The sequence below is a fragment of the Mytilus edulis genome, chromosome 14 (genome assembly GCF_963676685.1).
Source record: "Mytilus edulis chromosome 14, xbMytEdul2.2, whole genome shotgun sequence".
Classification (NCBI taxonomy): Eukaryota; Metazoa; Mollusca; class Bivalvia; order Mytilida; family Mytilidae; genus Mytilus; species Mytilus edulis.
The window spans coordinates 41,314,408-41,386,496 of NC_092357.1; the positions used below are offsets into that span (position 1 = coordinate 41,314,408).

Here is a 72,089-nt window from a genome sequence, read left to right on the forward strand (position 1 = left end):
TGCGTATTGTTATTCTTTTACTTTTCTACATTGGCTAGAGGTATAGGGGGAGGGTTGAGATCTCATAAACATGTTTAACCCCGCCGCAATTTTGCGCCTGTCCCAAGTCAGGAGCCTCTGGCCTTTGTTAGTCTTGTATGATTTTAAATTTTAGTTTCTTGTGTATAATTCGGAGTTTAGTATGACGTCCATTATCACTGTACTATTATGCATATTTTAGGGGCCAGCTGAAGGACACCTACGGGTGCGGGAATTCTCGCTACATTGAAGACCCATTGGTTGCCTTCGGCTGTTGTTTGCTGTATGGTCGGGTGGTTGTCGCTTTGACATATTCACCATTTCCTTTCTCAATTTTATAGTAGTCAACACTTCGGTGTTGACATGAATATCAATTATATGGTCATTTTTTTTTTTTATAAATTTCCTGTTACAAAACTTTGCATTTTTTCAAAAAACTATGGATTTTCTTATCCGAGGAATAGATTACCTTAGCCGGATTTGGCACAACTTTTTGGAATTGTTGATCCTCAATGCACTTCAACTTTGTACTTATTTGGCTTTATAACTATTTTGATCTGAGCGTCACTGATGAGTCTTATGTAGACGAAACGCGCGTCTGGCGTATTAAATTATAATCCTGGTACCTTTGATAATTATCTGTATTCAACAAACAGTGTTGTTGTTGTTCGGAGGCCATTGGAAATGTCACGTGGTCTTTGTGAAGATCTTCTGCTTTTGAATGTTTAGGTTTGAGCATTCCTGATGAAAGTTCATCCAGAAAAAAATATCAAGTCTTATTATCGTCTATAAGTTTAATATCAAAATGATTAAATTAAAGGCTTCTTTGGACTGAAAACAACCTTAAATTTCATATCAGTCCTGGAAATGTCAAATTTACGACTATCACGTTGAAAAGCATTTCTACTAAATTGTAACGTATTTTAAAGTTGGGGTCATTTCTGTTTGAGATTAAAGCATTGAATTCAATATTATTTTGAATTTATATTACGAGATTTTATGATTTTATAAACTTTTAAACAAAGACTCATTGAAGATATCAAATGTATTACTTTGTAAGCCAGGTGCGCATTATGCATGAAGTAAAATTATCAGTAGCGCTCTGATAAAAAGTTTTCTTTTAAGAGGATGGGTTTCTCTGCTTATGATTGCAGTTCCTTACAATAATTGTATCCCTCAAATGAGCTCGACACGACTTTAACTATCTATATCTATTAACTACTTCTTACAAATAAAACTACTTTCTTTACGTATCTCTCCTAAGTCAGGATCCTGTAATTCAGTGGTTGTCATTCATTTATCTATGTCTTTCATATTTGTTTTTCCAAACTTAAATGTTGTAACTTAGGCTGTTAGTTTTCTAGTATGACATGTTTCGCGGTTTTCATGTCGGCCCATTTATTGGTGCCTATATACAGTATTCGGTTTTTTTTCTCTAATTGTTGAAGGCCATTCTGTAACCTATACATTTCTTTCCGCTAATTAGATGAAAGAATAAAAAAAAACATTGGTTTTTAAAAGTCAGCCTTTTGTCTTTATTTTAACAACTGGTGCTATTTTTCTTTGTCTAGATTCAATGAAGAAACATTCAGGTTTTTTTAAAAATATTTGATCTAATTATAGAAGTCTCAACGTACTGACTCACAATTTTGATCTTTCATGAACTAAAACAGAATGTGTGACCGAAATATACATACCCATCCTTTATAGTGCTCTTCTCTTGCTCAGTGTGCAAGTTTGAAAAGTTACTTCCGACCAGTACAAAAAAACCTATCAATATATTTTTCTAGATTTTTGAATGTGTTATTATTTATTTAAAAGTCATTACACTTCATATTAAAATAGGCATTGGCTAACTCTCGGTATGGTTCAACTTGTCAGTAAAGCTAAATCTGAAATAGTTTCAAGCAAAATTAAAAAACTCAATGAATTTGTAATTAATATACACATGGAAAACAAGTATTGCAACACCGATTTGAAATTCAAATTAAAAAACACTCTTTATTTTTTTGTGATATAATTTGTTGAAATATAACTAGTTAAACATTATTTAAATCTCACCTGAGTTTAATCAATAAATATCGACTCGATAAGTTCTTATCTGCACATGCAGCTACTGTACCCGTAAACAATAAAACAGATGTTTTTATCATCATTGTTTTCAACGCTTTAAATAACAAAGTTTATTCAGTTATGCGATTGAAACCTTGTAATGGGTCCTCCACAACTCTTAACTGCAGCAACATGGCAGATTATCAGCATGAGAGAAGCAGGTATGTCGCTGTGACAATTGCACGTATTGTTGGTCATCACCATTCCACTATAAGTCGTTTTGAGAATAAAAATCAGGCACCAAACGATGTTAAGGTAACACGATACCGAATGACGTTACACCACGAGTTATCCTGACGTTATCGAATAACCAGTCAATGCAGAAGGTTCTACAATCACAAAGTGATTAAATAATAAAAGTCCTTTTATTTTTGGTAACTACATGTATGTGACATTTTTAGCGGTAACTTTTCCTAGATGCAGAGTGCCGATAGATTTGTTGCAATACGAAACGGTTATTTGACATTGATTGCTTTATCGTTTTCCGGCAATTCTTCTGCTCATTCTTTACCCTTAAAAATGTATTACTATACTTTCTAAATATGCTATTTCTTTGATATTTAAGCATCTGCACGATTTATCTGTAGATCTGTATGTTATTATGCTTAACAGACTTGAGTTTTATCACCTTATTTTTATTCTTAATTTTTTTTCTTTCAATAAATTCTTTTTCATGATGCACGCCGTATCCCCATAAAATATTGTTTTGATAAGTAGAAATATAATTGATAGAAACTCAGGATGATGTGTGAAAAAACGGGAAATGGTTCAACTATTAATTCGTTTTAAAATGGTCGTCAACATGGTCAAAAACACCGCTCGGGCAAGATGGAAATTGGAAATTTATTTGAATGAGAATACGGATAGAATTAGGCGAAAAAGCACAATTTAAACAGACGTTGAAACTCATACAGAAAATAGTTTGTTAGTATGGAATGTAAAAAAGTGGTTTAACCCAAGTTGATAGTTAGGGCTGGCTCTAGTCAGACTAGTTCCTTTACAAATTTTTCTCTCTCGAAATTTACAAGAATACGACTGACTAATTATGATTCAAACGGCAGAAAGAAACTATATATAAAAAAGGCTAGATCTTGAAATCATTTTAGATTTTATATTCGTGTTATTTTACGCTTGCATGCGTATTCGGTGTAGTGAGTTTTTATGTGTGTTTTTAAGTTGCAATGTTTTTTTTAAGTTTAGAGACAAAACGACTGAAAGATGATTAACAAAGTTAACAGAATGTTTAAAAATGTTTGACTGGTGCCTCAAATGTGTTTTTTATAAATTACTATTTTCAAAATTTTATTGCATCGTCCCGAACATGCATGAAATATTTGCCACTGAACGTTAAACAACCATCAAACCGATCAATTAAAAAACTGTTAACTTCGAAAGGATTTCACGAGAAATTTGTCATGTTATTTTCACTTGAACTTTACAAAAATATGAAGGTATTTTTAAAGATTTTAATTAAATTGAAGAAGAAAGATATTATTTGAAAAATTGTATTTTTAAAATTTACGTGGATTTAACGTGTACAAAATTCCGGAGATTTATGCAAGAACTATTATCATAAGATTCACGTGGAACCAACCAGTTCACGCAAGTTTCAAGTATATGATCGTTTGATGTGAAAATCAGACGAGAGATCAATGTTAATTCATGCGAGTGAAATTCCATGTGCAGGACGAAATAAAATTATATCAGTAGAATTTTATATTGCATTACAGGAAATTTAACAAACTTAATAAAATAAACACCATTCAGATCCCGACAAAACGAATGGTGTTTATTTTATTTTCATTTCCCCTGTCGGGTTTTTGTTTTCAATACCTCTGAGCAGGAATAACGTTATATTCTGTATTTAATAACGTCACACGTTTCCGGTCAAATTCTAGACGTATCGATCAACTTTGAAGCCATTTATCTCAAAAACAAGGATAGTGACAAATGAGTTTCTATACGAGTATGAATTCAGTATGCAATCCTGGATATTATGTTAGTTTTTTGTTTTTCTCCGTATATTAGAACATAGCCATCCTTTGCAAAATCTAAAAAGGTAAGCAGAAATAAAGGCATTTCCCCTATATACCTAAATAAATTTGTCACCAAAATTGACATTTTTCTATGAAAATTACAAAGAAAACAAAAATGGTGACCCCCATTTATTATCACATATTCCGATGTAACTCGATTCAAAGAACACGTGTGCCAAACATTTTGGAAATCGGGAGATATGCCATTCGGTATCGTGTTACCTTAAAGACCTTCCGAGATCAAGAAGACCCCCTATAACATCTAGGGAAAATCAAGCATAATAAAGGTTGATCAGAAGGAAACCCATTGCAAACAATACAATCCTAAAAAGTTAGTGGTTGCCATACAGGAGACTTTAAACAAGAACTGTTCGAGATCGACTCATCGGTACTGGTTATCGTGCGATAAAACCATTTCGGGGACCTTTGCTTACGCACAGAAATACAGTGGCCCGTATCCAATATAGTGCAGAGCTCGCCAAAGTTGGAAATTATCATCGTGGAGGAACATCCATTGTTCCAATGGAATTCAGCTTATTTTACTTGACCCGATCGTAGCCCGGATTTGAACCATATCGAGCATATATGGGACACTATTGGGCGTAAAATGCGCCAAAGGACACCCCAGTTCAAACACGTCATGAAATAAACAATGCCTTTCATCAGGAATGGTTGCGGTTACCTCAGCAACAAATTTGTCGACTGGTGGCAGGAATCAGAAGACGTTAAGAGGCGGTTATCCGTTTGAATGGAGGCTGCATGAAGTACTAATTCTTTGGCGTATAAAGGTCAACTATGATGTCAACAATCATCTTAAGATTAATTTTGAAATGTCTGACATTGTAAAGTTCGACTACAGTAAAAGTTGCAAAATGCATTTTGTTTGTACAAAAAATACTTCATTTTGTTATCAAAATTGTGGTTAGATTAAAAATTTTTGTCATACATTTTTTTATTCATTTTAATGCAAATGTTATCATTAACGATGTTTCAATATTATTTTACAAATATTTTATCATATTCTATCCAAAAAAAGAGGCTGATTTTTCAAGGTTTAAAAAATCAAGGTGTTGCAATATGTGTATATATAAAAACTTATTGTTTATCTTTCGGCTAATCACCAATTCTCACAGTCATTTTAGTGTTCATTAAGTTTTATAGATATTGATAGATCTACCATATTCGTTTAGAACTAACAGTTCTTTTGTTTCGTTGTTGTAAGATATACAGAACGGTCCATTAATGCCGTCGTCTGCTGTCAAGACAATGTCATGCTTCTGTTCATCATTAGATATTTTATGTATATTGTCTGGTGAACATCCTCTTAAATACACATCCCCACAGTCATCTACGGCTACATCACCAACTTCTTCCAGTCCAGAACTGATGTATATCTCACGTTCTGTTCCATCCGAAGAAACTAAGAATAATTTATTATTATCAAAGTCAGTACAATAGACATCACCATCCTGATTGGCACAAATATAATAAGGATCAAATGTTGTTTGTAATACTTTATGAACTTTACCATTAATATCCACAATGGTTATAGTGTGAGATTGATTTTTTACCCATATCTTGTCATTTACACTGGTGATTCTCTTACAGTTTCCTTCAACTTCAATTATCCTTCCAGGCTTCAAGGATGTTAGGTCGATGATCTGGATACCTGCATCACCAACAGATACTACAGCATGATTTTTGTCAAATAAGCTTATATCTAGTGGTGAATAATCCAATTCAATCACGTTGGAGTTCGATCCATCAACTGTACAAACAAAAAGTTGTTTGCCCCTGTTGTGACAGAGGAGTAACCTATCAGCAGGCATAAAGCATCCCCTATAGATACGTACTTCATTATCTAATTTCGTGGTCTGGAATGAATGTGACAGTGATAACTTTCTTTTGTCTTTCACTAGAAATTGACCTTGTTGATCAATATCTAGTACAGGTATTTGGACTTGAACATTTTCTACCGTTATTGTACCCAAGTCTGGGACTAGTTTCTTAATTTTCGACTCAGATTCTGACGGATGATATTTAAGTATCGGAACAGTAGCTGTTTCGATTTCTCTGATTTCTAATTCTTTCTGGTAAGTTTTTGCATCTAGAAATTTTACCACCTGGAATAAATGAACTTCTGATGTGTGTTGCTTCAGTAAATTTAGATCACTTTTCCATGTAGACAGCGAGTCTGAGCTGGATTGGATGATATTTCTGTTTCGGGACACACTCTCAGTACAATTTGTATACTTAGAATCAATATCTTTATGTATCTCTGCTTCTAACGTATCTAAATGAGCAATGACTTTCCGTTTGATTTCAGACACCCTTGTCTTTATTTTGGTACGACTTTCGTCCAAATCTACGAGTGTTTTCTCACTTTGACTTCGTCTGTTCTCTGTAACTTGACATAGGTTCGAAAGCCTTCTCTCTAGATCAGAAATAGCGGTACCATCTTTCACGCCTCTAGCAGCTTTTTCAATTGAAATGACAGACTTGCAGTTCTGATGTGATACCGGAACACATGACTTGCAGACTGCCTTGTCATGTTGACGGCAGTACAGTGCAATCTTTTGATCTGGATGATTGTCGCAGTTCTTTGACGATGTAAGAAGTGACGAACTCAGTTGTTGTATCTCTTGCGTTGGTATTACCTTGTGAGGCGGGGACATCCTTTTGTGATCTCTGGAACACGTCTTACATACAAGTTCACTGCAGTCACTGCACCAAGATACAGCTGTGATGTCTTCATCACTGCGCTGACAACCAGCACAGAATTTACTGTCCGCCATTCTGTAAGAATAGAAAAACATAGCGTCTGCAGATATTCACTAAAAGAATGAAAAGTGTTGCGGCCTTCTTTGACCTCATGTGGTCTGTAAAGAGTTTTTGGTTAAATTTAGACATAGATAGTATTTTATCTTATTGCACTTTTCAAAAGAAATGATATAAAAAAACATTTTCATGCTTTTAAAGCGAGAGTGATCACTCTGACCTGTCTCAACTCCTTATCAGATAATAACTGAATAACTGCAGAAAAAAAGAAATGTTATATCTATAAGTTTTGTCTTCAAGAAAAAAAAAAGAAATCAAGAATGAGGTCAAAAACTAAATGTTACACAATTACAGTACATCAAGTTCACCACATTAAATAAGACAACTGGATGATAGTTTGTGACAAAATATATTTCACATTGTAAAGAGTGTAAAGAATTTCCAGGAATAAATCTTTTGAAAAAAATAAAACATCAGTTGAAATAAATAGACGAGTAAGAATGTCTTTAATAATTTTGGAAAATTGTAAAGAAGATAGTACGAAAATATAATACTGTTATCTTAATATCGTAAGGAAACATCAAATAGTGAAAATAATGAAATCTAATAAGAATTAAAAAAAAATGGGACTGCGGAGGGGATTCTCTGCATAAGCGTCTTTTATGGCAAGCCGTTTTGCTATTTATTCTTACTTCAAGGTATCTCTTAAACTTTCTTAGATACCTTATATAGTTTAAAAGATATCTTATATAGTTTATAATATATCTTATATAGTTTATAAGATATATCATATAGTTTATAAGATATCTTATATAGTTTATAAGATATCTTATATAGTTTATAAGATATCTTATATAGTTTATAAGATATCTTATATAGTTTATCAGATATCTCATATAATTTATCAGATATCTTATAAACTATATGATATATCTCATAAACTATATAAGATATCTTATAAACTATATGATATATCTTATAAACTATATAAGATATCTTATAAATTATATAAGATATCTAATATAAAAATTGTTTATAAGATATCTGATATACTTTATAAGATATCTTATAAACTTTAGGAGATATCTTCTAAAGTATATAAGATATCTTATTAATTTTAGGAGATATCTTATATAACATTAAAGATATCTTATATAATATATAAGATATCTCATATTATATATAAGATATCTTATATATCATAGGAGATATCTTATATATTATAGGAGAAATCTTATATTTTATAGGAGATATCTTATTTAGTTTATAAAGTATCTCATGAAGTTTATAAGATATCTCCTAAAGTTTATAAGATATCTTATATAGTTTATCAGATATCTTATATAATTGTCTTTATAAGATATCTCATAAACTATATAAGATATCTTATAAACTATATGAGATATCTTATAAACTATATAAGATATCTTATAAACTATATAAGATATCTTATAAACTATATAAGATATCTTATAAATTATATAAGATATCTTATATAAAAATTGTTTATAAAATATCTCATATACTTTATAAGATATCTTATAAACTTTAGAAGATATCTTATAAAGTATATAAGATATCATATAAAATTTTTGAGATATCTTATATAACATGAAAGATATCTTGCATAACATTAAAGATATCTCATATACCATTAAAGATATCTTATATAATCTATGAGATATCTTATAAAAATGAAATTATATAAGATATCTTATATATTAAAGGAGATATCTTATATATTATATAAGATATCTTATATATTATATAAGATATCTTATATATTATATAAGATATCTTATATATTAAAGGAGATATCTTGAAATTCGAATAAATAGTAAAACGGCTTGTCATAGTCTTTGGTCAAGAGAAATATCAAGAACATTGTCAAAACAACTTCGATTCGTATTTATCAGAGATTAACACTGTCACTTTTGAAGTGAAGTAACTATAAGCAAATTCAAAGGGAAAATTGGTATATGAACACAGCTTTAATGTTTGTGTGTTCATTATATGTCCCCATTTCTTTACATTATAATGCAGAAACGAGTGACCTCTTTCTTGAAAATGTCCGTATACAACAAATGAAAGGCGAGATGATACCATGCAGAGGCACATGCAAATTCATAAATGGAAAATAAACAGACATCGCCGTGGCTAAAAAGAAAATAAACAGACAACGCCGTGGCTAAAAAATAAAAATAAAACACAGGCAATTAAGTATCTGGATTGAATATGAAAACACCTCAAAATGGCTTTACATGTAGTTTTCAAATAATCAAAACATACACACTTTTTATGTTTTATTTTCGAAATTGTTGTTTGACATCTACTATATTTAGCCTTGGTTACCAACGTAAACAAACAGTTTCTATTGTCATCGTTATCATAAGAAGTTTCACTATTCAATTTTGAATATAATTATTAGATTAAACTTACCTATCAAGTTTGTTTAAAACATAGAACTGTGTCTTTTGTTTTTTATCAACCGAAGCAAATTTAAATTACTTTCGTTTTCAATGGAAATTCCCACTCAATTAAAGGGAGATGATTTAAATGTTCCAAAGGTGATTCGACTGAATCGGCTCGTAAATTTAAATCGAATATGTGTTGATGTTGATAAAAAGAAAGACATATTTTAAGACTGCGTAGCTAATCAATTTGTTATTACAATAATAAATGGGTCATAATAAATGTATTGTCGCTTATATAGTTGCCTTTATGGTTACACAGTATACCGTATCGCGTTTAGCAGGTTATTTTTGCGTGTTTAGAGATGTGTATAGGGCGTACATCTACCCGAAACATGTGACCAGAAAAGAGAACTATGTTATTTATTTCAATAGAATTAAATTGATCGAAGGCTTTGTATATATTACCTTACCGATCTTTAATATTCAATGATTCCATGGAAATGGAGCGAGGATACATTAGCGGCGGATTAAGAGCGATGTATAGAGCGTACATCTACCCAAAAGATATGGAAAAAAGAGAAAAAAAGAGAGGAACTAAGTAATTAATAAATCAATCAACGTCTATCTTCGAAAAAAAATAGTAGCTTATAAAAGGACATTAAATTCCTGGATAAATGTGCATTAATATTTGTGCTAGGAAACCAATTTTGATCTGAAAATCATGTGAAAGTCTAAACAATAAAGTCGTTCAGTCATGTTCACTTCGCTTGAAGTTATTCCAGTACTGATTAGATACTTTCAAAAATATGTATGATGTTTTACCTGGCTTTGGGAACTCCTGAAAACAAAATGTTTTAAACTGTATTGAAAATGTGTGTTTGACCTGTCCAGGAATTGAACATATAACCTCTTAACCTTCCTGTAGCACACAACAAGGAGACTATCCGGACAGATTGTACAATCAAACTACATTTACACACTCAAGTAACTGGTCCTAGAGGTGCAATTTTGTTTATGTGAATTCTTTATTTATTCACCATCACTACCGTCATTTCTAATGTTGGTCTAGTAAACAGTCATTTAAAATTATTAGTTTAAACATATTTAGTTATAGTGGGTTGGGAAACAAGTTATTACAACTTGTATTAAACATTTCCACTTTGCAGGTGCGAGAGCTGCCTTGTAGGGGAATTAGTCAGCATTTTTTCGAAATATACAAGGGTGTATTTAACGTGCAAGAGATATGACTCTCTCTTAACACGAGTCAGCCGTTTATCGTCCACTTCCGACAGATTATCATAGTTTTTGCAAGACAATACTCGGAAATGTTGTCAAGGGAGACCCGAAAATTCAGTCTCTGAAATTTTATCCCCGGAGTGAGGATCGAACCAGGAACCTTTGCATAAGAAATGCGATGCACTTTTGTTTTCTATGGATAACATTTTATTTAAACATGTGCAATGAAAATTCACCAGACAGTACCTGATATAAATTACATCTGATGTTACTATATGTAACAGACAGTTACAGTATGAAATTTATACAATATTTCTGCATGGTTATTTGATAACGGAATTGTCAGATATAAAATGTTCATTTCTCTGATTTAAAGATAAAAATACTGAGAAATGTATTTTCTTAACAATGTTTCAAAACAGTCTACTGAATTAAGCTTAACTGGAGGATTTAATATACGAAATTTCTTCCTTTATAGATTCTTAATCATAATGAAATTAGCTACCTATAAATAAAAATCGTTACTTCTTTTAAAAAAAAAACATAAACATAGCTTGGTCAAAATCCAGCGTATTTTTTTACAAAAATATCATCAACATTACACATGAAATTACACTAAACAAGGCTCTGCTTTCATCAATCTGAATTATCCATTCCTTCATAACAGTTTGACGACTTCAAAATCAAATACAATGTACTTTTGGGTAAAATTGAACTTTCAATGACGAATTAGCAAATTATCATGACTGTTTATGTTATAGTAATTTAATTTGTTTTCCTAATTAAATATATAATTACACAATACGCAATACAATGTATAACATCTATATCTCACTACTCTACATGTGGCCTTAATAATGTTTTCCTCGTATTATTTGAAAACAAACGTCAAGTACTTGAGCAAATGGCATTAAACATGATAGATTTTCACATAAAGTTAATAATACGAGGAAGAAATTGTTTTGATGAATTCTTAAAATTTTTATGAATTCATAATACATCAATGTATGTATGTATACCTACTTAAATTACACTGAACATGTAAATTGCCCACGCATACACTTTTAAATGTGTCGTGACGAACGTGACTGAAGATACTTATACAAATTCAAAGGTAGAATTGTTAAATGGACAACGCAGCTTTAGTGTGTGCTTATTCATTATAGGTCCCCATTTCGTTACATATTAATGCAGAAACGAATAACGTCTTTCTAGAAAATATCAGAATACTACAAATGAAGGGCGAAAGATACCATACAGAGGAACATTCAATCTCATAGATAGAAAATAAACAACCAAGGCCGTGACTAGAAAAGAAAAACAATCCAGATACAATTCAGTATCTAAATTAGATATGAAAACACCTCAAAATGGCTTTGCATGTAATTTTCAAATAATCATAACAAACACACGTTTTATGTGTTATTTTCGAAATTGTAGTATAATTATCCTTGGTTACCGACGTAAACAAACGATTTGTATTGTCATCTTTATTATCAGAAGTTTTACTTTTCTATTGTGAATTCAATATGATTGTTAGATTAAACTTACCTATCGAGTTTGTTTCAAACAAAAACTGTGTCTTTGTTTTTTTTATCAATCAACCGAGGTAACTTAAAATTACTTTCCCATTCAATTAAAGGGAGATTATTTAAATGTTCTAAAGGTGATTCGACTGAATCGGCGCGTAAATCTAAATCGAATTCGTGTTTATGGTGAAAAAATGAAAAAGATATTTTAAGACCGTGTAGCTAAACATTTTGTGATTTCACATTTACACATGTTTACAATAGTAAATGGGTCATAACAAAAGTATTGTCGCTAATATAGTTGCCTTTATGGTTACACAACATATCGTTTAGTTGGTGAATTTCGCGTGTTGAGAGCTGTGTATAGAGCGTGAATATATCCGAAACATATGACAGGAAAAGGGAACTATGTAATTTATTGCAATAGAATTAAATTGATCCAAGTCTTTGCATAAATTACCTTACAAATCTTTGATGAACAATGATTCCATGGGTATGGGCAGGGATACATTAATGGCGGGTTAAGAGTGGGTTAAAGTGCGTACATCTAACCAAAAGATATATGAAATTAAAAAGGAACTCAGTTATCAAAAAATGAATCTACTAGTACTGCAACTGACATCGAAAAAGATGCTTAGTTAACGAGTTTAATGGTCCGGAATAACACAAGACTGCAAATTGTTTTAAATAATAAAATAATATCTACATTTTAATTTCCGTCTGGTCGTAAAAAGTTTCTATGGTCACATTTTTGTATTTTATCCCTTTAATGGGGGTACCCCTCAATCGCGGGATGGTTAAGGTCACTCAGCACTGTTTTTAGCTATTTGGGCATAATAAACAGTAAAACCGCCGAAGCGGTACATAATTGCTGTATGAATGGATAACGTCTAATCAGTGGTATTTTATGATAAAACAATAAATTATGTTTCATATTGTTTTGATTTACCCTGGAAAAAAAGTCACGTGACGATCACATGACTACTGTGGCATTTATATATAAAATTATAGTTTTCCGTAAAGTTCTAGTACGTACACTTAACGTAAATATTTCCTTTTGGTCTCATTTTAACGGGAAAAGTATGTGGAATAAGAAAAATGCTATACACTGGTGAATACTCGCAAGAGATAATAAAAAATTATAATAACCAAGCGAAAAATCGTTACGATCAACCTTTTTTAGTAAACAACGCTTTCTGTTTAATTCACCAATATTGCCACGCAAATTGTATATCAGTTTTCATAATCCTGAGAATATTCCGATTTTAAAAAGCTAATCATATTAGAAAAATACAGATGATTAATTCTAGAACTTTCGCTCTGAAGTTGACCAATGTCAAAATTCTTAATGTACGTCATTACTGTCAAACGTTTAAGTGACGTCAAAAGGGACACAACTCTGTAAATTATTCTGACGATCTTTTCAACATAAAAATAAATCGATGAGAGGACAACATACCTATATTTTAATAAAATAAATGTCATTCCCAATACATTTACCAAGTTTTATGTTTTTCAACAACTTTCAAAACTATTTCATACAGAAATTATTAAAATAAAATGACAGCTTTGATATAAATGCCGTTGGTATACCTTTATCCTTTTAATAAAAAAAAAAAAAAAAAAATTTTTGTGTGAAAAAAACTTACCTTTAAATGCATAATGTTGGTAATATATATTTCAGCTGCAGAATAATATTTCAGTATATTTTTTTTTTCTTTTAGTTGCTGATAGTGTTAGAAAGACTTCCAGATGACCATATCTAGGATCAAAGTTCCATCACAAGCGACCCTATTTGTTTGCCTTTTTGTGATAATAAAGAACTAAGTTATGATCTTATAATTATTTTAACCACCTTAAACGAAATTTTTTACTTCATCAACATACACAGAAACATTTAGAACATGCTGGACAGAATTTGAGGGGGGGGGGGGGGGGGTTACTGGTGTTGATAGTATGACCAGGTCTTAACATTAACCCATCACACTTGTATTTGAAAAAAAAACACCAAATAAAATTATTTGTGCATCTTCCCCTGAGAATAAGTAGTTTTTGTCAATGGATAATCAAACTTTTTGTGTGGAGCATCCAGACTCAAGTCTCATATATTTCTATTCATTTCTGTTTTCGACTTTATTTTGTTTTTTAATCATTGTTGTACTTTTTCTGGTTGAATGTCCATCTTTTTTCTCAAAAGTCATATCATAAAAATCTTCTGGAAATTATCTGTATTCAGCAGAGAATAGCAGCAGCAGCAGCAGCAAACCAAACATGGAAGTCATCTGAGTCATAACACAAACATTTTTCATCTTGAATTTTATTTTGCATCTCAAATTTTGACATATATATCATGAACAATAATACAAACAAGAATATGCAATGATATAACAAAAAATATCAAATACAATGAACTACTGCAATTTTGCCAAAGTAATTATTGCAAGGTCAACAAAGGACAAGACTGCAATTGACAATTATAACCAGTCAAAACAACAAAATCCAGAGCCTGATAAAATTTTGAAGCCCCATTATAATAATCATTTGTCGATTCAACAGCGTTATGAAAATTACAGCATTTTCATGGGAAAATATCCAAAAATGCTCATCAGCAGCTACAATTATTTTCGGCTAAAACTGCCAAAACTACAAGATTATGTATACCAGAATAGATACTATCTCAACAAAAACAAAACTGGAGAAAAGGAAAAATTTGTATCCCAGTTTAGTTTGGTCAACTGGATGCAAATGAAGGAAATTGAAAAACATCAGCATACCCTTGAAGACTGCCCAATCTGCACCACAAAATACAATGTGTCTTCGTCATTACATACATGTAGAAAAGTTGAAAATAAGGCAGAAAATCTTAAGTCTTCCTGTACAAATCTGGTGGACACAATTCAGGAAGAGTTTTCTGCCTCTCCATCTTTAAATAAGGTGTGGTAAAATAAAAATTCTTAAAATTAAGAATAATTGGTGTATAAACTGGAAAAATATCACTGACAAAGTGAACCAGTATCATGATTAGCTACAGGCCCAGCAGCTTAGGCTTGTAAAATTGCATTCAGATCCTGTCTGCAGGCCAACAGAATCTAATAAAAAAATCCTAAATTTGAGATCAGATTTTAAAGTTCATCTTGAAAATCGAAAATCAATAAATAAATGAAAGAATTTAATAAAATGTATGTGCAATGTGATCTATAGTTTATAAACAGATAAAGGCCTTTACAAAAAAGTGATTATCCTTATTTCTATAAAACAAATACTTCTAGAACCACAAACATAAGCCTTCTCAACAAAAATCATACTAACATATTTCCTCATACACAAATTTATATAAGATTTCTAGATTGTAATCATTGATCATATCAGACTATCTGTTTCAAAATTAATATCGGTTTAAAAAGTGGGAGGTATGCATGGCAGGGAAAAATTGCCTTCCATGTTTTAACTGCCTATAAGGATCAGGCAAAATGGTAAAATAATAAAACTAATAAAAAATAAACACCAAGCTAATCATTCTACTTTGAAGTTCATTCATTATAAGTTAGAAAAAGTGAATTAGTTGTTAGCGTTTCTGGTTATGGAAATAACCAAGTTGGAGAATTGGTTAGAATAATAGAAAATTAGAGTTATCTCCCCTAAATGCTTATTTTTAGTGCATTTCAACCAAATTTTATCTTCTATTATCCAGACAGTATAAGGAAAAGAAAACTACTCTTTTTTAATTCTACTTAATAAGCTATGAATAACAATCAATGTAAATTATGGTGTTTTTTTGGGCATGTTTTCACCTGGTACTGGCAGCTAAATGATTTATTTATATGAACAAGCTTTTTCAACATTATATAAACTTCTACTACTTTTAAACATTAAGTTGGTATAACTGGGTTTTGACACAAAAATCAATCAATACAATGACAAACTTGTTCAGGTCAGGAGTTCAGCCAACTGAAATGAGGACCAATTTCCTAATAATCAAAATTATAATAAAATTTGTCAAAATTAACTGTCTAAATCTCTAGCCCTTCAGCTTTACTTGTGAAGTGAATTTTAACTTGATATCTAATTCAGTATTTGTACATTAAATTTATATTAAAGATAAAAAGTCTAGCTCACTATTCAAACTTATTTATAAATGCATGTGTCAATGCTATACAGTTGTCTGAATAGTCTCCCTTTAACACTTATTCATAAAACAATTACTTTTAATAGTGGTACATTAAAATATTCAAAAATACAAAAAGATCTGACATCTTTATAAGACACAACACAATATTTGGAATAAAACATTAATAAAAAAAGAAGTTGAAATAATTGTAAATGATATAATATGCAGCTCACAAAATAAGAAGACTGGTTCCTAAGCTTTAATACTTTTGATTAAAAATTCAACATATAAACAGTTTATTTATTCCTACTTTATTGTATTTCAGTGTGCATGGGCAAATCAGAAGCAAAAATGCATTCAACACAAATTAGGAAAACTTGAAAGAATACAATACAAGTTTGACTCATTAATGTCTAGTTTTACTATTAAATGGTCCTCCTCCTTCAAGATTTATTTTTCCACAAAAGCAATTATATCATACAAATTTTCTTTCATCAAGCAAATTTATTCAAATAAATTCAATTATGTAATGAATTAATTAAACATTTCCTAAATATATTTTTAAAATTGAACTAATTCTAATTTTGATCATCAATATCTTTGTTATGACTCTCTTGAATTTCATTTCCAAATCATTATACTGCCATTATGATAGACTTAGATGAAATTTAAAAAAAAAAAAGGAACAAAATAAGCTTTAAAATGTTTATAGGTTATTTAACTCATTCTCAAGATGTTTGATGTTGAAAAAATTGCTGAAAAAGGCATTCTCTAGACTTTTACCTTATATTAAAACCTTGAATCTAAGGAGAAAAAACAAAGATGTCTGAACATATGACAAATGATTCATGCAATCTGTTATGCTGCAAATGCATATAAATTTGCACACTCTAGTTTATAAAACATTACCATAAAAAGACATATTCACCTTCAACAAATGCAATTTTTTTTATAAATGAATCTACTCTATTTGTAACACTATTTGTAGTCTCTTAAATATAACATGTTACAATTAGATGTGTAATTAAGTGACCAGTTTAATAAAATAACTTGAGTCTTAACTATAAATCCATGTCCCTTTATAAAGTACTTAAAAATGTTTTCAGTAAAAGACATTCACACAATATTATAAAAGGTAGTTCTGGGGATACTGATTTTAATATGTGAAATTGCCAAGATTTTTAGATTTTAAAATTAATTGTCCGAGTTGAGAAATATTGTAGTACACAAGATGAAGCGTTTGAATTTTTTTTCTATTGACTTTTAAACAAAATCTAATACAAACTTTGTCCTGTCATTCCAAAAAACTTCAGAAAGTTGTGTTCTTTCTATTTGACGCCATATCAAGCATGGCTGCCCTTTTTCGTGACGTCACATTGAAAAATTTAAATAAAAGCAAGAAATTTTGATGTCATAATTAAAATTCAACCAATCATGCCAAGAACATGATAATTATTTTTCTCACAAAGGTGGATTAATGTGAAACACATTAAAATGAGAGAAAAGGCAATATAAACATTTTCTATTAACCAACATAAATATTTTGTCAATGCATTAAAATTTAAATGATCTTAGATCAAAGAAATATTTCATTCCCCCAGAACTACCTTCAATTAAACAACATACATTTCATTTGTAATACAATCCATTATTCTACTACAAAACTGTTTTAACAGGTGACAAAAGCTGTTGTGCAAGTTATAAACCCAGTATTTGCTTCAAAATTTGATGTAAACTTTGAAACTGCAATTGCTGAATCTTTTCATCTGTCACCAACTGAAACCGCAGAAAGCAGGAAAAACACAATGGAACAAACACTCAACATGTCCATGCAATCTATCAACAGTGCATTAACTGACAATGACAATGATGTTAGGCAGTTCTTAACATTAGGGAAATCGTATAAAAGCCATGACCGCGAGAGGATGATATTTTTTTCAACAAAAGAAGAGGCAAGAAAGATTACCCAAAAGAAACTAGAGCAAGAACAGCTTGGAAAACTGAAACCAAAAAAACATCACGGGAATTTTGATAAATACAAATTTGACAGAGAGAATTTCATTGAGGAAATATCAACTATTGAAGAGGGTCAAATAATAAATTGGACAAGCATGGCAAGAAAACACAACTTTCAGAATCTAAATAACAAAATGCCACTGAATTCAGGACAGATTTTAATGGCATATGCTAAAGAGCAAGGTATAATGAAAGCAATTTTTACAGACTCCTTTATTTTTTAATATTTACTGAATATAAATTTTTAATAGATCCATGGATTGCTTTAAACTCTTTATTTAAAAGTTTGCTATTAAAAGTAAATTTGTAATCAAGCAATCCACATCCTGAATGGCAAAAACAGTAAAAAATATTTTTGTAAGACATATCAATTTGATTTAAAAAAAAAAAAAAAGAAAGGAGTTGCTATTATTACCCAATCAGAACCATACTGTAGCAATTATAGAATGTGTCCATAGTACACAGATGCTAAACTTGCACTATTATATTCTATGTTTAGTAAATTCATCAAAAATCTAATTTGGCATCCCTTTTGATAATGTTAAAATGAATTTTGATGGTCTGAAACAGTTGCTTTCAATCTACCTTTATTTTTTTCATTAGGAATAGATATTTACAAATTTAACAAGCAAAGTCGAGTCAGCGGCAGGGATTACTTGCGCCGTGTTCGTCGTGCAAAAAAAAGGTTGCTGAAGACAAACATTTCTCTAAATACACCAAGGTCAGCCAAAATACTGAGAGGTATAGTTAAGGAAAAGGTAGAGTCAGGCGAAATTAACATTGGAAAAAAGATAGCTCCAAAAACCTTCCTAACAACAACAATAAATAAGGAAGGAAACCTTATTGAAAAATCAAAAACAGTCTATGGTAGAAAAATTCCATTAAAAGAAATATTGGAAAAAGAAAACCATAGGTTACATGCAGCTGGGGTTCTTAGAGTGAACACTGATGAATATTATGACGAATTAACAGAGCCTGAGCTAGACAAGTGTCTGATCAACTTGCAAGAGAATCATCACTGCAACAGCAACACAGAAACAAAACGTAACATCTTGAAGGCAATTCAAAGATCAAGAAACATTAAAGTCTGGCATGACCATTCGGATATTCTTAGCCATACCTACATAAATTTCATGATAAGTTACATGTATGACTCTGCAAATTTTCTAACAAGCAAAAGAGTATCTGGAAAAAAATCCTACCATCAAAGATATAGATATACAGAAAATTGTTGAAAGGCCACAACTGTATATTTTAGGACAATCAGGTAAAAAAAGAACTACATGACAACAAATAGATAAAGTATAAGGAGAAATATTGTATGGAAAGAGTTTGTAACTGATCAAATTCTATTTAAAAAGAAAATGGGGTACGACTAAAAATGGTACTCTTTCTCCAACTCATGAAAATAAAATTGGGTTTGATTACCAATTATATATTTCTTTGTCCTATTCCATGAAAATAAAATGGGGTATGAATACCTATTAAACATTTCTGTTTCCTATTCTATATAAACAAAATGAAGTATGTTTACCAATTTTACATTTCTGTGTCCTTTTCCATGAAAATAAAATGGGGTTTGATTACCTATTAAACATTTCTTTGTCCTATTCCATGAAAATAAAATGGGGTATGATTACCAATTATACATTTCTTTGTCCTATTCCATGAAAATACAAGAGGCTGTCACAACGACAGCAAACCGGATTTATTAATATTTATTTGTGTCCTGGCAATATCACAAGAACCATTACTGATGAATGGTGAAAGTGAAAATCGTCAATATCAAATTTGACCTCCATTTTGTCATCAGTATCAACATCTTAAAATTTGAAAAGCTTAGATTGAATGGTTCATGAGTAAATGCAACAACGTGAATGGAAACGCCATTTCACAATCTTTCAAGAACCATAACTCCTGAACGGTAAAAGTCAAAATCGACATTATTGAACTTGACCTCTAATTTGCCATCAGTAACAACATATAAAAATTTCAAAAGCTTTGGTTGAATGGTTCATGAGAAAATGCACGGACACGACTGGAAACACCATTTTTCAATCTTTCAAGAACCATAACTCCTGAACGGTAAAAGTCGCAATCGTCATTATTGAACTTGACCTTTATTTTGTCATCAGTAACAACATATTAAAATTTGGGAAGCTTTGGTAAAACAGTTCATGCGTAAATGCACGGACACGACTGGAAACACCATTTTTCAATCTTTCAAGAACCATAACTCCTGAACGGTAAAAGTCAAAATCGTCATTATTAAACTTGACCTCCATTTTGTCATCAGTAACAACATATTAAAATTTGGGAAGCTTAGGTAGAACAGTTCATGTGTAAATGCACGGACACGACTGGAAACTCCATTTTTCAATCTTTCAAGAACCATAACTCCTGAACGGTAAAAGTCAAAATCGTCATTATTGAACTTGACCTTCATTTAGTTGTCAGTAACAACATATTAAAATTTGGGAAGCTTAGGTAGAACAGTTCATGCGTAAATGCACGGACACGACTGGAAACTCCATTTTTCAATCTTTCAAGAACCATAACTCCTGAACGGTAAAAGTCAAAATCGCCATTATTGGACTTGATCTCCATTTTGTCATCAGTAACAACATATTAAAATTTGGAAAGCTTAGGTAGAACAGTTCATGCGTAAATGCAGGGACACGACTGGAAACTCCATTTTTCAATCTTTCAAGAACCATAACTCCTGAACGGTAAAAGTCAAAATCGCCATTATTGAACTTGACCTTCATTTAGTTGTCAGTAACAACATATTAAAATTTTAAAAGCTTTGGTTGAACGGTTCATGAGTTAATGCACGGACAACATTTGATTCCCGCCCGCCCGCCCGCCCGACCGACCGACCGCCCGCCCGACCGCCCGCCCGACCGCCCGCCCGCCGTACATCCCCAAATCAATAACCGACATTTTTGTCACAAAAATCCGGTTAAAAATGGGGTATGATAACCAATAATACATTTGTGTCCTATTCAATAAAAATAAGATGGGACATGATTACCAAATATACATTTCTTTGTCCTATTCCATAAAAATAAAATGGGGTATGATTACCAATTAAACATTTCTTTGTCCTATTTCATGAAAAGAAAACAGGGTACTATTACAAATATTACATTTGTGTCCAAATATTGCAAATAAAGACATTTTTTGTTAAGGGCTTATAGTTTCCCTCGTAAGAAAATCAAACAAGATGCAATGGCTTTTAAATCAAAATTACTTTTACTCTCCAGTCCTACCCTTTTTAAAAGCCTGTTTCACTTTTTGAAAAAAAAAAAACTTTTTAAGATTATTCAATGAAATCTGTGTTGCAAAAAAAATATTAAGTTGCCGACCAGATTCCTTGATAGAATTTGAAACTGATCAAATCTGTCTCTGGAGAATATTTTGAATAAACTGGGATACAATTTCAGCAAGTACAGATCAAGACCAAAGAACTTATATACAGACCAGAATGGAGGACATTGTAGAAGTATCTGAAGGAACCAAATTCCAAGATGTCACTTTCACGGACAAAATAAGAGTTTTCAGTGGCGACAACCCTGCAAGACAGTTTGAAGCAGGACAACAGAGAGGTGGAGCATACAGCTGTCTTTGTGGTATTCCATCAAAAGCCCATATTAATCTTGAAAGCTGCTACAAGCAAAAACCTCAGGATCTGGAAGATAGACGAAAACTTGTAACTGAAGGGTATTTGTGGAAAAAAATTGAGGGAGGTAATTTTAATCCCTTCAAAAATTTAAAAAAAGAAGAAATTATCAATGAATTGGATTATAGGAAAATCGAAATCATAAAAGAAGATAAGCCATCCCTACAACAAGAACTGACAGAGCTGTTACATGGAATCTGCAGACCACCAGCACTGATGCTAAATAACCCATCAACATCAGCCTCTGAACATCATATTGCCCATTATGAGATCATGCAGTGTGAACCATTGCATGATATAACAAATGTGGTGCAAAATGTTTTAACGGAACTTCCACACCATGTGGAAGATCCTGAGACAAAGTTAGCACTTGAAAAGTTTACAACAAAGGCCATTGGTGATAAAAACCAACTTAAGGGTTCCGATGCCAGATGTATTGCCATCAAACTGGAGAAATTGGTTCACTCTCTCTTCTTAGATGACAAGATATCTAATGATATAGTCAAGATGGTTTCTTCCATGGTGGAAATTATTCACATTGCTTACAGCCCTGAGGAGAAAAGAAGTCCAAGGCAAGTACTTCGCCTTTTCAACATAACCTTTTTATTTGGAGTATTGGCGAAGTCTGTAATTGCTAATCCTGTGAAAATGACACAAAGAAAGTTCTATGGTAACCATTTTCACTCCATTGTTACACATCTAGCTGAAACATACAGGATCATGAACACCAAATCTGTTCTTACTGAAGATGAGGAGAGATCTTTTGGACTTCTTAGAAGAATTTCCGAGACCACTTCAAACAGAAAACCTGGTGATGTGATTGACAATGCTATCATCAGATACAATTGTCAATCACAAGCTGATGACAGATTAGACTCCTTAAAAAAACAAGAATGTGAGATAAGTCGCCTAGCTAAACTACTACCAGAAAGAACAAGTTCTGTATTTAACAAAGACTGGGCCCATAATCTAAGTACCTGTTTAGATTCAGCATATATCAAAGAACCCTAAGAATTCAATTTTTGTTAAAATCAAGCTTAGTTTTATTTTGGACCCCTTTGGACCTAAATGTAGACCAATTTGAAAACAGAACCAAAAAATTAAGAATCTGAAAACACGGTTAGATTTGAAATGTCAAAGAACCCAAATATTTCAAGTTTTGATGAAATCAAACAAGGTCTAATTTTGGACCCTTTTAGCCCCTAATTCCTTGGAACCAAAACTCCCAAAATCACTCCAAACCTTTCTTTTGTGGTCATTAACCTTGTGTTAAAATTTTAAAGATTTCTGTTATTATTAACGTAAAATCTATGAACAGGAAAATCAACATAATAAAAACACACAACTATCTAAAACTACACCTTATTTCTTGTAGACAAAGAAGTCCCCTATCCGAATGTTAGCACAGGTATCCAGGCAACATCAACAAATAGTGTTGAGCAATCTGGTAGGTCAAAGTATCCTGAAATATTTGTTTAATTAGAGTTTTTGCTTTCATTTCATGTTTCATTTTTTTTTTTTTTTTTAATAGATACGACCATTGTTTTTCCTGTTAGAATGGTTTTGGGTCCTTCATAGCTTGTTGTTAGGTGTTAGCCAAGACTCTGTGATGAAGGCCTTTGACCTTTAATGGTTTACTTTTATAAATTGTTATTTGGGTGGAGAGTTGTCTCATTGACACTCATACAACATCTTCCTATATCTAGGAACAAAGGAATTATAAGAACATTATATATATAAAGAACAATTTTTTGTAGTGTTTTAACTTTTTTCTCTCATTATATGCAATATATCATTGCATTATGATTGTTTGCATTTATTTGGTCTCAAAAACTGCAGCAGTGTGGAAATTATGTTGCAAGCACTTGTCTCTGGACAAGTCTAGCTGTAAATGTTACTTGTCCAGTAAAATTTTACGAAATTGAACTTTGTCATGTGATTTTTTTTGTCCATTGAAAGTAAGATTTAAAAAAATACTTGTCCATGTGTTTCAATGTACACTGTATGAGTCATGCAAGGCATTTCCACACCGATGAACTGTATTATTTCTTACCAGTTTCTTTGTTTTTTAGATGATGAGCATGAACCTGCATTTATTCCAACTGTGGATGAAACTCACAGCAATCATGAAGAGACAGGTATTTACTAAAATGAAAAATATTTAACATTCTCATCAAATTACATTTATAATTAACATGATATTCTGACCTGATTATACTCATCATGCACAACCTCAGTAGCCCCTGTATGTATGATGGTCTGTGAAGTTTCATCAATACCAATTTGTTTATTGGGGTATTTGAACTAATTACACATATAAAATGATTGTGTATATATTTATGAATTGCAGTTGTATCATGTGTATTGTTTGTTTCTTATTTTGTATTTGTCATAAACTTGTTGATTATAGTTTATTCCTTACTTGCGGATTACAGAATTTATCTTTCATTTGCAGAGTTATCTCCTTTTTATAGTAAGTACAGCAAATTTTCAAAAACTATTATTTCTTACCAGTTTTTAATTTTTTCAGATGATGAGCAGGAACCAGCATTTATTCCGACTGTGGAGGAAAATCACATCAATCATGAAGAGACAGGTATAAACTAAAAAAAATAAATATTGCAGCATTATCAATATAAAACATGTTACAACCCAATATTGGTCAGTAGACTTAAGCAACTTAGCAGCACAAAGAGTTTTGTAGGTCAAGCAACATAATTATCTTCTTTTTATTTTTAGATACAGCAGTCCAACATTCTATTCAGGCAACAACAACAAGTTATGATGAGCAATCTGGTAGGTCAAAGTATCCTGAAATAATTTTATAATAAGACTTTTTGCTGCCAACCTTTATTATTCCATCTGACGTTTGGTAAAATTTCAAAAGCATCTTTCAATATAAAGCAATGTTTTTAACACTAGTTATTAATTATCTTGGAGCAAAACATTTGCTGTAATCTGTCACTAGAAGTTTGAGGCCAATACATTAGGAAGGTAGCTATATGCCTTGCTAACACATACATTTAATTCAAATTGAATGCAAATTCGTTAAATAGGTATACACACTCTTCTTTTTAATTCGAATTGGCTATTAAATTGTAATTATCCAATTCACATTACATATATGCTTTTGTTAAAACTAATCAAAAGTTAAGGTTGTTTGGACAGTTAAGGCAATTTGACATGCATTGTAATTCAAATTAAAATTGACGTAAGATGTGTTGAATTCGAATTACGTGTGAACTCAGCATAAGTAAGCTATAGCAAACTTTCCAAAAACTATTTAGGAGATAACTGTATTGTATTTTAAGATCCGACGGCATCAATTGGGGATTTGATGGTGGCAAATTAAGTTTACTGGCGACGCGTTAGCGGAGACAGTAAACGGGTATTTACGACCATCAAATCCCCAATTGATGCCGTTGGAGCTTAAAATACAATATTGTTATCTCCATTCTAATGAAACTGACAAAAAACAACGTTAAAACATGCATTTAAAATCTGTCATTTACCATCTACGCATGCACGTACGTCCCATAGCATCAATTGTCAATTGATGCCATGTAAATAAGTGACGTTATCCAATCAAAATGAACGTTACAAACGTTGTTGCATTAGAATATTTCTTACCAGTTTTCAATTTTTTCAGATGATGAGCAGGAACTAGCATTTATTCCGACTGTGGAGGAAAATCACACCAATCATGAAGAGACAGGTATAAACTAAAAAAAATAAATATTGCAGAATTATCAATCCAATATGAAATATGTGTACTCGTTGTTTGTATATTAAAGGACAAGGTATGATAAGGGCTATTTTTGGCCCCCTCTCCAAATAAGTTTATATTGATATCAATGATGGTCTTAGTGTAGACACTTGAAAAAATAATGATTTTATTGTGTTCCGGTGAAAGGAAGGTTGCCTAGCAACGGTTTTTATTAAGAATGAAAATTATCACCTAATAATTGCTTTATCAGTAAAAATTGAAATATTTACAAATAATATTGTTTGTCCAAGAAGAACTTGAAGTCACAAATGAAAATACCCTTTGAATTTGTTTATTATATGTTTAAAACAACCTTGGCAACAGAAATGTTGCCTAGCAACGGTTAAAAAATTGGTGCTTGCCACTCTTAAGTATGAATTAAGCAGTTGTTTGAAGATTTTTCTTTCCATTTGGAGTTTCATTCCAATATTTTTTCATATACATCTTTTTTTATTCTTTACAAATTTCGTATTGAGCATAGCAACATAAGTGTTGCTTAGCAACATAAGTGTTGCTTAGCAACAACAAAACATGTTTGAATTAAAGCCAACTACAAATCAATTAGTCATTATATTGAACAAATTAAATTGAATGCAATGCAGATTGTCTGTTTGTGAACATGTTTAGTTAGAAATGAACACTTAGTTCAATTGTAGGTCACTACACGCTGATCAACAACTAAGATACATAACAAGTGCATATCAACCATGCAATAATAGGTTCTTTATATTTTTTGAAGTATGAACTTAGTTATTTTTTAGGAATATACTTCCTAATAAGGTGTTACACTATAATAAAAACATCTAGATTATCATTATTTTTTGGACGAATTCTATATCGAGTATAGAATCCCACATCTTGCTTAGCAACAGCAAACATTTTTTTTTTTTAAATTGTAGACCACTACAACACCTTTGTTTGACTTTCAATGTGAAAGTTTTTTCATGAAAACAAGAATATATAGGATTTAATAATTTGAGATGAGTTTGAACAGCTTTCAAAGATACTTAACAGTTAATGGAATCAAAGAGACGTGACTTGTACCACATACAGACATAGTCACATTGTGTGGAATAAAATGTCTAATCCAGGCAATTACGAATTAATATGATGTAGGGGTTGGAATGGGAATGTGTCCTCTGCATGGGTACAAAACCTATAGTGAATTAGAAACGACTTATCAAGGCAAAAGGGGGGGGGGTTAAATCATTTTTGAAGTTATTAACGAGGCATTAATTGACCTAAGAAATTAATCCTATTGTGCAGTAAAAAAAATGGCATAGCCTGTAAGAATATATATAATTATATATGGTTTAAGGGTTGGACAATCATTTAACCATGAAAGTAAAAGGTCAATTAATTGTACCTTGAGATCAATGGTAAATGTCATAATGATATTAGACTGTTATGATATCTGAGTCATGGCTATACACTGTATGCCAAATATCATAAGTCAATGTATAAAAACTAAATAAGTGTAGACCCGGACAAGTGTGTATGAGAATAAAATTCCAAAAAAGAAGAAGAATAGTTATGTTTAACATAATGTATCCATTCATTTCATCTTGGAAGCCAGGGAAAATTGACAAAGACAAGTGAAAACTGAGAACAGAATAAACTGATGTTTCTTTCACGATGAAATGGACTATGGTTTGAATGGTTTTACAGTAGTAATTTTGGGGCCCTTTATAGCTTGTTGTTCGGTGTGAGCCAAGGCCCCGTGTTAAAGGCCGTACATTGACCTATTATGGTTTACTTTTATAAATTGTTATTTGGATGGAGAGTTGTATCATTGGCACTCACACCACATCTTCCTATATCTATGGAACATTTTTGTTATCTGTAATTATGATGTGGATACTGGCAATGACGAAAAATGTTTTCACTTTCCTGTCAGTGTCAAATGATTTGTGAAATATCATGTAAAATGCATGTATGTGATTAAGTTGCATTTTGTATTGTTTCGTTTTGTTTTTGTGTTTTTGTAATTTGTTTATCAAAATGAACTACAGTTATAATTGGACATGCAAGTTACTAATAAAAGTATATAAGTTCGGGTTAGGGTGAAGGTTGTCGCCTGTTTAAACGTTTTCACATGCTGTGTTTGTTTGCAACAAGTAAGGAACCTGTTCGGTGGTTGTTGTGGTTCATACGTGTTCCTCGTTTCTAGTTTTTTTTATATAAAGATTAAACCGTTGGTTTTCCTGTTTGAATTTCTACATTAGTCACTTGTGTGTCCTTGATAGCTTGCTGGTCGGTGTAAGCCAAAGCTCTGTGTTAAAGGTCGTACTTTGACCTATAATTGTTTACTTTTTACATGTTGTGTCCTGGAAGGAGAGTAGTATCATTGGCACTCATACCACATCTTCTTATTTCTATATATGTTGCAAAAGTTATTTCTTTTGGGTGGATGTGTATGTTTAAGCGTGGATTCATATAAGATGGATTCTTACAGTATGCACCCTTTTATTAATTCATTGTACAATTAAATAAATATAATAAATGAATTAAAACGCCTGATATCGTGGGTTCTGACACCGGCCTGGTCAAACCTAAGACTCAAAAATTGGTATTTGCTGATTTCCGTTAATCAATTGGCATTAAGGGGTAAGAACAAAGACTAGTTGGATCGGAGTGTCAAGTTAGGGTAATATGTCTTCCTGTGGACTGTAACCTTTTTAGTTATAGCACAATAAAAATTAATGAAACAAACAACCCATGCAGCAACACGATGTCCAAAAGTTAGCACTTTGTGTAAACATGAATTATTATTAAAATAGTCAATTATATGAATTAACTGTTTACAAAACTTTATATTGTTTGCAAAAACTACGGATAATATATTCAGGAATAAATAACCTTTATTAGCTGTATATCACAAAAAAAAAAAAAACGGAATATTGATCCTTTTATGGTCTTTTGACATTTTTTTATTCGACCGTCACTGATGAGTCTTTTGTATGCGAAACACACGTCTTACCATCAAGATGTCTTTAATTATGATGTGTTTTATTCCTTTCATATTCAATACTTATTTTTATTCTTTTGAATATGTTTAAATTCATTCTACATGTAGTGCTGTTATTTAAGAAGACATATGATTGATTGAATGTTGTTTCCTGACCGTCCAGTGACAAATACTTTATGCATGCAAATTTTAATGAAAAGATATGTAGAGAATGATTTGCAAACAAGAAATACGAAGTAGCACCCGTTGTCGTCAAGATAGAACAACGGGAAGGCGGGTGACAATTACAAATAATAAGTCCAATAAATTCAACACCATGACCAAAACATAACTCAAGATACATAATTTAGATCATAAAAGTGTTGGATAGATTTGTTTAATCTTGATTATTGTTATACTTACACAATTAACTAATTAAAATTGTCACATGAAGTGTCTTCTTATGTCATATGAATTACAATGTATGTTATTATTCACAGTTCTGTAGTTTATTTCGCCATCGCCATCTGTATCTATATTAAATGATTGTCTAAAATGTTAACTTGGCATGCCATACTTAGTAGAAATGCGGACGTGAAAGAAAGCACTTTTCACAAAAGTGTCATCGGAGATTAAAACATTCCATGGCGACGATTTCGTCAATTATGAAACAAAATAAGTATATGCACTGTTTGAGTATGAACCAGTTATTATATTCATTCACAATTACGTTCCCAGAATTTCTCTGAAGTTTGTCACAGTTCCGTCTAATTTGGGTCAAATTTCGACGGTCTGCTAAAATGTCACTTTAAATTCAAGAATAATGAATTATACAGGAATATCCTGTTTTCCTGTCTCAAATATGTTTATTTTTCGTCCTGAAGAAACTAGCCATTATTATAGCGTACCATGAATACATTTCTGTCGGATCCAGTAAATACCGGAAATCATCTCCGGTCCGCAATTCGGTTAAAAATTTCGATGATTCAATGAAAACTACCGACGATTTTTGTCACTTTTTTGAATTTTTAACTATGAGCGTACTTACGACCCACTAAAATATTTGAACTGCATCAACATTTATGTTCAAGGAATGTCTAGTATAAATATGATCGTGGGTCGTAGGTACGCTCATAGTTTAAAATACAGAAAAAGGTTTAGAAACTGCCATTTTTCTGGCCTTTTCGCGAATCTTGAGGTCTTTACAGCAACAGAGCATGAATAATATCAGCGGAAGTTGAAAAATCTATTGATGTTTACAAAAATATAGGTTTTAAACTTTAAAAATAATGTATTATAATTAATGGCAGGTCACTTTTAATTTGAACGAAATTAGGGGGCCGTTCTCTGATGCTTATCGTACCTTGTCCTTTCTTGTAACAATGAAACTGAATGAAAATGTCCCACAACTCAGAACCTACAAAATCCAGAATTCATAAGAAAAAAAACATGCAGGAGCTTACATTATAGATACATGTATAAACATTTCTCCAAAGTTTCAGGCATATTGGTTAAAGTGTTTTTGAATTAATGTTCAACAAGTTGATAACGTACGATCAACGGTATACCATCATACGTCCCGTAAACAGGCGTATAAAAAATGCAGTAAACTGTAGCCAGCATAAGTACTAGGCCAGGATTTGAACCTGGAACCTCCTCAACTGGGTTGAGGTGCTCTTCCAAATGAGCTACCTAGTAAACAATAAGGGTCAAAACTATCAATTCACAAAACTGATGAATTTGTCTTATATTTCAATGTCTTAAAGTGTCCAAAGTGAATGTGGTTTATGTTCATGATTTCTCCAATATGAATATTTCTAAAATGCAAAACCTTTAAAGACAAATAATTCAGCCATATTTTTATTAAAGATGATGATTCAATGACCATTTCATCTAAACAGATTGTTTCCCTTTCTGGAGACCATTGTAAATTTAAAAAATCTAATACACATCATGCCAAAAACCGAAAAGTTAACAAAATAATTCTACATGGTTTTTCAATACTTATCAGTGTTTTTGGTTAACCAGCAAAACTTTACAAATACTTGGGTTTTTTTTTAGAATGAAAGCCTGTTGTCAAAGAATTCTTATCTCCCTGTGGTGGTCCTTGAAGAATGTCTGGAGGTCCTCAACTTTAATCTTTACTTTTGCATATTACCAATAATTTGGTTAAATCCATCCACCAAGTTACCAACAAATTTTCAACAGTAGTCTTTGTGTCTGAAAAGTAATATTAAAAAACTAATATATAAAATGTAATAAACTTTATTTTAATTTCATTTTCCTTTATCCTTATTTACAGGCTACCAGTTATCAAATCATACTGTACACAATGTTGATGAGAAATTTGCTGCAAGAAAAGTAATAGATAAACAGCTTTCAACAAGTTAGTCTTTTGTTTTAAAATGAGATTTCTGATGACTGTTAAGAAAAATGCATAGAAATTGCATGTAAAGAAATTCATTGTTCATTTTTTACACAATTGGGCTAAATAAAAATGTAATTGTGGTTCCAGTTACCAGAAAGACCGAAGAACTTTTTTTGTGTCATTTCTGAAAACAACAATTAATTGATCAAATTTGGAGGATTGTGAATTTAAATAATTAAATTCATAGATTCCCGTTTAATATCTGAACTTCATCAGAAATATCAATTCTTAAATGCAACAAAATTAACAAGAAACGTAACATGGCTATTTATTTTTTTCCCAGTAACACTTGAAAAATGTGGAACTTCCGGTAGAGGCATGTATAAAACTGTATTCAACACATTTTTTTTTATTGATTTTGACAATCCATCATGTCCATCATAAAAATTTAAAAATAAATAAAATGAAATTCCTCACCTACCGACCCTTATTTCCTAAAAGAATGTTACTGTAACCACACATATATTTTTATTTGGCCTTGGCATATAATTTTTAGTATTCCAGTAACACATACAATACATGTACCTATAAATATAAAACAAATCTAACTTATCTATGTATTACAGTTAATTTCCTAATGTATGTAAAGCAAAACTTTGGTTGGCTTGCATGCTTTGTTTGTATAATTGTTTATACAAGCTTTGTAAATCAGATTGATATCTTTAAACAATTTATATAGGCATAGTTTAACTTGTATATTTCATATTTGAATTTAATTAAGTGTTATCCTAATGATTGTACAATATACAAACAAAGCAAGAAAGCTAACTAAAGTCTTGCTCTACATGCTTTAGGAAATTAGCTGTAATATATTTATAAACATTGGTAACTTTATATTTATAATTAAGTTTGATGGATGAAGTTTTTAGGTTCAATGTTTTATCTTTCAGGATATAAGCATTTGGAAGATGACAAAGTTAAAGTTCTTTACAACTCATATATTAACAAAGGTATGATAATTATAATAAAAACTTAAAACTCAATCAGTTACATTAAAACTGGCATTTATGAAATACCATTTTTACCATAAAATATATTGCTCGGCAGACCTTAAATTATTTTTTTCTTGCTTTGGCTTGGTTTTTTTAAATTTTTTATTCCATTTCATACCTTTATATTCATGAAACCATTGTTGAACAAACTTCACAACTACATGTACATGTAACTGAAAATGATGAAAGTTGTCAGTTTAAATGGCCATGGTAGGGCCTAAATTAAAATATTGTTTGTTTCCCCAATCCCGACCCTGCCAAGCCAGGTGACGGTAGGTAGGTAGAGAAATTTTATTTTCTAAAAAGCTTGAACATTATCAGACGATCCAGCAAGCGTGACAATCCAAAATGAATAAAATAATATTCGACTTAGTTTTGACAATAAAATTTTATGAGCAGCACCAATTTTGCAGGGTCGGTCGGGATTGGGGAAACAAACAATATTTTATTTTAGGCCTAGCTCCCTATCTTCATGATCTATGATAACGATGTTATCTGCTTATTGCATGCATTATTTGACAAATATTTGAATTTTTCAATATACAATAATCCAAATGCAAATCTTATTACAGATAAGAAATCTGCTATATGTGACAATGATGACAGGTCAAGTTATACAGCAAGTACATGTAGAACAACCATTAGGAAGAGAAAATTGCAAGTTAAAAGGAATCTTTTTGAAGACAAAAAAGGTAATGTAAATCCTATTGAAACTATTACATGTATGACTTGTTGTGTCAGAACGACATAAACAGTCCTTTTTTCAAATAAAGTGAAAACCTGCAATATCAATTACAAGTGGAGACTGAATCGTGCACGGTCCAGTATTCAACTGTCTATTTCAGAATATTTTAGACAGACTGAGAGTGCAAACTTAAGTCCCCTTCAACTTCAACGGTAGGGGTCTAATAATAATTTACTTTCCGACTGAAAAGATGCTGTAATTTTCAAGTTTCATATATGATTTCCATGCTTAGAGAATTCAGAAACAAATCATTTTCGTCTTTTGTACATACATGTTTAATAAATAATAAAATGAATTGTCTCTTCAAACTTAATAAATGTGATGTTTTATTTTCAGGTAAAATTGATAAGGGGATTCTGCTAGAACTTGGACAAATTGACAAAATGAATATGGTCCATCAATATGTATTAGATTCAAGTAAAGGTAAATTGAACAATTTATACATGTTGTTCTTTTTGTCAATAATAATCTTGCTTTTGAAATTAAAAGTGCATAAAACAAAGTAAAAATTAATGACAGGAATTCTCCCCCCCCCTCATATTAAAACATTTAAATGATGATCACTTTTTAATTGACATGAATATCCTAATTTATAGTACATTTGTATCTATTGCACTTCGTTCTTGTATTGCCAAGACACAGGAATATAGGCAAGCCAACAGTCGTATACTCAATAATTATAAACAAAACATAACTGGACAAAAAAATATAGTTAAAAAGAGGACACAGGACTGACATCTAGGACCCTCTGTAATCTTCTGTCCGTTCATCTATTTTCATTTTACTGCTTTTTTGGGAGGTTTCATTTTAAATCATTTGATTAACATTCTGTTGATAAAACTTACTTAATCATGATCAAATCATCTAGCTACCTTTAAACTCTGAGGTTCCTTAATTATTATTGTCAGCACACCAATTAAATTACTTAACCTGGTTCCAAAAGTTAAGTATATCTATGACAAGTAATAGCTGTAAACCGTAAACCAGTGTGTCATGATTTGACCAAGTACCCTATGTAACAACAAATTTCAATGTATACGAACGAACTTTTATGTTTTGAAAAAAGTTTATTGTGCCTAATATGAAAATTTTTATTGAACACTTTTTTTATCTGTATTTTAAATAAATGCATTTCCTACATAGAACTGTATTTTATTTACAGTGATGGCAGATGTTCAAAAACCTAAAACAGAGATGGACTTTTGCAAAGATCTGTTAGGTGATGAGAATAGAGAAATAATAGATGTCATCAAATACCAAACTCTTCTTGAAAAATATCCAGGCAACAGATCGTTTAAATCTTCATTTGATATTGCTATGGCTAAGTTACAAACTGCAATATCAAAGGAACATAACACACTAAAGAAAGTGTTTTTGGAATCAAAGTTTGATCGTATAATATCTGGTAAACTAAAAAAAGCAGAAATGCTTTTGAAAAAATGGAAAGTATATTTCTTTTAACCCAGGTTTTCATTCTTATATATATTTAAATTCAAATGGTAATTATCTTGTTGCAGTGATAAGTATATATCATTGATTTAGAAGGATTATTGGGTTTTTCTTTTTTGATAAGCTGAATGTTATGTTATATATAATTATTTCAAAGAGAAAGCAATTCAAAATGAAAATCTTGTTTTTATTGTTTTTTTCATCGGACTGCGTTGAATTCAACACATGTATCTATTTTACATGTTAATGTATTTACATGTATATGGTAGTTAAAACTTCAAAACTTTTTCTGCAAAATGTTTATTTAGTTTTTTTTTAATGTAAATAAGCTCATTTCAAAAACTAACAGTTGTCACTTGACAAAAATAAAAGGTCAACATTGAAACCAGGTACTTGTGTACTTTGAAGGTTTTATGAAGTTTGAGTTTGTTATGTAATAAAGATAATGTTAGTGAAAAAATGTAAATACCATTTTCTGTGAGCTTCCTCAGGTTTTAACAATGGATGGTATTTAAATATAGACAAATTGTCAATAATCATTGAGTTATGGTGCCAGGGAAACATTAAGGTGGCAGTTAAATTATGGTATTTTTGAGTTATTTGATTGTTATCCATCTACTTTGAACTGTTTGATAGGTTTCCAGTTACAGTAACATATTTTCTAATAACATGTGTAATATCAATATCTAACCAGTAACTTTGTAAAAATGGATGTCAAGCTTATGATAGATAAATTAATTATTTTTAATTAATAAAAGATGAAAACATAAAAGTTAAATCAATTTATGGAATATTTTCTATACTAATTTGTCTTAATATATTATGAATTCTGGATTTTTGCTTACATGCTAAGGATTACAATTATATTATGAATTCTGGATTTTTCCTTACATGTTGAGGATTACAATTATATATTTTTCTCAAATTTGTCATATGCAGAAAATTTAATTAAGAGTAAACATTTTTAACATCTAAGTCTTTTATATGTACATGAAAAAATTGTTTATTCAAATACATTCATAAATGACACATTATCATAAATATATAGCCACTAATATTTGTGTTGTTATACTTTATTGTTAATTTGTAAATACAAATGAGGGGGAATTAATTGGACCTTAATCGGGACCCTCGGATCAGGTGTTTTTAAGATCAGGATTTTGGGATTCTAAGCCCAGGATTTTGGTATCAGGACCCCTCCTAACCCCCCTCACAAATGTATATTAAAAAGATGTGGTGTGATTGCAAATGAGACAGCCCTTCACAAGAGACCAAAGTTAAATGACACGGAAATTAACAAGTCAACTGTCAAGACTGTATGTGATCATACAGCACAGCCTTCAACAATGAGCAAAACCACACTACTGCATAGTAATCTGTATAAGGCCTTGAAATGACAAATGTAAACCAATGCAAACAAGAAAAGTAATGCCCTAAAGCACGAAAAAATACTGAAAATCAAAAATGTAACACAGCAACAAACTATCCTGACTTAGGACAGGTACATTGTACATGAAATTACATAATGTGGCGAAGTTTAATTTCAAGTTATAAAAACAAAAAACTCTGGGATAAACTTGTAAAAATAGAGAAGACCAATTATCAACTAAACAAGAATGTGTCAGTTTTAGGTAGAGTTGTTAAGAGATCTGACCTGTTTCTGCTATCCACAAGAACTTGCGGTCATCCACTGTTCAGCACTTCAGTACTTAGATAAAGTCTGTCTGCACCTAATACTTATCCAGAAACATATAGAACTTGTGTTAAACTCTGTTCCAATTTGTTTTATTGGACTTCAGATGGATTTTGTTAGTTCAAGAACTTACTTACCCCGCCCACCCATGGCTCCTTAAAGACTTAACACATGTAGGAGTTAGAGGACAGGTGCAGAACTGCCAAAATCATGCATTTTGCCTAAGATTCATGCATTGTCATCGAATTAATTTCTCTATAATGATCTTATAATTTTTGCTTAAAATTCATGCGTACATGTATGTTGAATTTTGGCACACGGTAACGACCTAAGATAAGCAAAAAAAACCAAACTGATTATTTTCAATTTTTTGGAATTAAGGACATGACCCCGGATTGAAAGAGTGTGATACTTGTGTCAAGCAACAATCCCTTTTGCAGCAGGCAACTTCAGATTATAAGGCCAATCATAACATACAAATACAATGTAGCCAAGTGTCTCAAATAGAAATTGGAGGGATATATCAAGTATACAGCTTATCAGATAACATAAGGATAGGGCTTTTTTCTTCTGAGTCTTCATAGTATATGAAAATGAACTTTAATTAGATTACAGTACAGACTGTATTAGCTGCAGAAAAGTTTTTGTGTTTAATTTTTATTTTAGTGCACATCTACATGTATCAGGCGCTTAAAATTCTTTTGTAATTGTGGATCAAATTGACGAAATACACTCATTTCCCTTTTGTTTAAAGATATTCATTATACATATATAACCAGGAAGATTTGGACTATTTGCGATTAGAAATAAATTGAGATCAGACAATATATTTTAAGTGCTATAGTGACAATTTATTAATCCGTTTATCAAACCTTTTACATTTCTTTGTGTCTAATTATTCTATTGTTAAATATATGTTTGTCGTGATGGAAATCACTGACTCTGACCATGACAAGTTAATCCGTTGGACACTAATCCTATTCTATAGAAACTGTTTTTTATATATGCTTGTGTATGTCATTTTGTAGTGAGTTTTAGGTCTTAGGTCTGGTACTGTCCGGGCCTTGCTAATAAAGTTTAAAGTATTGGTATTCCGTCTTTGCATCACTATAACACGGAAAACTCCCGGTTATATATTGGTTGAGGTACCCGCGGCACGATCCGAGCTAGTTCCCCCAAACTAGTAAATGGATACCTTCAGAAACAACACTATGGAAGGAACCTGGAATTACCAGCCTTGCAGAAATGGACATCCGTTTCCGATAACAAAAGAAGATACCTGCTTGGACTTTCTGTGTAAATATTGCGGTAAGACATTGAACGTTTTCACCTACCATCGATGTTATGCAGCTAACGCTCATTGTTACAAATGCAGACACCATGGACATTTTGCCCGTATGTGTAGTTTTCACGCTAAGTCATGTGAAAACCCAAAACCAAAGAAGAAGTCAAAATCTAAAATGCAAAGAGACAGCGACCGCATGAGAACATTTATTGAGAAGAAACATATGTCTCAATTTCCGTTTCAAGGACTCGAGGACAAGGAACTCTCCGTTTTTACGTGCTCCATACAAGACGAATCCGCTAAACAGAACCTAAAGAAGTTAAAAGTTTCTCACAGTAACTCGTTGAAAGAAATAGCTGTACTCAAAAGTGAAAATTCAAAATTGGATACCGTAAGAAAAGAAAATGTTATTTTAAAGAACAGTTTGGACAAAGTAAATTTGGAACGTTTAGAACATGGCCGGATAATTCAAACGATAGAACATGAGTTAGCCGAACATAGAAGTAGAACTGAGCATTTGGAAAGAGTAGTAGTTCAACTGGAAGAGGAAAACCTAAATTTAACGAACTCTAGACAACGCTTAACAATGGAGTTTAAAAATACTGACTTGCAGTACAATCGCATCTTAAATGATATGGAAGACGAAATTCAGAGACTTAAGGCAGAGAACGTAAACAGTAGACACGAGATTCAACATCTAGATATAAAACATTCAAACCGAGGTGCGCTTTCGACCTATGCAATTTGCTCGCGTGGCAATTCGCAGCAACGTCATCGGCGAGGAGGAGGATGCCCACGACGATAACAAAATTCATTCGGCAAACTCGGAGACCGAGTTTAGGTGGAGTAGTGGCGAATATAACCAGGAAGATTTGGACTATTTGCGATTAGAAATAAATTGAGATCAGACAATATATTTTAAGTGCTATAGTGACAATTTATTAATCCGTTTATCAAACCTTTTACATTTCTTTGTGTCTAATTATTCTATTGTTAAATATATGTTTGTCGTGATGGAAATCACTGACTCTGACCATGACAAGTTAATCCGTTGGACACTAATCCTATTCTATAGAAACTGTTTTTTATATATGCTTGTGTATGTCATTTTGTAGTGAGTTTTAGGTCTTAGGTCTGGTACTGTCCGGGCCTTGCTAATAAAGTTTAAAGTATTGGTATTCCGTCTTTGCATCACTATAACACGGAAAACTCCCGGTTATACATATACTGTATCTCATAATCTGCTGAGATTCGTTATGTGGTTTGCAGTTTTGTCAAGCATGTGTCATATTAATGCCAAAGTGAGATATGTAGCTTCATACATGTCCAAATGCATAGATCTGTATATATGTTGATTTTATAACTTCATATTCCTTTGCAAATAGAGAGATGCACTGAATAGCTGTACTTATTTAGTTTATAGCTATCGGCAAAAGTTGAAGAATTCTGTATTTGAATTTTCAAATGTCTGGAGATACATTGTATTTGAAATGCCAACAAATGGTCATTTTGACTGCATTTTTCACATAGGCAGATCCCCCTTGGGTGGGAAAGTTTGGTTGATTTTATCTTAGACTACTCGATTATTTGTATAGGGAATCACAGAAGCATGAATGGAGCCCCCCCTCCCCCCTTTTCCCTTTTAGGATAAAGCTCTGCACTGTTCTTCTTCTTCTTCTGATATACAGTTACAGCTTCATTATTATTGAAGATTACGAACTGTTGCATGCGCGGAGTATATGATTAAAAAATATGAACAAAAATTTATCTTTAACTTAGTAGAATACTTGGTGATATTTACATGAAAGAAAACAACAAGTGATTAAAAAATATGTACATTGTTATTTATAGAATTAAATTATGTTGTGGAGAACAGTTGGTGTCAACTGATCTCTGTAAATTTCAATGGTTTGACTTGCTACCACAACTTGTGGCAACATGTTCCATTGAATGATTGTTTGCGGAAAGAATGACCATTTGTAGCTGTCTTTAGAGGTGGATATTTGCCGAAATGTTTGAGTATGTAATTTTCTTGTTCTAGTATCTGATGGTATGAGGACTAGTGATGGGATTGCAATGAGTCCATGGATGACCTTGTAGAACATGATAAGTCTGGTTTTGAGGCGGCGCTCACTGAGTGAGGGCCATTGTAGTTCGTTTAACATGGATGTAACGCTACTGGTGTTGTGGTAATTGTTACATACATATCGGGCCGCACGCCTCTGTACCATTTCTAGCTTATTTTTATAATCTGCTGTGTGTGGATCCCATAGACTACAGGCATATTCGAGTTTTGGTCTCACTATTGATTGGTAAGCACGGGATTTGATACTGGAGTTAGAAATTTTTAAGTTTCGCCTAAGAAAGCCAAGAGATTTATTTGCATTTGATACGATGTTGTTGTAGTGAATGTTCCATTTTAAGTTAGACTGTAGGGTTACGCCAAGATATTTTGCAGATGTTACTAGTTCTAAAGTATGGTTATGAAGGATGTAATCGTGTTTAAATGGTTGTTTTTTTTGTGTGATGGTTAAGATAGTGCATTTTCCAGGATGGAAGGCCATGAGCCAATCAGCCTCCCATTTCGCTGCTGCGTTAAGATCTTTTTGTAAATTTGTGCAGTCTTGTTGACATGTTATTTCTCGGTATATAATACTGTCATCAGCGAAGAGTCGTAGTTTGCTGTGTTCCAGGTATTCTGGAAAATCATTAATGTATATTAAAAAGAGTATAGGCCAAAGGACAGTTCCTTGGGGGACACCTGATGTTACTGGTGCTGTATTTGATGTTATTCCATCTATTACCACTGTTTGCGTACGGTCTGATAGGAAAGCCTGAATCCATTTTAGAGTGTTACCTCGAATGCCATAGTATTTTAGTTTATAGAGTAGACGTTTGTGGGGAACCTTATCAAAGGCCTTGGCAAAATCCATAATAATGAGGTCTGTTTGTATATTTTTGCTGTTGTTGTTATGAAGTTCTTGTATAAATTGAATAAGTTGTGATTCGCATGATCTGGATTTTCGGAAACCATGTTGGAGGTCGTAAAGAATGTTATTTGCCTCTAAATAGTTCATGATGTTACTTGTCACTATATGTTCCATCAATTTACAACAAATACAAGTGAGTGAAATTGGTCTATAATTTTCAGCCTTGTATCGTTCACCCTTTTTAAATGCTGGTGCAACAATTGCATGTTTCCAGTCTTTTGGTGTTTTTCCCGATTTCAGAGATTTGGTAAATATGGTGGTAAGTATGGGTGCTATTTGTGCTTTTAGTTCTTTTAATACACGTCCACTGATGTTATCTGGACCACTTGCTTTGTGTGGATTTAGTTTATGTAGCAATTTTTCGATACCTGGTGTAGTGATGTTTATATCTGGCATTTTTGTGTATGGGCTTGGACCCTTATCAGGAATATTAGATGGTGGTTCCTTAGTAAATACTGACTGAAATTGTTGGTTAAGAATGTCTGCTTTTTCAGTAGTGTCTGTAACAAGTACACCTTCTTTTTTCAGAGGTGCAATTCCTGTATTATCATTTCTAGTGCTTTTGATGAACTGAAATAGCTTTTTTGGTTTTGTGTTTGTGGACTGATGTTGGTCCGGTTCATTGATTGGTAAATCACAAATAATTTGTTCTATGTAGTTCCAGTATGCCTTCCTTTGTTCTTTTTGAACTGTTTGTTTTAGTTTCTTGTATTTGGAAGGATTTTTATTTCTGTTTTTATAACACTTATTTTTCTTGTTAATGTTTCGGGCACAATTTAGTTATTATTTATGACAGATTTTCGCAATAGATAGCAAATCATTAAACTAAATAAATGATTAATTAAATATCTTCTTGACAGGCATCGCTTAATCAACGGATTTGATGCAGCGACACGACAAACACTGAAACAGGTTAGCAGTTAAACACGTGTTCTGGTAAAAAATTGACGTTCTGACACCAATATATCGTTAATTGAGGTCTTTTCTCCATTATTATTTGACTTACTTGATGCATGCAATCATAAATGTCCTAACAATCACTTGTCTTGCCCAAAGAAACATGATTCTACAGTTTATTTCAGGTTTTTCTAGGAAAAGTCACTTTACTCGTTGATCAAACAGGTGCTCTCACCATTCAGAATACTAGTCCAAATAATTATGACGTCTTGAAAGGCTATTATAATTTTTTTCTTTGACGCCTTACTTCGCGTCAAAGAAAAAAATTATAATAGCCTTTCAAGACGTCATAATTATTTGGACTATCAGAATACAAGCTCTTGAAAGACCCCGAATGATTTTGATTGGTCGTTTAGTCAAAATAGGCGGGGCTAAGTCCGCGATAGAAAAACTGCTAAGATAAATAAACTTTACTTATAAATGTAATTATTATGGCGAATTATAGAACCTTAAATAGTCATACACCATATCGGAATACTCAGACAACAATGCATGGTCTGTTTCTACCATATAACGAAATATTTCCTTCCGACGCTGGGTGTGCACTGATGACGTAGTGAAAAATAATGGCGGAACATGGAGTTATCTCCCCTTAGTAAAAAATCCGGGAAAAAATACCTAAATATGCCTTAACAGTCCCGCGATTTAAGGTTTTGGGTAGTTACTTTAAAATCCAAAAATATATTTTTTGGTTAAATGTCCCGCTATTTTCGTAAATATTTGCTATGCACATATCATCGGAATGATGAAGACATACATGTAAATATAATACCATCTCCAAGTCAAACTTTCAAACTTAAAGTTGGCTGTTTTTTTAGATAGACATTTAACGCATTTTTCTTTGAAAACGAGAAAACATATGATCCAAAAACAGCATTTGTCATTTGAGAGGACAAAACATATGTTTGCGATACTGCATGCAAATTTTGTTGGGCAAATGCCAAACAATTTTGTAAAAACTCAAAAACAAAAAACATCATTTGTACCTTTTTTATATTACGGAAATCTCCTATCCATCATTCAGCTCCACCATTTATTTTTTCCTTCACAATGAATTTGATAGTTTCGATGTGATTATGTAGGTTTTGTAGGAGAGGTTAATTTATTTTTGAGTGATTTGAATATATATAGTAGTTTTTTCGTGTATTTTCTGTAAATAAGTAATATTTTTGTTCATACAATTTTGACTTTTTTTTTAAGTTAACCAAATCCTTCGGATACGAGGTTTTTCCGGATAATGACTATAGTTGATATTGTATGAAAATACATTGTATGTGAATGTTTAACCTCAGAGCAACTAATATGCATGCAAGTGGTCGGGGAAAGGTACTATTGAAGTTTCGCTGAGATTTGGTGTGTGACAAGGGGATGCTACACCCAATTTCTCGAAATTGGGCGAATCATCAGTCATGTTATGAGATCTAGACTTGCACCAGAAGGCAAAATTGTTGCGTCTTTAAATTAGATTGATTGATTGATTGTTGGTTGCTCAACGTCCAGTGGCAAATATTTCATGCATGTTTAGGACGAGAACAAGTTAACAATAAAAACAATAGGTAGGTCTTGTCATAATAAGGCCATTCGGGATGATGGTCAGGAAAATTTGGACTGCCATTGGAAAATGATGGTGAATTGGATTTGGACAAAAATTTCCCATTGCAACAGGCCACCTACGGACCCCTCAAAGAGTTGTTGCAAGGGTTCTTAACGTGCAAAGAACGTGGCACTCTCTTTTCACGAGGCATCGGATTCAACGTCCCCATTCTGACCGGACATGACTGCGAACTTCATACATTCCGCACAGCCAAACGGACGCCCCACTTCGTTTTACTGCCGGTCGGGAGAAAACCAAGTGACCATACTTCGTTCCCCCAGTCACCCTTGGGGAACTTTACATTAGTAACAACAGAAATCCATATATGTGATCAAACTGATCGACATGTATCCTCACAACCTGACACTTTTATACGATCTCGAGCTCAGTTTCTTCCTTGTAGTTTGGATATGAAAACAGGTTTTTTGTGTAAAAAAAACCCTTTAAAAAAAAACAGAAAACTACACAAAACTGATTCCTCTAAACGTGTTGACAATCTTTTAAGTTGTGCTAAATAATGTGAGTAATCATTTATCCGTGCATTACCAAGTACTTATTGAAGTCAACACCTGTGCAATTAGGTAAAACAGTTACTGAAAAATTAGAATTTGAACTTGCTGTCAGTTCATTGATAACGATTGTTAGTGATGATCTGTTCTTCCATAAGAAAAAGCCTTTCTCATGTAGCACATCCTCTACATATACCGATCACTTTTACCCAGGATTGTCTCTGACGCTTACCAAACTGCCAAACTCCAGAACTAACTAGATATTGTGACACCTTACAATTCAGACACAGTGGGGCCAAGGGATATGAAATATAGAGTTTAGCTCTGAACTCAATATAGGGGATGCCATATCTGCTTCATGAATTAAAGTCTATGTTAAGACTTTCAGAATTACACCTAGGTGTGTCTGAAAACATCAAGGATGCATTAAAAGAAAAACAATTACTTCACCCTGCCGCCAGTGCTCATATGAGCTATGTCCTCGTTTGGGTATTTCTATGGAAATGATGCCCGCATAGCTTCTTGATAGATATAGGAAGATGTGGTATGAGTGCTAATGATACAACACACCATCCAAGTCACAATTTATTAAAAGTAAACCAATATTATAGGTTACGGTCCGGTCTTCAACACGGAGCCTAGGCTCTTAAGTTCATTTGTTAGATAATTGATGAAAAATAACACAAAGGCGCTTCTTAACCGTATATTGTCCCTAAAGATAACAAAAATTCGTAAATGTATGGCTATTACAAAATCAATCGTTTCTATAACAACATTCGCCCCATTACATTTGGGATTGGCCGTGCAGATATATCATGTATATGCATATGGGAATATGGGTCACGAACATTGATCGAAACTGTGCACTCACATTGGTTTTGTGTTTCCTATGCAAAGGTAAGACTTTATCTGACGAGTTTGACCGAATCAAGACGGTATTAATGCTCCAGATGGCATTTGTACTTAAAAACTGTGTTTGCTTTAAATAAACCCTGTCCTGCGCCGAACTTGTTCTTGTAAAAATTGAGAAGAGATTGATTCATGTCTCTATTTATTGAATACTTGAGCTATTATGTGTCGCTTTTAAAAGTTATATAAGGATCATGACTGATTTTGAATTACAACATTAGAAAATTTGCATTACATTGTGTAATTTTTCATCCTTCCCTTAAAAAATTGATGAGTTAACTTTTTTTACCGGGATTATCCCACTAAGACAATGTTCATGCACCTAACTGACTTTGTTTTATACTCAACCAGACCCCTTATCAAGGCAAGTAACACTAATGAGTTTTTTTTTAACCTCGCACTCGCCTCGGGTGACTATGGTACATTTTGTGTTATAACTGATCTGTCCAGACTTTGCAAATACGCAATATGTATTTATCTATAACTAGATACTAATTTTCACAAAATACACAACCTTTTAGATGCCAAATTAAAAACACTGTTTCAGCACTCGAAGATTTTTTTTTTCAAAGATAGAAAAAATATTGAAGTAATTTGATAAACTGGTATTTTATAGTTTAGAAAACAATTCTGTAATATACTGTAGTGAAACAATATACACAATATGAAAGTTTATAATCAGGTTCATAACAAATAAAACTTTATGACTTGACTTAAAAAACATAGTATGGGTTAGACAGGTTTCACTGTATATAATTTTTGTCATATATATTTTCCGATATTTCTATATTGGAAACTATACGTACTCCTGCGACCTTTTGAGCCTACGACGTCAGCACTAGGTACCTCGGCAAGGATGATCATGCGCCTACGAAGCGCCTCATACTTGCCTACGTAACCTCATCCGCTACTGTAAAATATATGAAATGAGATGTTAACATACAAGTATTTTTAAAATGGATGAGAAAATCTCATTGTTGTTAGTGCATGTAGGTTATAGATATAATAAGGAAATCACTTCTTTTTTAAACTGGCAATATTTGTGTATGCGTTCGAAAAAATAGTACTTCCATACATTGTTTTCAAGATAAATATGAGATTAAAAATCATAAATCAAATGAAATGGGAATTAGAAAATGAAGATATTTATAAATTACATTTAAAGTTACAGCACTGCATTTTCCATAAATATGTGGTTCATTTCAATGAACGATTGATTGACCAGTGGCAAATATTTCGTGCATGTTCAGGACGAAAGCAAATTAACAATGAATAAGTCATGTAGTATATGTGAATCGCGATGAGAGGCGGAAAATTTGAACTTCCACTGGAACAAGAGGGTGTGCTTGTAACCAACTTATTTTTGAGGAAACTTTTTTTTCGCGTTTAGATCTTTCAAGTTCATAACGAAACGGTTTAATTTGACGATTTTCAAACTACTTGATGTAGTCAAATAATGAAAGATCCTATTTTTACATATTCGCGGCGATTAATGTACGAGCAATGATTTTACTGACGAACGTAACGAGAATAAATCGCTCGCTAAAATTAGTTGGTTTACTGTACTGGATAGAGACAGCAATTAAGCCACGCAACAGGCTACCTTAGGATCCCTCAGAGTTGTAAAACGGTTTATACTATATACAAGAGCCATCGGATTTAACTTTTCAAGATTTTTTCAATTATTTCCGCTTTACTGCTGGTCGGAAGATTACTAAAATTATCATCAATTAAAGCGCTTATTGGCTATTTCGTAGCATCCAGCCGTTTTAATAAGGCTTAAAAAAAAGGGGGTTTAAATTGAAGAGAACCACAGACCCTCAGCATAAAATCCTTGACAATCTAAATTGGAATTTAAAACATCTGCCATTTGCGGATTCACAACATGAGTGTTCACAACCTAGTCGTGTAGCTTCTAGATCACTTGGTCACCACGATGCCTGATTGTCGGGAGAAGACACATATATGACAACATGTCTTAGCCCCCTAATGGTGTTCTTATGTCGAATAAAAATAGAAATTTAAAATAAAAAATATAGAATTACTTCCCATTCAGGTTTTATTTGTAAAATTTAAAAAAATATGTATAATTGTTTCAAATTTTATGTAAATAATTAGAACTTGAAAATATTTTATAGACTAAACTTAACGTTCTGCATTTTCCATTTAAATCAGTATGTAGATATAAGAAGATGAGGTATGAGTGCCAATGAGACAACTCTATATACAAGTCACTATTTGTAAAAGTAGCCCATTTTAATGAATTATTGATTGATATTTTTTTACGTCCAGTAGCAAATAGTTCATGTATGTTTAGAACGAAGACAAGTTTATACATGTTATAATGCTTTAGTCCAGTGATAGAGGTTGATCGGGATAAAAATGCGAAAAATTCGGACGGCCACTGGAACAAGAGGATATATTTGGATAGAAACAAAAATATAGCCTTGCAATAGCAACACCCCCCTCCCCCCAGGTTTTCGGCAGTTTCATAACGTGCAGAGAGCGATGCACTATATATACACGAGGCATCTGATTTTAAATCCCCCATATTAAGGGGATGCGGTTGTCGCTTTACTGCAGGTCGGAAGATCGATTAATTGATTGTAATCCTGATGGTGTTCTCATGTCGGGGAACATATAAATTTAAAATATAAAATATTGAATTACTTCCTATTCAGGTATGTTTTGTGAAATTAAAACTTGCTGTGTCATGATTATCTGAATAATCCTTTATATGTTCACAGACCATTTTATAATAGATCATATAATATGTGTTTAATGTATTATATACCTTTAAAAATAACTTAATTAGAAAAGAAGTCTAGGCCATGCATTATATATCGATATTGATGAAAGTTTTCAATTTGTATATGCTTGTTTTTAAAAACAAGTCAAATACGCTATTGATTCTATGATAAATTGATATTTAAGGTAAACGACTTAAATTTGATAAATAATAACGTTTTTAAAATAAATAAGATAGAATTATTCGAAAATGGAAACGGGTAATGTTTCAAAGAGACAACAGATGCCGCACTTATTTCCGAAACATACAAATGAATACTCGCATTGTTACTATAATTGTTGCTTAATCAAAACAGTAACACACACTTTTTTCTTTCTTTCTTTAAATAATACCAGTACATAAGCTCTGACATTTTTATCAGTTGTACATTTTGACCCATCATACGAGTACCTCAATTATAAGCATCATTTGATTTTTGCAATGGGACCTACGTACATTTCAAGACCCAGATATAGATTCAATTTCTGGGATTATGCATTGTTTTTTTTTAATTTATTTATCTGTTTGAGGAGAGGCAATTATTATCCATCAAAAGTTCGTCCGGAATAATAAAAAAATATTTGCGTTTGACGTTGAGCAAACACCAAGCAATCGATCTACCTAAACTAAATTGAAATTCTTCTGAAACTAAATAATGAAAAAAATAATATCACAGCTGATTCCGTTAAAATTTTAAAAAAATCTTAAAATAATCAATGTGAATAAATACAATAACATACCAATATGAACTTTCACGCCCATCTTTTTTCTATTTTAGTTTTCCTTATACACAGATCATCCTGTACTATTTGTGGTTAAACTTAATACAGGTATAATACCGGTACATTTAGATAGTTTGAAAAAAATGCTTCGTCATATACTGATTAAATATCGTTGATACAGATCTAAATGTGTGACTTATATTTACATAGAAATTATCACAATTCGACCTTGTCGCGGCTAGTAATTTTTTCTTCAAAAATTATTGATCATTTTGATTGTCTTATATTTGATAGTAATATTTGCATTTTATTTTGATAGAAATTCGCTTAAACTTTATCTTGCGAGTATTGAAGTTGTATAATTGGTAATCTTTCTCTCGGAAATAAAGATTCAACAGTAGCTTTCAAAGTAATTTAATATCTACAGTTACATTGTAATCTTAAAATAATCAATGTGAATAAATACAATAACATACCAATATGAACTTTCACGCCCATCTTTTTTCTATTTTAGTTTTCCTTATACACAGATCATCCTGTACTATTTGTGGTTAAACTTAATACAGGTATAATACAGGTACATTTAGATAGTTTGAAAAAAATGCTTCGTCATATACTGATTAAATATCGTTGATACAGATCTAAATGTGTGACTTATATTTACATAGAAATTATCACAATTCGACCTTGTCGCGGCTAGTAATTTTTTCTTCAAAAATTATTGATCATTTTGATTGGTTTATATTTGATAGTAATATTTGCATTTTATTTTGATAGAAATTCGCTTAAACTTTATCTTGCGAGTATTGAAGTTGTATAATTGGTAATCTTATCTCGGAAATAAAGATTCAACAGTAGCTTTCAAAGTAATTTAATATCTACAGTTACATTGTAACCACCAAATTTACAATTTTACTCTTCAATAGACTGATTATTTTCATATTACCGACTTTTGACATCGGATTGTATAACTCTTCGACAGGTTACAATCTCTGTTGTAGGACATCCTGGTACTCGGTCAAGTAAGAGCTACCTAAAGAAGTAAAATCAAATACATATACGGTTCATATTTTCATTTTATTTTTTTTTAAGGGGGAGTGGTTTACTATTAACTAAAATTGTGCCAATTGAAAGCTTGCTTTTATATTTTTACGTTGCTTTCACTTGAAAGAGTACCAGAATTTCCAATCGGCGAAGTCGATGACCTTTTTGAAAGATATCAACTGCGGAGTCAAAAGTCAGTATTATAACAAAAAGTCTATAATTGTCAAGACTGGAAGTTCGCTAATCAGAAAATAAAAAAGCATGCGCAGATTCGAGTTTTGCAAGTTATCGAACATTGCCATACTTCATTCTAAATTTATTATAGTTTATTTGATTAGATAAATTGTGAATTGGAAACGTGTAAAAATAACAACAATCCGGCCAAAATAATTAAATAAACATCAGAAGGTCCCAAATGAGTCTTCAATACAGCAAGAAAAATTCACAGCCGTATATAAATGAAATAAAATTTTAGAAAAAAAACCCACATCGTTCACTCTTTTCATTTTAATTAATTTCAAAATTATTTTTTAGTTAACTCAAATCATTAGAACATTGCAAAAACGTTTCATACGATTTAATTGTTTTAATTTCCGCCTTTCAAACCAAAGATGATTCGGCTTACGATTTTACACCCAAATGAAATTATAAAAAGAAAGAATTCACTTCTTAATTATTGATCAACTTCTGTTCATGCATAACAAGAATCTGATGTTCAGTAGTTGTCGTTTGTTGATGTGGTTCATATTAAGTGTTTCTCGTATTATATATAGCTTAGACCCTTTGTAATCCCGTTTTGACAGTTTTACACTAGCCATTTTTGTGGCCTTTTATTTTTGTTCGGTGTGAGCCAAGGCTACTTATTAAAGACCATAATTTAGCCTACAAAACCTTTGATGACTATATATATTTACACCACTGGGTCGATGCTCGATGCCACTGCTGGTGGACGTTTCGTCCCCGAGGGTATCACCAGCCTAGTAGTCATCACTTCGGTGTTAACATGAATATCAATTATATGTTGTTGTTTTTTTAAATTTCCTGTTACAAAACTTTGATTTTTTTCGAAAAACTTTGGCACAACTTTATGGAATTTTTGGTCCTCAATTCACTTCAACTTTGTATTTGTTTTGGCTTTATAACTATTTTCTGAGTCTTATGAAGACGAAATGGATGTCTTGCGTATTAAATTATAATATTGATACCTTTGATAACCATTTGTATGTTCTTAGCTCAACCTCAACTAACAGTGTTGTTGTTATTCGAATGCCATTGGATAGGTCACGTGGTCTTTGTGAAGATCTTCTGCTTTTGAATGTTAAGGTTTCAGCATTCCTGATGAAAGTACATCCAGAAAAAAATATCAAGACTTATTATCGTCTTAAAGTAAATTATCAAAATCATTAAATTAAAGGCTTCTTTGGACTGAAAACAACCTTAAATTTCATATCAGTCATTGAAATGGCAAATTTATGACAATCACGGTGAAAAGCATTCTACTAAAATGTAAAGTATTTTAAAGTTTTGGTCATTTCTGTTTGAGATTAGAGCATCACATTCAATATTGTTTTCAATTGATATGACGAGATTTTATAATTTTATAAACTTTGGCAAACACTATTATAAGATATCAAATGTATTATTTTGTAAGCCAGGTGTGCATTATGCATGAAGTAAAATTATCTCTGATAGAAGTTTTCTCTTAAGAGGATTGCTTCTTTGCTTATAATTGCAGTTCCTTCCTTACAATAATTTTATCCCTACAAATTAGCTCGACACGACTTATATACTACTTTCTTTACGTGTCTCTCCTTTGTCAGGATCGTGTGATTCGGTGGTCGTCATTTATCTATGCCTTTCATATTTGTTATTCCAAACTTAAATGTTGTAACTTATGCCGTTAGTTGTTCTAATATAACATGTTTCCCAGTTTTCATGTCGGGCCATTCATTTGTGACTAAACAGTATTCGATGTTTTAAGCCCCATTTCTTGGCATTATGATTTCTGGTCTGTGCGTCCATCCGTTCGTTCGTCCTTGCGTCCGTCCGTTCGTCCTTGCGTCCTTCCGTTCGTCCGTCCGTTCGTCCGTACCTCCGTACCTCCGTTCGTCCGTCTGTCCCGCTTCAGGTTAATGTTTTGGTTAAAGTTTTTTGTCGAGGTAGTTTTTGCTGATGTTCAAGTCCAATCAACTTGAAACTTAGTACACATGTTTCCTTTGATATGATCTTTCTAATTTTAATGCCAAGTTAGAAATTTTTCCCCATTTTCATGGTCCACTGAACATAGAAAATAATAGTGCGGATGGGGCATCCGTGTACCGGGAACATATTATTGTTTCTTAGTGTTGAAGGCCATTCGGTTACCTAAACATTACTTTCCGCTATATAGATGAAAGAATAAAAAAAAAACATGGGTTTTTAAAAGTCAGCCTTTGATCTATATGTTTTAACAAATGGTGCTATTTTTATTTGTTTAGATTCAATGACAAAACATTCAGGTATTTTTTTTAAATATTTGATCTAATTATAGAAGTCTCAAATTACTGACTCACAATTTTGATTTTTCATAAACTAAAATAGAATGTGTGACCGAAATATGCATACCCAACTTTATATTGCTCTTCTCTTCCTCTGTGTGCAAGTTTGAAAAGTTACTTCCGACTAGTACAAAAAAACTATCAATATATTTTTGAAGTTGTCATTATTTATTAGAAAGTCTCATATTCATTACACTTCATATTTAAATAAGTATAGGATCACCTTCAGCTAAATCTGAAAAAATTTCAAACAAAAGAAAAATTAGAAAACTTGGTTAAATAAATCAATTTGTCATTAAAATACAAAAACAAAACTTATTGTTTATATTTCGGCTAATCACCAATTCTTACAGTCATTTCAGTGTTCAATAGCCAGTGTTCATTATAGGATTAAACACATTTTTCCTAGAGGTTATTGATGTGTAAACCGGGGCGGTTAACTCACAAACTGAATAAAAGTCCGAAGGACTTTTATGTCAAGTTTGTGAGTTAGAGACCCGGTTTACACATCAATAACCTCTAGAAAAAATGTGTTTAATCCTTATAATTCTTCAGCCAAACATACGCGATTATTGATTTACATTATTACTTTGATGGCTACTATATGTACCATCAGAAGCACAATGGCATGTCGTAACCAAGGAGTACGCCGCCATCTTGACTTTCTAAAAATTTAAATGTTCTATAAATGCAACAGAATCTAAAATGAACTAGCACCTACCTCAAAAACTTCATTTTGATTAGATACTATCCGAATTTGAAGCGTACAAGTAACGAAATAATCTTCCGTCTGGAAGTTTTCAATCGTATGACGCCGTGTTTTGCCATGACGTAAATTCGCCAAATTATTCGTGAAATTTCCCGGAATTTTATTCAAATTTTATTTTTATACATTTTCGAAGCTCAAGTGCATGTATTTTATTTCTTCTTTTTTTATTATTATATATGCATTAGAATAGAAACAACTGTTATGCAATTGTTTTATAATCTCAACTTGCTGAAGATCCCAGTACCCCTGCAAGAATGTGTATCGCGCATGAATAGCTTACAAAAGTAGTTTCGGAAACATGGTTTATCGAAGTGTAAACCAAGAGAAAAATTCTACTTGACCAATGCAATTCAAGTATTTATAGATATTCAAATGATATAAGAATTATTGGGTTTTATAGATATTGATAGATATACCACGGTCGTTTAAGACTAGCAGTTCTTTTGTTTCATCGTTGAAAGATATATCCAACGGTTCATTGATACCATCGTCTGCTGACAAGACAATGTCATATTTCTGTCCATCATTAGATATTTTATGTATGTTGTTTGATCCACATCCTGCTACATACAAATCCCCACGGTCATCTACAGCTACACCAATAGCACCTTTCAGGTCAGGACTGCTGTATATCTCCTCTTCTTCTCCATCCGAAGAAACTAAGAATACTTGATCATTACCAAAGTCAGTACAATATACATTATCATCCTGATTGGCACAGATATCATTAGGATCAAATGTTGTTCGTATTACTTTCAGAACTTTACCCTTGATATCCACTATTGTTAGAGTGTGAGGTTTATTTTTTACCCAGATCTTATCCTTTACAGTGGTGATTCCTCTACAGATTCCTTTAACTTTAAATCTCCTACCAGGCTTCAATGATGTCAGGTTAATGATCTGGATACCGTCATCACCAACAGATACTACAGCATGGGTTTTGTCAAATAAGCTGATATTACGTGGTTCATAATCCATATCAAGCATGCCTGAGATTGATCCATCAAGTTTACAAACACAAAGTTTAAAGAGGTCATCACAGAGGAGTAACTTATCGCCAGGAATAAAGCATCCTCTATTGATATTTACTCCATTACCTAATTTCGTGGTCTGGAATGAATGTGTCAGTGATAACTTTCTTTCGTCTTTCACTAGAAATTGACCTTGTTGATCGATATCAAGTACAGGCATTTGGACTTGGACATTTTCAACTGTTATTGTACCCAAGACTTGGACTAGTTTCTTAATTTTCGAGTCCAATTCTAACGGATGATATTTAAGTATCGGAACAGTAGCTGTTTGAATTTCTCTGATTTCTAATTCTTTCTGGTAAGTTTTTGCATCTAGAAATTTTACCACCTGGAATAAATGAACTTCTGATGTGTGATGCTTCAGTGAATTTAGATCACTTTTCCATGTAGACAGCGAGTCTGAGCTAGATTCTATGCTATTTATGTTTCGAGACACTCTCCCAGTACAATTTTCATACTTAGAATCAATATCTTTATGTATCTCTGCTTCTAACGTATCTAAATGAGCAATGACTTTCCGTTTCATTTCAGACACCCTGGTCTTTATTTTGGTACGACTTTTTTCCAAATCTACAAGTGTTTTCTCATTTTGACTCCGTCTGTTCTCTGTAACTTGACATAGGTTTGAAATTCTTCTCTCTAGATCAGAAATAGCGGTACCATCTTTCACGCCTCTAGCAGCTTTTTCAATTGAAATGATAGACTTGCAATTCTGATGTGATATCGGAACACATGACACGCAGACTACCTTGTCATGTTGACAGCAGTACAGTGCAATCTTTTGATCTGGATGATTGTCGCAGTTCTTGGACAATGTAAGAAGTGACGAACTCAGTTGTTGTATCTCTTGCGTTGGCATTACCTTGTGAGGCGGGGACATCCTTTTGTGAACTCTGGAACACGCCTTACATACAAGTTCACCGCAGTCACTGCACCAAGACACAGCTGTAATGTCTTCATCACTGCGCTGACAACCAGCACAGAATTTACTGTCCGCCATTCTGTAAGAATAGAAAAACATAGCGTCTGCAGTAAAACAAATCACTAAAAGAATGAAAATTGTTGCTGCCGTCTTTCATATGGTATGTAAAGATTTTTTGGTTAAATTAAAACATAGATATATAGACATAGCTAATATATAGTTTTATTGCATTTATCAGAAGAAAAGACATAATAACATTTGTATCCTTTTGAAGCGATAGTGATCACTCTGACCTGTCTCATTTACTTATCAGATAATAGCAGAAAAAAGTAAATGTTATATATATCTATAAGTTTTGTCTTCAAGAAATAAAAAGAAATCCAGAATGAGGTCAAAAACTAAATGTTACACAATTACAGTACATCAAGTTCTCCACATTAAATACGACAACTGGATGATAGTTTGTGACAATACAAAATATATTTTACATTATAAACAGTGTTAAAAAATTCCAGGAATGAATCTTTTGAAAAAATAAAATATAATATACAACAGTTTGAATAAATAGACGAGTAAGAATGTCTTTGAATAATTTTGGTAAATTGTAAGGAAAATAGACCAGAGACATATAAGCAAACTCTTGTTATCTTCATATCACAAGAAAACATCAATTTTATAGTGAAAATAATGAATAACAAAAAATGAGACTGGTGAGGGGGACTCCGTTTATTAACGTCTTTGGTCCAGAGAAATATCAAGAAAATTGTCAAAAACAACATCGATCTGTATTGATCAGTGATTAACACTGTCAATTTTGATGTTAAGTAAATATGAACAAATTCAAAGGGAAAATTAGTAAATTGTTTGCGTGTTTATTTAAATTGTCCCCATTTCTTTTCATCATAATGCAGAAATTAATAACGTCTTTCTGGAAAATGTCTGTATACTAAAAATGAAGGGCGAAATATACCATGCAGAGGAACAAAACACCTTATCGCTATTTAATCCAATCAAGGAAAAACAACTTCCTGTTTGGGTCACGATTCCGACAAAGTAGAGGTCATCAGTAGTGGGCTGAGGGAAGAAAAACTTTAGAAAGCGATCACGAGGAAACTTTGATAGGTTATGATCCATTTTTTCGTTTTAAATTGAAGTAAAAAAATATTTTGTTGAAAGTATTTACGATAGTTTGAACAGGTTTCATTAAAAAGTATAATACATGGTTCAGAGTCCTAGATACCTATAACTGGATAAAAAAGTTGTGTAATTTTAGAACTTATCCGGAATGGAAATAAATAGCGATTAGGTGTATCAAACTAATAGATAGAACATAAACAGACAACGCCGTGGCTAAAAAAGAAAAAAAAAGATCCAGACAACTCAGTAATTCAATTAAATATGAAAACACCTCAAAATGCCTTTGCATTTATTTTTCTAATTAATCATAAAATACACACTTGTTATGTGTTATTTTCGAAATTGTGGTTTGACATCTACTATAACTAGCCTTGGTTACCGACGTAAACAAACGATTTATATTGTCATCGTTATCATAAGAAGTTTCACTTTTCTATTTTTAATACAATTGTTAGATTAAACTTACCTATCAAGTTTGTTTAAATCAAAAACTGTGTCTTTTGTTCTTTATCAACAGAGTTAACTTAAAATTACTTTCGTTTCAGTGGAAATTCCCATTCAATTAAAGGGAGATTATTTAAATGTTCCAAAGGTGATTCGACTGAATCGGCGCGAAAATTTAAATAGCATTCGTATTTATGTTGATAAAAGAAAAAGATATTTTAAGACCGTGTAGCTAACCAATTTGTGAGTACAATAGTAGATTTGTCATAACAGTATCATCGCGAAGATAGATGCCTTTATGGTTACACAACATAGCGTTTAGCGGATTATTTTTGCGTAATCAGAGCTGTGTATATGGCATACATCTCTCGAAACATGAGACAAGAAAAGGGAACTATGTAATTTATTGCAAAAGAATTAAATTGATCCAAGGCTTTGAATAAATTTCCTTACAAATTTAAAAAAAAAAAACAATGAATCCATGGGAATTGCGCGGGGATACATTAGCAGCGGGTTAAGAGCGGCGTATAATGCCTACATCTACCCAAAAGATATGAAAATAAAAGGGAACTGACCAATCAACAAATCAATCTACGTTTATCTTCGAAAAAATCAGTAGCTTATATTAAATTCCTGGATAAATGTGCATTAATATTTGTGCTACAAAACCAAGTTTTATGTGAAAATCATGTGAAAGTCTGAACAATAAAGTCGTTCAGTCATGTTCACTTCGCTTGAAGTTATTCCAGTACTGATTCGATACTTAAAAAAAATACGTATGATGTTGATTTCTGCAACTAAAATCAAAAGGATACTGAAAGTCTAGGCATAGACTGAACAGATCTTAACCGACAACAACCAGATTGTCTGACCAGTACTGCATTTACCGGAGAGAAATTGAAAAACTAAAAATTACTTAATAATATACCTTGGTTTATGGTGATAACTTTTTAAATCAGTTATGTGTTTGTGAAAGTTTCGTCAATATATTTTAAGTATTTCCATGAAACAGATAGGAAATCATCTTTGTAATATAACCTAAAACCTTATGAATGTATTTATGAAAATTGTTGACACAAACCTATACAATACTTACAATGTACTGTACGCACGTAACAATGACAGATCTGATACTTAACGTTCGTTGACAAATTTTACCGACTTATAATATAGTATGTTGAATTATGAACCTTGCTTTGCGCTGGTATGCAAGTTTTCACTCAACCTGAAGACAATCCAATGAGCACGTTTTGGTATCTTGGACTAATTCAACGATGGTTTTACCTGGCTTTGGGAACTCATGAAAACAAAATGTTTAAAACTGTATTGAAAATGTGTGTTTGACCTGTCGAGGAATTGAACATATAACCTCTTAACCTTCTTGCGTCACACAACAAGGAGACTATTCGGACAGATTGTACAATCAAAATAAATTTACACACTCAAGTGACTGATCCTAGAGGGACAATTTTGTTTATGTGAATTCTTTATTTATTCACCATCACTACCGTCATTTCTAATGTTGGTCTAGTAAACAGTCATTTTAAATTATTAGTTTAAACATATTTAGTTATAATGGATTGGGAAACAAGTTATTACAACTTATATCAAACCATTTCCACTTTGCGGGTGCGAGTGCTGCTTTGTAGCGGTATTAGCCAGCCTTTTTTTCGGAATATTCAAGGGTGTATTTAACGTGCAAGAGATATGACTCTCTCTTAACACGGTTCAGCCATTTATCGTCCACTTCCGACATATTATCATAGTTTCCTCAAGACCATACTCGGAAATAGTGTCAAGGGAGACCCGAAAATTCAGTCTCTGACATTTTATCCCCGGAGCGAAATCGAACCAGGAACCTTTGCAATAGTAGTCCGATGCACTTTTTTTTCTTTTGATAACATTATATTCAAACATGTGCAATAAAAATTCATTAGACAGTACCTGATGTCACAAACGGATAGTTACATAGTTTAAAACTTATGCAATATTTCTGCATGGTTACCTGTAACTTTGATAACGGAATTGTCAGATATAAAAATATTTTTTCTAATAAAAAATGTTCTTTTCTCTGATTTAAAAGATAAAAATAGTGAGAGGTGTATTTTTTTAACAATGTTTTAATAGTCTTCTAAATTAAGTTTAAATTGAGGATTCAACAATATGAAATTTCTTGTTTGATAGATACTAAATCTGGATATACTCATAATGAAATTAGCGAAAAAAAATCGTCACTTCTCTTTACAAAAACATTAGCATCTCTTGGTCAAAATCAAGCGTATTTACAAAGGTATCATCAACATTACACATAAAATTGCACTAACCACTACACCACGACTCTGCCCACATAGATAAAAATTATTGATTCCTTCATAACAGTTTGACGACTTGAACATCAAATACAATGTAGTTGTGAGTAAAATTGTACTTGTAAAATTCAATGATGACTTAGCAAGATATTATGACTATTTATGTTATTGTAATTTGGATTATCTAAATAAATATAAAAATGAAGGACACGGCACGACATCTATATGTATCTATGAGACCTTTTATTAAATGTTTTCCTTGTATTATTTGGAATATAAACAAGTACTTGTACAAATGGCATTAAACATGATACATTTATCACATAAAGTTAACTATACGAGGAAGAAAATGTTTTTATGAACTTTTAAAATATTGATGAATTCATAATACATCAATATATGTATGTATACCTACTAAAATTACACTGAACATGTAAAGTGCACATATAAAAAGAAGATGTGGTATGATTGTCATTGAGACCAAATGACATAGAAATTAACAACTATATAGGTCATCGTACTACCCTCAACAATGAGCAAAGCCGATACCGCATAGTCAGCTATAAAAGCCCCCGATATGACAATGTAAAACAATTCATACGAGAAAACTAACAGCCTTATTTATTTTTTGAAAATAAACGAAAAACAAATATGTAACTGATAAACAAACGATACCAATTTCATTCTATTATTATCCACTTTTGAAACAATCCAAGTTGCTTCCCTTTGTCATGCGTAGACTGGTTATATAACAACTATATAGGTCATCGTACGGCCCTCAACAATGAGCAAAGCCGATACCGCATAGTCAGCTATAAAAGCCCCCGATATGACAATGTAAAACAATTCATACGAGAAAACTAACGGCCTTATTTATTTTTTGAAAATAAACGAAAATCAAATATGTAACCGATAAACAAACGATACCAATTTCATTCTATTATTATCCACTTTTGAAACAATCCAAGTTGCTTCCCTTCGTCAAGCGTAGACTGGTTATATATACAGTACAAAAACGGACTGCTGCCTTTGCAAAGCATGAATAGTTGAAAGTGGCGTTTTTATTCATTTATAATGTAAAATTAAAGTTCCAAGCTAAACAAACTATTAATGAAAACGGATTTTGACACGTTGCGCACAGATTTACATGATTTACTAGCTCTTCGATGTCAATTGAAATTGTCTTTTTTCAGAAAAAACGACAAATAAAATGAACATATAAATTCAAGGTCAATTATATATAGAATGGACAAAGAACGTGGCCAGTTCTTAGTATTTGTATTCATCTGATGAGTTAAGTCTTTTTCAACTGATTTTTATAGTTCGTTCAGGTTAGGGGTGGGGGTTGGTGGGTCGGAATCCAGCTAACATGTTTAACCCCACCACATTCTTTATGAATGTGCCTGTCCCAAGTCAGGACCCTGTAATTTATTGGTTGTCGCTTCTTTATTCTATTACATATGTTTTTCGTTCATTTGTTGTGTACATAAATTAGGTCGTTTGTTTTTCTCGCTTGAATTTTTTTACATTGTCATTTCGAGGCCTTTTATTGCTGACTATGCGGTATGGGTTTTGTTCATTGTTGAAGGCCGTATGGTGACCTATAGAGCCCTAAATATATTATTTTTTGTGTCATTTAGTCCGTCGTAGAAGGTTATCTCATTGGCAATCATACCACATCTTCTTTTTTTATAATAACGCTTTTCTCTTTGTTGAATGGAGTAGGATGATCTCTTTTTGTTTACACCCGTGTCATATTTTCTTTTGACATTTGATGCAGGATCTGCGTGCCCTTTATTAGCGCCTGAGATCAATCTAGGTTTTCGGTTGGGTTCGTGTCGCTCAATCTTGAGTTTTTTTAATTGTGTTTCGTGTACTTTTTTTTGTCTTTTGATAGGTTATTTTCTTTAATTGAGTTGGCATTAATGCCAGTTTGTTTTAGACTCATGTGCTTGAATATCCTTTTGGAATCAGACGCTATTCTTTTCGAAAGATGGTTTCTCAAGTACATTTGAACATCTTCTTTTTATGTATTTGGATTATATACTCAGAATAAGAGGACTTTTGTGGACTTTGTTGAATCAAAACAATACTAGTAGTATTGAAAAGTGGCTATATTCACAAGAAAATTACCTCCTGAGAACGATCATATCAGATACTATTCTTGAACTTAGTATTTCATTTCAAAACAATTTCTGGATTACTTCATATTCCTTTCAGTTCAATGTAGAAGCCAGCCAGAAAAGGATGGACGACCATGCTCATTACTATGAATATATCCATCTCCAGCATATGTGGAATGAACGCGCACAAAGACCGAATCACCTTTGATAACGTTGGCCACAACGTTCCCACTGACAGAGCCATCATCGCCATTCTTTGCTCGAAGAAATGTTACCCCATAAACTGCGTTGTTTATCATGAGTTCGGTGGGGTGTTCACCGTTCATAATTCGGGTAACCCATATGAACACGTAAACTCCACTTCTTGGTGCGGTGAAGATTCCTGTCACGTGATTATAACCGTTTCCAACATTGGTAACGGAGACGTCATATATCAATGTATGATGGGCACTAGGGTTGTTTTCTGGATTGGACATATATGAATAGAAAGCAACAAGTCCATCGCTATCAGTGTTATCTTGTGGGAAAAGAAGACGCTCTGAAAATTAAAGACGTGTAGTTTGTAATTGAATGGCGAACCTAAACCTCGAACAGCATCATTCGATAAATATCTGTTTGCATCCAATCTAAACAAATCAATATTCTAATAGTATTATTTTGTTTCTTTTTGTGTGATTTTAATATCATAAGAGTTTCACTCTTTGTCATTTTTTCTGAGTGTATTCAATAACAGAACAGAGATCAGTTAAAAAAATTGAGTTATGCCGCTTGGTGCGACGAAGAACAAAATTGAAAACTAAAACAAATAAAAAGTTGAAAATCACACAATCACTTATTTTTTATTTCATTAGAATATTATGAGTTAATATGTACTCTATATAGTCGGGTTGTTGTCTCTTCGACACATTTCCCATTCCCATTCTCAATTTTATTTTACAAACATACATTTGTATTATTTCTGAGTCTATTATCGACAAACAGCCACAATTATAATATATATCAAAATATCAAATTAAAGTTGTTCAAACCTTACCTTTCCGGGAATTTGCATTAAATTTTGGATTAACCATTTCTTTAACAATTCCATCAACAATTCCACTATTATAATCCGTATGTTCATGCTGATCCACATTTGCATGTTGAGAAATATTACTGCTTTTCACATTGTACTCCTTCGGTTTGGAATATTTCCAAACAAAATTATTTTCAATCACTTTCAAACGACGTTCCAGTTTCCTACGGTATTCTATGTCAGTTTTCTTATCGGTCATTAAATCTTGAATTTTGTTTCTTTGGATAGTAACTGTTGTTTCAAGATCGTATATCCGGGCACTTTGTTTTTGAACGACATTATCTAATTTCTGAACGGTTTCTCGCATTTCTAACATATCTTTATAGATCATTTTTAAATCAATTCCGTCGTTTTCAAGTTTTCCGTAAACATGGCTTATTATAAAACAAAGACAAAAAAAAATGAGACATATTGAGTGAATCATTTCAGTAGATAATTTGTGGTATGAACTCTAAAAGTATTTATCTCGTTCTGAAAGTTTCGATAAGAATCAACCTTGTAAATGAACTATTCATATCATTTCAGTTCAGAGGCGTAGGAGCCGAGGTCAGGCTAACCTCTCACGAAACTGAATATAATATATAAAAGAAGTGAAAAGAAAAGGAACACTGGCTGAAGTCCCAAAACCTGAATAAAATTATTTGTGGGATATACAATGAGACAGCAACCGAACAAAGAAACGAACTACAAAATGTAAGACAGCAAACCTCAAAGATCGCCTCAAATAACGATTTGCCAATATCTCACTTATTTAAGCTCTGCATGTTTCGACTCTTAAACTGATGTTCAGTGGCTATCGTTTGTTGATGTGGTTCATACGTGTTTTTCGTATCTCGTTTTTTATATGGATAAGACAATTGTTTTTCCGTTTGAATGGTGTGATGTACCACCAGTAATTAAATGTAATGACAACCGAATGCGATTTGAACCTTCATCCAAGCTGATGTTAAATGAAAGGACTTGCCTTTTTAGCTCACCTGGCCTAAAAGGCCATGTGAGCTTTTCTCATCACTTGGCGTCCGTCGTCGTCGTCGTCGTCGTCTGTCGTCGTTAACAATTTTTCAAACATCTTCTCCTCTGAAACTACTGAATGGATTTGAATGAAACTTAACATGATTGTTCCTTAGTATATCCTGCACAAAATGTGCGCTTCGATTTTTGATCCGTCAAAAAACATGGCCGCCGTTACTTAAAATAGAACATAGGGGTCAAATGCAGTTTTTGGCTTATATCTCAAAAACGAAAGCATTTAGAGCAAATCTGACATGGGGTAAAAATGTTCATTAGGTCAAGATCTATCAGCCCTGAAATTTTCAGATGAATCAAACAAACCATTGTTGGGTTGCTGCCACTTAATTGGTAATTTTAAGGAAATTTTGCAGTTTTTGGTCATTATCTTGAATATTATTATAGATAAAGATAAACTGTAAACAGCAAAAAAGATCAGCAAAGTAAGATCTACAAATAAGTTAATATGACCAAAATTGTCAATTGACCCCTTAAGGGGTTATTGTCCTTTAATGACAATTTTTCACAATTTGTTCATCATATTTGCTAACTTTAAAAAATCTTCTCCTCTGAAACTACTGAATGGATTTGGTTAAAACTTAGCATGGTTGTTCCTTAGATTATCCTGCACAAAGTGTGTGCTTTGATTTTTGATCCGTCAAAAAACATGGCCGCCGTTACTTAAAATAGAACATAGGGGTCAAATGCAGTTTTTGGCTTATATCTCAAAAACGAAAGCATTAAGAGCAAATCTGACATGGAGTAAAAATGTTCATTAGGTCAATATCTATATATCAGCCCTGAAATTTTCAGATGAATCAAACAAACCATTGTTGGGTTGCTGCCACTTAATTGGTAATTTTAAGGAAAATTTGCAGTTTTTGGTCATTATCTTGAATATTATTATAGATAAAGATAAACTGTAAACAGCAAAAAAGATCAGCAAAGTAAGATCTACAAATAAGTTAATATGACCAAAATTGTCAATTGACCCCTTAAGGGGTTATTGTCCTTTAATGACAATTTTTCACAATTTGTTCATCATATTTGCTAACTTTAAAAAATCTTCTCCTCTGAAACTACTGAATGGATTTGGTTAAAACTTAGCATGGTTGTTCCTTAGATTATCCTGCACAAAGTGTGTGCTTTGATTTTTGATCCGTCAAAAAACATGGCCGCCGTTACTTAAAATAGAACATAGGGGTCAAATGCAGTTTTTGGCTTATATCTCAAAAACGAAAGCATTAAGAGCAAATCTGACATGGGGTAAAAATGTTCATTAGGTCAAGATCTATCAGCCCTGAAATTTTCAGATGAATCAAACATCCAATTGTTGGGTTGCTGCCACTTAATTGATAATTTTAAGGAAATTTTGCAGTTTTTGGTCATTATCTTGAATATTATTATAGATAAAGATAAACTGTAAACAGCAAATATGATCAGCAAAGTAAGATCTACAAATAAGTCAATTTGACCAAAATTATCAATTGACCTCTTTAGGAGTTATTGCCCTTTAAAGACTTTTTTCACAATTTGTTCATCATGTTGACTTACTTTAAAAAATCTTCTCTTATGAAACTGCTGTATCAATTTCAACCAAACTTAGGCTAAATGAGTTTCAGAGTATCTAGTATAAATTTTATATTTCATTTCCTTGTATGTCAAGAAACATAGCTCCTATGGCTAAAATAGAACATAGGAGAAAATGATTTTTTTTTGCTTTTGAAGAAAATAGGACGATTCAAAGAACATTTAAATAAATTGAAAAGCCAAAATAATCATTGATGAGAGATTAAACCAAAAAAATTCAGGTGAGCGATTCAGGCTCTTGAGAGCCTCTTGTTTTATACGGTTTTAATCATTAAAGCATTCTCTCAACTAAAACTTTCACAATCGCAAGGAGAAACACACCATTTAATTTGAACCTTTCAATTTTCGTTTTGCATGAACCCCCTGAGGGGTTCATGCCTATATATTGGCAAGTTTTGGATGTGTCTATGGGCCACTCGATATCTCTCGGCCTGAAGTCAGAATAAATTTCTCGGAACGTCTCGAAAGTTTTCGGTTATTTATACAGGTCTTAACAGGTCGTTATCAAGTCTTTGATGTGGTCCCTTGATGGCCCTTGACGATGCAATTATATGTTCTAAAACTACCACTGTACACTGATTGTATCTAGGTCAATTATTATAACGTGGTAGTGTCTGTTATCTCGATCACATGAAAACTAATTATTTTTGAAGATTGAATCACGGGATACTGTGTATTCCATCATTGACTTACGAGAGAGAACATTCTGATTAAAATATTAATATAAGATCGGAAAACAGAGAAATAATATTCTTCTCAAATTTATTTTATTCAATCCGAATCAAAGAAATATATATTAAATATATACTGTATTTAATGTTTGAATTGATTTAAGTAAAATCAGGAAATCCTTAAATCCTTGAGATGTTTTATGAGACCAAAACAAGTCTTTTCATGAGAAATCCCAATCAATTGCATGCCACAGTTTTCACCGCATACACCATCTTCCATGAGAACAAAATGTAAAGATATGATAGATTATACAAATGCATCCAGAATTCTAGATTATAAAGCAAACTGAGTGCATAAATTCATATTGCGACAGGTTTGTGCAATTTGCATAAATCATCCGGTTAGTAGAAATTAGGATTTGCCAAAGAGTTGTAATCGGAAACATTATATACATTCCCAAGTAATAAATAAAATAGTCGAGCTTTAAAATAACTAATCAAATAGAAGCTGTAAGTATATACGTCCAACTGGCTTCTTCTATTCACAGTCAATTATTTCAATTCAAAAGCAAACACAATTTCAGCAACAATCTTTTGGTGACCCGGCAGTCAGCGGTTTTGGGTTCATGTATTGCTTTTCTTTTTTTTTAAAGAAAGCAACTTGTTTTAAAAGACGACAACTATGTACATTAGTATCTAAGTACCTGTACTAGTTAACGAAGACTGTTTTGTATCATGTTTAACCTATATATTAAATATGAAAAGTTAAATAGTTGAAGCTTTTCTTTGGTAAATTGGTTTTCCAATCTGTAGTGCCTAAATAGGGTTTTTATGTCATCTTTATACGCCATTTCCCCCTCATTTTCAATATTTTAAAATGGAAAAACAAGAACAAAAAACAAGAATGTGTCCCCAGTTCACGGATATCCAATCCGCACTTTCATTTTATATGTTCAGTGAACCGTGAAAATGGGGGAAAATCTCTAATTTGACATTAAAATTACATCATGAGGAACATGCAGGTTGATTGGACTTCAACTTCATCAAAAAACTACGTAGATCAAAAACTTTAACCTAAAGCTAGACAGACGGACGAACGGACAGACGAACGAACGGACGCATAGAGCAAATAACATAAATGGGGCATAAAAACAATCTATACGAAGGTCAATTCCTCTTCCGTCTATTAAATGTAAGAATATTTCTTCATTTTCCTTTAAATAAGTTCACTGTAATAGTTTCTATTTAAATTAATATAATTCAGTACGGGTCCAAGTAGTCCCACAAAATTTCACTGTAGGAAGTCCATGTAAGCATATATCTTGCACTTATAAGCTTTTTTTATATGATAAAAAGTAGTTTTCAGACTTATTATAAACTTTCCCGGTTAAATGATGTCTTCAGAATAGTTAGTACATATGTGCGCAAAAACATTTTTATTTGATTGGCTGATGAAATTGTCATTGTCATACTGTAGATAAATTTATTATGAACTATGATTAAAGTGGATAAAATTCTTGATATTAAAGATGAACGATCTCTATATTTTATTTTATAATATGAAAGTTATGTTGTCAAATATAAACCGTTGATTTAACTTGTTTATACCATGTATACGGAATTGTAGGTTTTAATTTGGAATTACATGTGCTACATTGTATAAGATTTGAAAAAACCACACGAAATGAAATTTAAAAAACAAAACTTTTCTGTTTTCCCAGTTTAATTGAATAGTAGTTTTTAAACAGCACAAATTCGTCCGAACGGGTTAAGAACTTCAAATGAATGTCAGTTTCCACTTTGTTAATTTCACATATGAATGAAATATTTCATTTCGATTGTTTTTGTGAAATTTAATAAAAGGCCAAATAATTAAAAGAATAGAAATAAATGACCCGTCAATAGATTTAAAAACTAGACTAAAATATCGTCATTAAATGCATATTTTCTTTCTTTAACAGGAATGTGATTTAAAAAACAGGTTAGTCAATGTTTTAATTATTTTTTTAAATATCTAAATTTTTGTTCTTGTTTTTAATTAATTATTTTCTCTTATTTGAAAAATTAAAGAAAGAACTATATACGTTTTGGTGGTTATGACGAAGAGGGGAAAAGTAAATGCATCAAGTGTAAAAATGAAAACTTTTTTAACGTAAAAGCTAACGGTCTGATTTATGTATAAAGTAATGAATAAAAAACAAATTCGATAAACAGCGACAAACGATAACTTCTGAATGACAGGCTTCTGACTTGGATCAACCACATACATAATGGGTTGGGGTAAAACATGTTAGGAGGCCGTTAAAGGGGGGGGGGGGTGCTCGGAAGAACGTGAAATAAAATTTCTGCCATTTCACGATGAACAAACAATCAAAAATATCTTGCACGTTGATCTTTTTTAACGATTTCACGAAAGACGGTGAATAACAAACCTTTTTCACGGCTGCACGTGAAATAAAAATGGTAAAACACGTTGCACGAAAATAACGCTTTACCACCCTCTGTTAGTGGTCGTCCATGCTACAGATACCCAAAAAATCTTATACTATACAGAATATTATTGACCTGAAATTCTCCTGTCGCCTTTACTGTAAAGATTATCGTTTGGTTGTGTGGGATGTACAAATACGCAGCCACACCCGGTTAGAATGTGAATGTTTGCCCTTTACATGGTTTCTAGTGCGATTCTCTCAGCAGTCCGTAGGTGGTGTGCTGCCAGTTAAGATATCTGCCGAATCCGGTCGCCCATTTTTTTTTTCAAATGTCATTCCATTTTCCCCCTAATAATAATCCTACATGTATGTGTCATGTGTTGTATTATTGAATTTGTATCAAATATTTGCCACTGAACTTTAAACATTCACCTAATCAACTATAGCCATGGGTCAATGCCATACATTTGTTTGTCAAACTGGAAATTCTCTCTAGTTGAATAGTTTGAATAACTTCAAAATACACTACCAATGATTTTCATCAAGTTAGTTTAAAGATGGTCGCTTCTCTTGCTTTTGAACTTTTGTCAGTAATTTGGAATCCTTTAGTTTTTTCCATGTGGTGTCATAAATATGTGTCCACCCACATCTGCTTTTTAACTTTTTAACAGTTTTATTTCTTTTAAAAGTTTTTTAATTTTTTTTATAAATCCTTGTTATTTTTTAGATTTTAAAAGAAAAAGTGCCAATGGTAAATGTATGAAAAGTCCTGACAAAATCATTTACCGCCAAATGCTTAATGGCTAATAACCAAAAAAAACAAGGACATGAATCTTTATTTTTTCTGCTTTTATGATTTTGTTACATATATATTCCATGCATTTGTGCGGTCATTTCGAATAAAAAGACACATGTACAAGTACTAACCAGTTACATAAAAAAGCACAGTATAATATAGTGAAAGGTAGAGATAAAACATTTATTAATTATCAACTGATTTTATATGATTTAAGTTGAGACATTTTATTCGTAGATACATTTTGTCTGCTTTTATTATAGAAATGACAACACACGACGGGGAGGAGAAAGACTGGCAATCTGGTCGTTCTATTGCAGAATGTAACCGGTATATGTTCGCGCATCAGTTGGGATGTGACGTCACATTTCTTGTCGGAAACGATTCTAAGCCAATTCCAGCACATAAGTATGTCCTCGCTAGCAGAAGTTCTGTTTTCTTCGCCATGTTTTATGGAGCAGTAGCAGAAACAAATGAAGAGATTCCAATCCCAGATATAGAACCGGAAGTGTTTTCTACTCTGCTTAAGTATGTTTAGCTTCTTGCTTCAATTCACTTCAAAAGTGAATAAAAAAAAACAATTGAACATATGTACATTGTGTACCACATCTTAATGAGAACTATGATGGGGTTCCTTCATTTCTGTTTATTTTTATTTATTTTTATGACTCTTTTGAATTCTTTAACTAAATTAAACATTATTCTCTTTAATGTATATATTTAAGCACACAATTATTTTTCATTCTATAATCGTTTGGCCTAATGTTCTAAATCACTTTTCTCTTTAATTTTCTTTTATTTGGCTTTTGCCCTTTATTCTGTATGCTTTGCCAATTATTATCTAGTCTGTACACACCACCTAGACCCTTCTATATTTTCAAGGCAAAATGTCGGCATATACTAAAGTATCCCCCCCCCCCCCGGCCGAAAAAAACTTTTCTAGGGACACTCTTTAATTTGCCAATGTATACAAAGTAAGAAAATGTGCTAAAAATATAATAGCCCATGAGACAACGATCCACAAAAGATCATATTACGTAGACTTTTATAGCTATTCTAAAGAACCACAACGCCTTCAAAAATGAGCAAAACTCACACACAGTACATGCCTTGGTTTTTAAAAGGGGGTCCCCAACACAGGATAAAAAGGAGGGTTCCCGGAATTATATGTCCCCCAGTCAAATGCATTAATCGTCGAAAAGGGGGGGGGGTCCAACCCGAGTACCGCACAATGGCGAAATTATTCCTCCGTGTAAGTTTTGTAACACCACATCACTATTCAAAATTCCTGAATCAAATATAACAAATAATTTTAGCTAGAAAAAAAAATCATTAAGCCTATCATTTCCGTTCCAGAAAGTTTTCATTGTATAAGAGATATTTCAAATATTAATTTTCATTTCTAATATTTTCAGATATTTATACTACGACGATCTTGCAGTAAGTGGCGAGCAGACTGCTAGTTTAATGTATGCAGCAAATAAATACTGCGTGACAAAAGTAGTAAGAAAATGTCGCAAACTACTACAGGAAGCGCTGACAGTTGACACAGTATGTTCTACAATGGAGAGTGCGCATCTTTTTGACGACCACGAATTACACAAAAAATGTCTTGAGATGATTTTGCTAGAGCCTCAAAAATGTCTCCAGTCGGAAGCGTTTCTTCATTTATGTCCGGATTGCTTAATGCCGATTATATCGTCCGATGATCTTATAATCGACGAAGCCACAGTGCTAAATGTATTGTTAAAATGGGCGGAAACCGAATGTAGACGACAGCAACTCACCGTATGTGATGTTAACATAAAGAATGTTTTGGGAAAAGTTTTGTACGAAGTCCGGTTTCCGGTGATGGATATTCAATTTTTCGCCGATAAAGTTGGCAAAAGAGATATACTTTCAAAGTCCGAGCGGATCAGCGTGTTTACTTTCCTATGCGGCTCTTCGAAGTCTATTCCTGATGACCTATTTAAAACAACTCCCCGGGGACAACGCCAACTTCAAACAACGATAGCCCTGCAAGACCCTCAAACTCCACAAAACACGCATACACCACAACAGAGGATATGTCTGCGATTTCTGCGTGATGGACATGTTGCGTTACGAAATGAAAATTTATGGTATGTAGGTCAAAAGTCAGACAAAATAGACTTTTCGGCATCCAAAACAATATACATTCATGGAATCATTCTATACGGTTGCGGAGTTGAATCCGCATCTTATACAGTCGAAGCCACCATTTTGAGAGCAGGACTTTCAACGACCAACCTTTCAAAAGTTCATACAAAAGTTGCAGTTAACAAAGAAAAGACATTCAACATCTTATTTCCAAAATCAATATACATAGTCCCAAACATTCGCTATACAATAACTGTAATAATGCAAGGACCTAGAACATACTGGGGAGAAGGCGGGGAAGAGCATGTGACATCAGAAGGAGTAAAATTTGAATTTAGCAAAACAATTGGAGAAACAAACGGAACTGATACTGATCATGGACAAATTCCGGGATTGTTATTTTCTAAATAAAAGTCACTAGTGTGGATCTAGCCGGCCTTAATATTCATGAGGCTAGCCGTCAATAATATTCATGAGATCAAAACCGCATTCGATGAAATGTTTTGGGTAGTTATTAGATTGTGACAATAAAATAAATTTTGCTGTCAATATCCATTATGGTTATGCTATTTATAGCAATATAAAGTAATTAAGAAATATTAAGCCAATAGGTGTCTTCTGTAAGGTCCGCGTCATTTAAAATGAAAGTAAATGAAAAGTTTAATTGCATTGCCTCACACAACACAAAACAATTATGATCATTAAAATGTTGTTATTATTGAATCAATGTAAACTTTAATAATTAAAACAAGATGATTAAATAGAGGGTAATTAAATGGAATTAATTGTCATATGGGCATTCCATAATCTGTTCGTTGTCTACAAATATAGTCCAATTCTAAAACTAAAATATACAATACATATGATAGTATCACACAATTAAAAAGATCAGAAAAACAAGAAACATAGTTAATTGAAGACATATAATAAACAGAAAAATAGAAACTGTCAATTACTATTTCAATGACATAATTCTTCAAAATTACGGAGATCAATAAGAGTCTTTAATCTTTAATTCAGTCCATATTATTGCCTCTAAAATGGCCCATATCACTTATGCCCTAGATCCGTACGAGTTAGTCAGAAAAGGATAAGGGGGGGGGGGACCCTGGTATATCACAAATTCGAAAATGAACTATTGCCGGCTGGCCAAACGAAGAGATTCTCCACGTGGGCAATGATACCAGAGGAAGAGGTACTTATTGCCTTTAAAATGGCCCATAGCACTTATACCCTAGACCCGTACGAGTTTGTCAGTAGAGGGTTCAAAGGGGGGATATGGAATCCAAGATACAACGAATTCGAACTGAACTATTGACGGCTGGCCAAACTAAGAGATTCTCTACACCGACCATTATACCAGAGGTAGAGGTTGGTATTGCCTCTAAAATGGCCTATAGCACTTATGCCCTAGACCCGTACGAGTTAGTCAGAAAAGGATAAGGGGGGTACCCTGGTATATCACAAATTCGAAAATGAACTATTGCCGGCTGGCCAAACGAAGAGATTCTCCACGTGGGCAATGATACCAGAGGAAGAGGTACTTATTGCCTTTAAAATGGCCCATAGCACTTATACCCTAGACCCGTACGAGTTTGTCAGTAGAGGGTTCAAAGGGGGGATATGGAATCCAAGATACAACGAATTCGAACTGAACTATTGCCGGCTGGCCAAACTAAGAGATTCTCCACACCGACCATTATACCAGAGGTAGAGGTTGGTATTGCCTCTAAAATGGCCTATAGCACTTATGCCCTAGACCCGTACGAGTTAGTCAGAAAAGGATAAGGGGGGGTACCCTGGTATATCACAAATTCGAAAATGAACTATTGCCGGCTGGCCAAACGAAGAGATTCTCCACGTGGGCAATGATACCAGAGGAAGAGGTACTTATTGCCTTTAAAATGGCCCATAGCACTTATACCCTAGACCCGTACGAGTTTGTCAGTAGAGGGTTCAAAGGGGGGATATGGAATCCAAGATACAACGAATTCGAACTGAACTATTGCCGGCTGGCCAAACTAAGAGATTCTCCACACCGACCATTATACCAGAGGTAGAGGTTGGTATTGCCTCTAAAATGGCCTATAGCACTTATGCCCTAGACCCGTACGAGTTAGTCAGAAAAGGATAAGGGGGGGTACCCTGGTATATCACAAATTCGAAAATGAACTATTGCCGGCTGGCCAAACGAAGAGATTCTCCACGTGGGCAATGATACCAGAGGAAGAGGTACTTATTGCCTTTAAAATGGCCCATAGCACTTATACCCTAGACCCGTACGAGTTTGTCAGTAGAGGGTTCAAAGGGGGGATATGGAATCCAAGATACAACGAATTCGAACTGAACTATTGCCGGCTGGCCAAACTAAGAGATTCTCCAC

General features: G+C 32.6%; 5 protein-coding genes across 6 annotated transcripts; 2 read left to right on the forward strand and 3 right to left on the reverse strand.

Moving 5' to 3' along the window:
- Positions 1-5,100: 5,100 nt before the first annotated feature.
- Positions 5,101-12,235, reverse strand: LOC139503170 (uncharacterized). Of its 2 annotated transcripts, none has more exons than XM_071292902.1 (2): positions 12,146-12,235; positions 5,101-6,962 (listed from the first exon to the last, which is right to left on the reverse strand). In XM_071292902.1, the coding sequence occupies exon 2, from the start codon at positions 6,959-6,961 to the stop codon at positions 5,315-5,317; it is 1,647 nt and encodes a 548-aa protein (XP_071149003.1). In that variant the 5' UTR covers position 6,962; positions 12,146-12,235; the 3' UTR covers positions 5,101-5,314. The 2 variants fall into 2 exon arrangements, with proteins under 2 accessions (XP_071149003.1, XP_071149004.1); XM_071292903.1 differs by lacking the exon at positions 12,146-12,235 and adding an exon at positions 9,384-9,514.
- Positions 12,236-17,378: 5,143 nt separating this feature from the next.
- Positions 17,379-19,503, forward strand: LOC139503865 (uncharacterized). Its single transcript, XM_071293826.1, has 2 exons — positions 17,379-18,430; positions 18,851-19,503. Exons 1-2 carry the CDS (start codon positions 18,037-18,039, stop codon positions 19,480-19,482), a joined length of 1,026 nt encoding a protein of 341 aa, XP_071149927.1. The 5' UTR covers positions 17,379-18,036; the 3' UTR covers positions 19,483-19,503.
- A 32,699-nt stretch (positions 19,504-52,202) lies between these two features.
- On the reverse strand, positions 52,203-55,704 carry LOC139502387 (uncharacterized). The gene is made up of 2 exons (XM_071291833.1): positions 55,610-55,704; positions 52,203-54,085 (listed from the first exon to the last, which is right to left on the reverse strand). The coding sequence occupies exon 2, from the start codon at positions 54,082-54,084 to the stop codon at positions 52,438-52,440; it is 1,647 nt and encodes a 548-aa protein (XP_071147934.1). The 5' UTR covers position 54,085; positions 55,610-55,704; the 3' UTR covers positions 52,203-52,437.
- Positions 55,705-59,989: 4,285 nt separating this feature from the next.
- LOC139502755 (uncharacterized) lies at positions 59,990-61,547 on the reverse strand. The gene is made up of 2 exons (XM_071292335.1): positions 61,053-61,547; positions 59,990-60,557 (listed from the first exon to the last, which is right to left on the reverse strand). Exons 1-2 carry the CDS (start codon positions 61,513-61,515, stop codon positions 60,118-60,120), a joined length of 903 nt encoding a protein of 300 aa, XP_071148436.1. The 5' UTR covers positions 61,516-61,547; the 3' UTR covers positions 59,990-60,117.
- Positions 61,548-66,291: 4,744 nt separating this feature from the next.
- LOC139502950 (BTB/POZ domain-containing protein 6-like) lies at positions 66,292-70,089 on the forward strand (the record flags this gene model as incomplete). The annotated part of the gene is given in 3 exon segments (XM_071292620.1): positions 66,292-66,341; positions 67,852-68,116; positions 69,004-70,089. Coding segments are annotated over 2 exon segments (1,349 nt in total), but the record flags the coding sequence as incomplete, so codon positions are not given.
- Between the last annotated feature and the right edge of the window lie 2,000 nt (positions 70,090-72,089).

What these genes read in the sequence shown, in the direction of transcription:
- LOC139503170 (XM_071292902.1), bottom strand. Translation starts at nt 6,961, where the DNA reads ATGGCGGACAGTAAATTCTGTGCTGGTTGTCAGCGCAGTGATGAAGAC.
- LOC139503865 (XM_071293826.1), top strand. Translation starts at nt 18,037, where the DNA reads ATGGAACAAACACTCAACATGTCCATGCAATCTATCAACAGTGCATTA. An exon ending in GGCATATGCTAAAGAGCAAG is followed by an intron (nt 18,431 to 18,850) that starts GTATAATGAAAG and finishes TTTTTTCATTAG; the next exon opens with GAATAGATATTTACAAATTT.
- LOC139502387 (XM_071291833.1), bottom strand. Translation starts at nt 54,084, where the DNA reads ATGGCGGACAGTAAATTCTGTGCTGGTTGTCAGCGCAGTGATGAAGAC.
- LOC139502755 (XM_071292335.1), bottom strand. Translation starts at nt 61,515, where the DNA reads ATGATTCACTCAATATGTCTCATTTTTTTTTGTCTTTGTTTTATAATA. An exon ending in TAATGCAAATTCCCGGAAAG is followed by an intron (nt 60,558 to 61,052) that starts GTAAGGTTTGAA and finishes TTTAATTTTCAG; the next exon opens with AGCGTCTTCTTTTCCCACAA.